Source organism: Musa acuminata, chromosome BXJ1-5, assembly GCF_036884655.1.
Source record: "Musa acuminata AAA Group cultivar baxijiao chromosome BXJ1-5, Cavendish_Baxijiao_AAA, whole genome shotgun sequence".
In the NCBI taxonomy this organism is placed as follows: domain Eukaryota; kingdom Viridiplantae; phylum Streptophyta; class Magnoliopsida; order Zingiberales; family Musaceae; genus Musa; species Musa acuminata.
Genome location: NC_088331.1, coordinates 2405127 through 2458782, shown reverse-complemented (window position 1 = coordinate 2458782; position 53656 = coordinate 2405127). Strand labels below are relative to the sequence as shown.

The 53656-nt window shown below is 36.5% G+C and overlaps 5 protein-coding genes, 5 non-coding genes and 1 pseudogene across 14 annotated transcripts; 8 read left to right on the top strand and 3 right to left on the bottom strand.

Annotated features, from left to right (window-relative positions):
• Nucleotides 1-442: 442 nt before the first annotated feature.
• Nucleotides 443-2432, top strand: LOC135672966 (probable xyloglucan endotransglucosylase/hydrolase protein 30). The gene is made up of 4 exons (XM_065181549.1): nucleotides 443-806; nucleotides 893-993; nucleotides 1331-1539; nucleotides 1776-2432. Exons 1-4 carry the CDS (start codon nucleotides 623-625, stop codon nucleotides 2293-2295), a joined length of 1014 nt encoding a protein of 337 aa, XP_065037621.1. The 5' UTR covers nucleotides 443-622; the 3' UTR covers nucleotides 2296-2432.
• A 3388-nt stretch (nucleotides 2433-5820) lies between these two features.
• Nucleotides 5821-11447, bottom strand: LOC135672965 (uncharacterized). Its single transcript, XM_065181548.1, has 8 exons — nucleotides 11164-11447; nucleotides 9734-9850; nucleotides 9008-9201; nucleotides 8822-8927; nucleotides 8548-8695; nucleotides 8274-8404; nucleotides 6920-7086; nucleotides 5821-6403 (listed from the first exon to the last, which is right to left on the bottom strand). Exons 1-8 carry the CDS (start codon nucleotides 11231-11233, stop codon nucleotides 6110-6112), a joined length of 1227 nt encoding a protein of 408 aa, XP_065037620.1. The 5' UTR covers nucleotides 11234-11447; the 3' UTR covers nucleotides 5821-6109.
• Nucleotides 11448-11717: 270 nt separating this feature from the next.
• Nucleotides 11718-13193, bottom strand: LOC135674900 (myb-related protein Zm1-like). The gene is made up of 3 exons (XM_065185161.1): nucleotides 12795-13193; nucleotides 12561-12690; nucleotides 11718-12476 (listed from the first exon to the last, which is right to left on the bottom strand). Exons 1-3 carry the CDS (start codon nucleotides 12931-12933, stop codon nucleotides 11834-11836), a joined length of 912 nt encoding a protein of 303 aa, XP_065041233.1. The 5' UTR covers nucleotides 12934-13193; the 3' UTR covers nucleotides 11718-11833.
• A 4383-nt stretch (nucleotides 13194-17576) lies between these two features.
• LOC135675256 (U5 spliceosomal RNA) lies at nucleotides 17577-17632 on the top strand (annotated as a pseudogene).
• A 5715-nt stretch (nucleotides 17633-23347) lies between these two features.
• LOC135675253 (U5 spliceosomal RNA) lies at nucleotides 23348-23469 on the top strand. The gene has a single exon (XR_010513834.1). It is a non-coding gene; the product is annotated as a U5 spliceosomal RNA (small nuclear RNA).
• Nucleotides 23470-25358: 1889 nt separating this feature from the next.
• On the top strand, nucleotides 25359-25474 carry LOC135675250 (U5 spliceosomal RNA). Its single transcript, XR_010513831.1, has one exon. It is a non-coding gene; the product is annotated as a U5 spliceosomal RNA (small nuclear RNA).
• Nucleotides 25475-28613: 3139 nt separating this feature from the next.
• Nucleotides 28614-28732, top strand: LOC135675255 (U5 spliceosomal RNA). The gene has a single exon (XR_010513835.1). It is a non-coding gene; the product is annotated as a U5 spliceosomal RNA (small nuclear RNA).
• Nucleotides 28733-32816: 4084 nt separating this feature from the next.
• LOC135675251 (U5 spliceosomal RNA) lies at nucleotides 32817-32932 on the top strand. Its single transcript, XR_010513832.1, has one exon. It is a non-coding gene; the product is annotated as a U5 spliceosomal RNA (small nuclear RNA).
• Nucleotides 32933-34959: 2027 nt separating this feature from the next.
• On the top strand, nucleotides 34960-35077 carry LOC135675252 (U5 spliceosomal RNA). The gene has a single exon (XR_010513833.1). It is a non-coding gene; the product is annotated as a U5 spliceosomal RNA (small nuclear RNA).
• A 361-nt stretch (nucleotides 35078-35438) lies between these two features.
• On the top strand, nucleotides 35439-51029 carry LOC135672964 (uncharacterized). Of its 5 annotated transcripts, XR_010513195.1 has the most exons (13): nucleotides 35439-35712; nucleotides 37059-37113; nucleotides 38114-38233; nucleotides 38344-38438; nucleotides 39855-40060; nucleotides 41345-41533; nucleotides 41610-41819; nucleotides 49783-49936; nucleotides 50046-50109; nucleotides 50192-50272; nucleotides 50521-50609; nucleotides 50733-50770; nucleotides 50843-51029. XR_010513195.1 is itself a non-coding variant. In XM_065181546.1 (12 exons), the coding sequence occupies exons 1-11, from the start codon at nucleotides 35620-35622 to the stop codon at nucleotides 50595-50597; spliced, it is 1344 nt and encodes a 447-aa protein (XP_065037618.1). In that variant the 5' UTR covers nucleotides 35439-35619; the 3' UTR covers nucleotides 50598-50609; nucleotides 50733-51029. The 5 variants fall into 5 exon arrangements, 3 of the variants coding, with proteins under 3 accessions (XP_065037618.1, XP_065037619.1, XP_065037617.1); XR_010513194.1 differs by having other exon boundaries at nucleotides 50521-50770; XM_065181546.1 differs by having other exon boundaries at nucleotides 50733-51029.
• A 361-nt stretch (nucleotides 51030-51390) lies between these two features.
• On the bottom strand, nucleotides 51391-52678 carry LOC103983832 (uncharacterized). Its single transcript, XM_009401137.3, has 3 exons — nucleotides 52129-52678; nucleotides 51856-52028; nucleotides 51391-51764 (listed from the first exon to the last, which is right to left on the bottom strand). The coding sequence occupies exons 1-3, from the start codon at nucleotides 52603-52605 to the stop codon at nucleotides 51665-51667; spliced, it is 750 nt and encodes a 249-aa protein (XP_009399412.2). The 5' UTR covers nucleotides 52606-52678; the 3' UTR covers nucleotides 51391-51664.
• Nucleotides 52679-53656: the final 978 nt, after the last annotated feature.

Genomic DNA, 53656 nt, shown 5'->3' with positions numbered 1-53656 from the left:
CAATCGGTAGCGGTCTGTCTTAGATAATCCATGTCACTTTTTTTTTATGAGGGTAAGATAATACATGTATTTCGTGAAAGAAATCTACAACTCTTAGCTTACTCCGATGTATATTATCTTGTATCTAAGAATTATGGTTGAAGGTTAAACTTTTGGTTTGGTCCTAAGAAGTAATATAATCAAAAGAGAGATTTGGGATAGGGGAGATTTTAATGGATGATGATGAATAAAAGGTTTTAGCGATGGATGACTCCTTATCTTCTCCTCTATTAAAGTCTTCTTTTATGATTTGTTAAAGTCCACCATTATTTTAAAGGAAATTTTGTTTAATGGAAGCAGTGGGCATTATTGGCCATTTGAGTGAAGAGGCAACATGGAGAAGGATGAGAACAAACATTTGGTGGCCATGGAACTGGTCCCATCCTTCTCCTTCACCTGCCTTTCCATGATATAATTCCCCAATTAAATCCAGTCATTATATAAAAGACTGAAAAAGAAGCCTCTCTCTCTCTTCTCTCTCTCTCTCTCGCCCTCTCTGTGTTATATACAGCTGAAGAAGGAGAAGATAAAAAGTGGAAGGAAGAGAGCAACGAGCACAAGAAAGAAAGAAAGAAAGAACGCCATGGCTACGTCGACCACCTTCTTCATCTTCTTCCTCCTCCTGCTCACCCGGATGGCGGCCGTGGCGGCCTTCGACGTGCCGACGACACCCTTTAGCGAGGGCTTCTCCCACCTCTTCGGCAACGACAACCTCATCCGCTCCAAGGACGACCAGTCCGTCCGTCTCTCCCTCAACCGCTACTCCGGTAACCCCTCCACCCGATCGACCGTCTTCATCCTTAGTCTTACGTCTCGAGCACGCAACTAAGAAGATGATGGGTGCGGTCATCAGGTTCGGGCTTCATCTCTTCCGAACTCTACGAACATGGATTCTTCAGCGCGTCCATAAAGCTGCCCAGGGATTACACCGCCGGCGTCGTCGTCGCCTTCTACGTGCGTCACGGTCTCCTCTTTCTTTGCCCTTCCTTTTGCGTACTGCTTCATCTTTTCTTTATGCGTGTCGTTATTCCCCGAACCCAGTCGATGCATGCAGTCCATATTTTTTTGTTGAAGTCAATCGCTTCGAGAAGCGTGTAAGTTCATCACATCACATGTAATACATATATATGATCGATCACATGACGTAAGGATCGAATGCGAGAATACAAGGAAGCATTTGTTTACATCAACAGGAGGTGAGAGTAGCAGAGAGATCACATGGCGTAGCTTAGATGGCAGTAAAGAGTCGATGAATGCGAAGCTGATTGGTTTCGACGTTGAATGAGTGCAGACATCCAACGGCGACATATTCCCCAACACGCATGACGAGCTGGACTTCGAGTTCCTCGGCAACGTGAGAGGGAAGGACTGGAGGATTCAGACCAACGTCTACGGCAACGGCAGCACCGCCCGCGGCCGGGAGGAGCGCTATCTCGTCCCCTTCGACCCCACCGAGGCCGCCCACCGCTACTCCATCTTGTGGACGCCTGACTTCATCATGTACTGCCCTTCTTCCCTTCCTTGCATTGGCATGACCAAGACGTGGTAGTCTTTTTTGGGCGTCGAGCTCCACGTTGGAGCTATCGATCGGTTTCGCTTGGCACGGTGCGAGGCCCATTGTTGCATGCTCTTATCGTCGAGCTCAAGATGGGTTCACGGTCGTGATGATTCATGGCCATGCAACGCTTACGTTCTTCTTCTTCTTCTTCTTCTTATCGCTTGATTTCTCCCTGCAGATTCTACATCGACGACGTGGCCATCAGAGAAGTCGTGCGGAGCGACTCCATGGGGGGCGACTTCCCGTCGAAGCCCATGTCGGTCTACGCCACCATCTGGGACGGCTCCTCCTGGGCCACCTCCTACGGCAAGATCAAGATCAACTACAAGTACGCGCCGTACGTGTCGGAGTTCTCCGACCTCGTCCTCCGCGGCTGCCGCGTCGACCCGATCCAGCAGGTGGACACCGCCGAGCGGTGCGCGGAGACCGTGGAGGAGCTCATGTCCGCCGACTTTGCCCTGCTGACCCCGATGAAGCGCGCCGCCATGCGCCGGTTCCGCGAGAGGTACATGATCTACTCCTTCTGCTACGACCAGCACCGGTACGGCAACTTCACATTCCCGGACTGCGACTACGTCTCGCCGGAGCACACCAGGTTCGGGGAGTGGGGTGACAACAGGTTTCCTCCCAAGGAGGTCCGGCGATCAAGGCGACGGGTCCGGAAGCCAAGCCCCATCGACGTTCAATCATCGGAGTAGAATCGATCTTGGTTGTCCATAGCGATGGGATTTATTGATTCTTTGGTGTTTGCGATGCTAAGTTATATCAATGTAGAGAGCATCGGTGATTGGTGTTCGAAGTTGGTGCCGCAAATAAAGATGAGTTCGTTCAAACAGATCCATCGGGCATTTAAGAGAGCATCAGTTGGTGATGTTGTGCTTTGGCTTCTGTTTTCCTGCCCTTTTTTTTTTTTTCTTTTACACCTAAATTAACATATAAAAGATTTTAATTGAATAAAAACAACAATCTCAATTTTTATTTTACAAAAATAAGTGAGGAAGACATAATTTGAGTATATATGAAATGTAAATATGAGTTTGCTCCAATATCATCATAAATATGTTGATTAGATAATCAATAATTTTGAAATCTTAAGTTAATAGAGATGAGTCCATAAATTTACAAATCTTAACAATCAATTTAGTGATAGCATGATAGTTTATTTTTCTAGTTTTATTCTTTTCGGAGCATGTGAGTTCTTATACTCTTTAATTAATCAACGTAAGACTAAACGAAACGCTTTATGATGACCTAAGTGTACAGCGTTCTTCTTCCGGATGGCGTGACGCATCACTATCTCTCAACTAATACCATCCTCTTCTTCTTCTTCCATGACGTGTGACGTTCGGCCTTAAGACGTTTATGACATATCTTCAAACACGGGGTGGGTCATCCGGTCACGGCTTCCGCTGCATGTGTGGTTCGACGCTGGTGTTACTACGGTTTGCCGTAGGCTAGACTGCAGGAGTTATGAGGTCAAAGTATGCCGCGAACGCTAGCTTGTAGTTTGGAATCCATGGCATTTCTTCAAACACGCGGTGGGTCATCGCGGCGTGGCTTCCGCAGCATGTGTAGTTCGAGGCTAGGGTTCATAGAGTTTGCGGGAGTTATGGCGACGAAGTATGCCATGTACGCTAGCTTGTTGCTTGGAATTCATGGCATTTCTTCGAACAGGGGGGTGGGTCATCGGGTCGTGGATTTCCCCTGCTTGTGGGCTGGTTGCAGCGTTGGACGGTTTGCAGTGGGGCGTTGAGCTGGAGCCAGCGGCGACTTTGGGAGGAAGACGCCTCGCGGATGCCGATTGCCCTTTTTGTTGCGTGGTCAGAGACGGCGGGAGATGGATGATGAAGCCATTACCACTATGACTTGATTGCAAGTAGGGAATTAAGGTGTGAAAAGAAGACAAAAAGGGTAGAAGACGCACGCGTTTAGAGTGATCTGGAAACGTTCAGTGTGTTTTGGTCAGGTGTGGCTCGGCACGCGTTTAGAGTGATCTGGAAACGTTCAGTGTGTTTTGGTCAGGTGTGGCTCGGCACGCGTTTAGAGTGATCTGGAAACGTTTAGTGGTTTTGGTCAGGTGTGGCTCGGCACGCGTTTAGAGTGATCTGGAAACGTTTAGTGGGTTTTGGTCAGGTGTGGCTCGGCACGAGTTTAGAGTGATCTGGTAACGTTTAGTGGGTTTTGGTGAGGTGTGGCTCGGCACGCGCGTTCGGAGGAGAGGAGGGAGAACTGAGCATGGTTTCGGAATCGGCGACGGTTCTCGTATTTTAGATTTCAGTTTGAATCGATATATTTTTTTATTTTTTTAATTACAAAATAATTTAAAATATAAAAAATAATTTATTTTTTAATTTTTTTTAAAAAAATATACGTGCAATTACAATAAGTGTAATGGTATGAAAAATTATTGATATAAAAATTAAATTAAATTGTAAATTTTTTAATTACTTTCGATGTCATACGTTGTGTATGAATGAATGATCTCTTGGTTTTGATTTAAAAAAATAGTTTGCCTATTTTGATTTCATAGCTATTATCATCATATTTAAAATATTATCATATTAATATTCTTCTAAAACAACAACAATATTAATACAAACAACTAAAAAATATGGGCAATAATATCATGATAAACACCAAACAAATTATAGATTGCCTTATTAAAAACTTTTAAAATTTATAAAATTGTTTCACAAATATTATAATGTTATGGATATAAACTAACTTATCTAACATTATTTGTAATAAAAGTATAAAATAATTCTTTATATTTAAAATATTCTTTAACTAACTCATATGTAAAAATCCATCGGATACGAACTGTTGAATCTCGAATTTTGATGATAAAATCAATTGGTAAATTATTGATCTAATCCATATGTTGATATAAGTGTTGCAGGATTAACTACAATAACAATGAAGGTATAAAGCAGATGTTGGGTCTGAGTCAAAGATCGGACAATACGTCGAAAATTCAGATGATGTGCCGGAAGTTTATCGGAAGTTCACCGAGAGTTCATCGAAAGTTCACTGGGAGTTCATCGAAAGTTCGCCGAGAGTTCGTTAGCAGTTCACTGAGAGTTCGTCGAGAGTTTGCTGAAAGTACACTGAGAGTAAACTAACTTATCCAACATTATTTGTAATAAAAGTACATAATAATTCTTTATATTTAAAATATTCTTTAACTAACTCATATGTAAAAATCCATCGGATACGAACTGTTGAATCTCGAATTTTGATGATAAAATCAATTGGTAAATTATTGATCTGATCCATATATTGAGATAAGTCTTATAGGATTAACTACAATAACAATGAAGGCATAAAGTAGATGTTGGGTTGGAATCAAAGATCAGACAATACGTCGAAGATTCAGACGATGTGCCGGAAGTTTGTCGGAAGCTCGCCGAGAGTTTGTCGAAAGTTCGTCGAGAGTTCATTAGCAATTCGTTGAGAGTTCGAGTTTGGCGAGAAGTTCATCAAGAAGTTCGCCAGAGAGAATAATTGTAGAGAGAGAATAATTGTAGTTAGATACAATGAAGCACAATAAGAAGGTATAGCAATAAAGAAGATCATAATAAGAACGAGAGTGATCTAGGAAAGATGAGTAGACTAGAGAGAGACCGACTCGGAGACAAAGGAAGGATCGATGATATAAAAGTTAATTTAAGATCCAAATAAACCTCTTATTGAACAAATAATGAAAAAAAAAGGTCTAAACGAAATACATCTGAGTAAGCCTTACAAATCCGAACCAATTTTATTTAACGCAATTGATTCATGCAGGTTATCAACGAAAAGGTCCTCCCATCTTTGAACAAAACCGATCCAGTAAACAAATCGATCAATTGATCCACTTCTCATTCTAACAACGACGAAGAGTCTCTTAGCCGTCAAATTTTTAGACACAATTATTCAAGCTACCAAACCAGAAGCTATATTTCTACCAAGTCTCGACCCTTCAACAATCATACAAAAAGTGTAATTATTTTCTTTCAAGTAATATCTTCAGCTTATGCAGTAAGACACTACGAATGTAGCCTAATTCTCGTATCATTTATTTGCAACAAAGCTCTATATCAAATAGAAGCCCACATGAGATAATTTGCTATAAGAGAAGCCACTATGAAGGAAGCATTAAAAAACAAGGCTAAGATAACCGCAGCAAATGAAAGGGGGCGGCGCCTACCGAAACAACAACTTGCCAAGGTGATGCTTCAACAGTCATGTAACCCATCCCTGTACCGTGGGCTATATATTCTTCTGAAAATTAAGCAAAAGAAGATAATACATGAATTGATTCAGATCTGAGACTCTTGATAGATAAGTATATTTGGTTAAACTGGCATAATTCTAGCCTGAAGATCTAAAAATAATAAACCGAAAGTGGATATTATATGCTCGAGATAACTCCATAAAGCAAAAACATAAAGGCTGCATAATGACCGCACAAGGTAAGCCCTAAACTTATCAATGAATACGAACAAGTCACCGTCACTTCCGGTTGTAATTTTACTCGATCCTGTGGTGGTAGACATCAAGAACCGAGTGGTTCAACTGTTCCCCAAATGCCTTGGTAGAGAACTGCTGGGTAACATGATCTCTTGCCTCTTTGCCCATCCTTACAGCCATCTCAGGGTCAGTCAGAAGCTTCGACATGGCCTGTGCAAATTCAAAAGGGGTGGGTTCGCAAAGAAACCCTGTGACATCATGTTTGATGGTCTCCAATGGCCCCCCGCTGTTGCATGCAATTACAGGTTTGCTTGCTGCCATTGCTTCCAGAGGCACAATACCAAAATGTTCGTCCTATGTGGAAAAAATATAGCATCTTATAAGGATATGATGTATCTAAAGCACAAAGGGAAAGAGTTTACAACTTATAGGATACACCTGCAGGATACAGTGATTTCATTGTCAATAAAAATATGCTGACCATGATTAATGTTGGGTCACAACATACTAAGAGGCAGTCTCATGATTAATTAGTGCAAGCACAGGAAAATAGAGTTGCAGTATGATTGTAGGAGTTACCTTTTGGATGGCCTGTACTAGCCATCATTTAACAAGTGAAAAAACAAGTGAACTCCAGTAGCAAAGAGAGCATACAGAGGTTATGTGATGACTATCGCAAGTTTCTAATCATCGTAGGAAGGTGGTCAGTGGAAAACACAAGTGGTGCGCACACTGTAGAACTATGAGGAAAAACAAATCTCACTCGTAACTTGGATTTTGGCTAGACCATAGGAAAAACATGGAATATCCAACAGCTAAAGAACAAGGTAATTAAATACAATCCAAGCAAAACCATCTGCACAAAATTACCTTTGGCGTGTACAAAACAGCGATGCATTCTGAGAGTAATTTATTTCTTTCTGCTGTTGTGCAAGATGTAACAAATTCAACATGTTCTGATACTCCCTCGACTTCTGCCAACCTCTTTAGTTCGTCTAGGTACTCAACATTTTCCTTGAGGCGTTTATCGTAGCCACCTGTAACAAAGTGCATAAAGATGCTTGCCTGTCATGCAGTTCATAGCTTGTAACTTCTTCATTCTTATAGATGAGAACAGTAACCTTATGTAATCATCAAGAGAAATAAAAAAAACACCTAGAGTCTATCATAACCTTCGCTTTGCACTGTAGAGGCTAAGTCAAATTCACGGGTTGGCAGGCTATTCTTATATCAGAGCTGACCTGACACTGATGAGCTTGAATAGCTCAAATGTATAAATTTGAAGTTAAACCCTCTTTCTTTCCTCATCGGAAATTCTTTTGTGGTAAAGTTGGTAAGTTTCATGCAAGATCACGCTGACGTGTTTATTTAATAATCACATACAAGTCTTATAAACATTGGATTAGTCCACAAAGCTAACCAATATATGTTAGTGGCTAATTTGGCACATGCTGACATGATATGACATGGGAGTGTCACATTGCAATATTCTAAATCTCACATAAAGGTCAAGGTCTTATGGTGATTATGAGGTCAAATGGTATCAAATTTCTCTAGCATAACATAAACTAGGAATACCTACCCAATCCTCAAATTTTGTGAGCAAAAATGATCAGGTATATCACAATATAAGCTGTGGTTATTTGGGACTCATGGAAACACAATACATGGAGTTTCAACAGCAAGGAATTCCTTATCATTTTATGAGGTATGTCAGTGAGTGGATTTATGCCATAGCAGTAGTCATGCCCTGTGCGGACACAATTCTGATAAAACGCGTCAATCAATATGGACTTGCATGCCCAGCAAGGCAATGCATGATTTGCCTTGCTTTGAAATCCATTTAATTATTTCTCCATGTTACATACCCAACATACTTCCCTGCCCAGACTCCACCTATTATTTTATTAGTAACTTGAACAAACATGCACCACTCTATATGATTATATCATATTTTAAGTCTCTAAAGAACTAGGACTTACTGAGAAAATTAAGAAAAAGGTCCAAACCACACTGACCAAACCAAGGACTGCCGTACCGTATCGTACCGGCGTTTCGACCCGGGCTCGGTACCGGTATGGTATGGTGTACCGAGCGATACACCCAGGTGCTGCTACAGTATGGACCGGTACGTACTGCCAATACCGGGCGGTACGATCCGGTATGCCAAACCTTGGACCAAACCATATGAAGAAGAAAGAAAGTAATCGAAATATATAATCACCTGCAATTGTCAATGTAGCCTCGGCATAACTAGGAGGTGCACTTCCAAACGAACGAAGAAATGCAAATGCTGATATCGCCAATTGAAGGTTCTTTTTCCTTTCAAAGCGGTTTACTGAAAGGAAATTCAACCTGAGCAATATAGAAAAATTCAAAACTTTAACGGACTCAACACATGCACAAAGTTGATATATGATCTAAAGCTCCTACAGTGGTATCCTAGAATCATATTCAACCAGTGAAGATGGCAAGATATATACGAGTATGTCAGTTACTTGTAGGTGCAAGGCCCGTCAAACTGTTCAACATTAACTGCTGGATAGAGTACAGCAGGACGAGTTCCTCTTGAATGGATTCGACAGAAGGTTGTGGCAAATACAGATGCAGTGTATTTGCTGTTGACTAAGATTAGATCTGACATACCTGTACATATCATAAATCAACCGACAGCAAATACTGATGAGCACATGGAAAATTGTAGAGAATACTGAAGCAAATACATGTGCCAAGAAGAGCAAAACCCAAAATAAAGAGATTTCAGCAGACGACCTGTAGTTGCTTCTTCGATCATGTCAATTGGACAGCGGTATATCCTCCTAAGCATAGTTGTGTGTTGTGCCAGCAACAAATCAGGAAAATGGCAGTAGAATAATATCTAAAAGAGACTCAATGATCCATCACCATAAATTCCAAAGTCTTAAAAGTTTGAATGAATCACAAAACCAAGGATAATACCTTTGTTGACCGTTTTAGTTTCAGCAGTGGAATGACAACAGAGACCTGGTCCGCCAGTATAACATCGAATGCAGGCCATAAAAGAAGAACACAGAGTGCAACAAAAATACATCGAAGATATGCACATAATGCATGAAAGCGGTAGAATATGTGGCGAGGCAGGAACCCACCATATACTTTAACTGAAAAAGGACCTGAAAAATGTTGACAAAATTGTTAGCATCATTAGTTCGTTGCTCGATTCCGCTTAACTGCTTAAGTATCTGCATAAAACCAAAACAAAATTTGCTCAATTCACCCGCCCTTCTGGGACAGCTTGTGAAATGCAATGGTTTGGAAAAATTTCACGGTATCCACAGCAATGAACAAGCAACACCAAGCTCAACGATTCATGCCTTTTAGCTAATTAAATGGTCTGGAAATTCAAATAAATTCTTAACTATATTGTTTTTCATGGATATTACATGAGAGATATTTTAGCTAACAACCAGTCCTAGAATTGTGCAATACGACAAACAACCAATCGTTTCATTCTGATGTTAATAAAGTCATCACTAAACCCTAGAACAATTGAAAGTTGTGTAATACAACTACTTGTCAAGAATATTCAATACACATTTCACATTTTTAATTTCAAAATCTTAGTTTCCAATGGTTTGGTAGTGCTTGGTTGTCAATGTTCTGATAGTATTGCAGCTTAAATGACAAAACCCACAACATACTCACCAGCAACAGTCTCCTCAAAACATCGATTCTTGTCATGATGTGATGTAAAAAGGTGAACACTATGCCCATGCGATGCTAGTTGAACGGCTGCATCGACAATCAACCTTTCAGCACCACCTACAGATAAAGATTAGGTCATCATTTATCATGTATGAAATGCAAATAACGATTAAACATGATGAATGCTTTAATGGATACAAATGAGGAAAAAACACAAACAACTGAAGTTATGCCAAGTTGGTGCCTTGATTTTAAGAAAATAAAGTAGTGACATTTTTATTACATTTATCAAACGAGACTCAACCTTACAGTAAAATTTATTCATTGTACTTCCACTTGCAGCTTGAAGCTGATACCTTGGGAAGTTTCAATATATTCTGTTAATTCATTGATCATAGGAACTCAGACTAATCGTTCATCAATATATTCGCCACAACCTCTTCCATTTCCAGCTTTGATTGGCACCTTCAAAAAATGGATACTTTTTGCACAATATGAAAGGATATATTGGGCACTCAAAGCATGATATGCATTTTGATCACCCAAAGTACAGTATGTTTCACTCTACATTCAGTGCTTACTTGTTTTTATTATTTGAAGGCATACCATGAAGCCGTCAATACAAATACACTCCACTGCATGAATAAATCCTAAGCTTTTAAGGAGAACGTTGTTGCGACGACCATTGTCAGTAAAACAAAGTCACATGAAGGAAGCATAAATTTTTTTCCTCTTTTTCTATCCAATTTGAGGGGTAAAAGGTATGTAAAGTAGGAAATTCAAGACAACCATCTACGTATTCCAGTCTACTTGTTGTCTAAATTCTTGTGAAATCTGTGGATAGGAGTAAAATTAAAAGAAAAAGAAGTTGAAGAAGCCTACAGAAGAACTTATTTAGAAAAAAAAAAAAAAAAAAACTTTACGACAGTCAAATCCTTTTGTTTCCTTCTTTCTTAGACAGATTTCATGAGAATTATCCACAGAAGGTATGTGCCTACACATGATATCACTTGAACTTGCAAATCATATTTGTCAATATTTATAAACTGGACTTGGCATGATGTGGCAGAATATTTTAGGGTTTTGTTGGGCCGATAAGAACGAGAAATTTCTTTAATAGAAAACGAGATGTACAAATATTTATGACCAAAGGAATCTCAGATCGGCAACGAAGCCAGACAATCACGAGCATACGCAAACCATGAGAAGTGATCACGAACCCGACCCATCAAGAGCAAAGAAAGAAGTTAATATTACTCCCACGACACATGAATAGAATTCTAACATCTCAACTAATCTTTCCACAATAATCCGCCTCATTTATCTAAGAATTGCGTAGGGTAAAGATCAAATTAAAAGAGCGAATCAATTTGAGAAGGAAAAATCCCTGGATCGTGTGACGAGGAAGGAAACGAAGGAGAGAGACTGACCGATCCCGAGATCGGGGTGGATGATGGCGATCTTCAACTTCTTGTTTGCGTTCCCATCATTCTTCGTCATCCCTTCCTCCCTCGCACCCGACCAAGTCCCTTTATCGGCAAGATGGATCTGTAGCCCACTCCAATCTCGGGGTGATGCTATCGTCCGAGCCGGGCGGTGCGACGGATGGAACAATACATACACATACGATGGCTCGGTGAACGGCGGCCGTCGAAACGGGATCGGGGATCGACAAGGCGGGGGAGGAAGCCGCCGTCCGGAGTAGAACAAAGCCGGCGAAGGCGAGGATACGTGTTGACATAAGAGGATCGGGGAGAGTGACGTCATGATTTCCCAAACCGGATCCTGACCGTTTAAAACAAACAGAGAGATCCCGGCCATTGGGTGCATAAATCGGATTCGGGTCTTGATCCGCTAGTGATTGCGGGACGGGTTTTCGGATCAAGAACCTCCACCCGTTTCAAGTGTTGGTTATTATAGTGCATGGTTATTAGATTTTTTTTCCATTTTTGGATAAAAACTCTTCAACGTATATTTAACCATTACATGTATCTTTATCCTCGAAATGACGAGCTGCTAATGTCTTTTAGTAGAGTATAGCAGTGGCAAACAGATCTCCACTCTGTGACAATGCATGGAGACGCTTTCGGCGTTAAGGTACTAAGATAATCTCAAGTCAAGAGGGTATGTGGAAGTCAGCTCCTTCTGGAAATAACTCGACACTGGATCTTCCTCCATCTCCGTTTGCTCGGCTGCATCCCTCACGAAGCTCCCTTGATTCATCTCCTCGCTTGCTCCACATAAGCCGAGCTCCTTCTCCAAGTATTCCAGCCATTCCAAGCTCTTGTCTTCTCCTTCCGCCGCCTCTACTGAATTCCTCTGAGTCAGCTCCGCCATGGCCGCCGCCTCCTCCTGCCATGGACTCAGAGATTCCAGCTGGATCACCGCGTCAGGTGTCACTAAGAAATCTTTCATGGCATCTGATGAAGAAGAGCAAGGAGAAACTTTGGAGCTCTCGTCTCCTGTGCCATCCTCCTGCTGTGGCGACCCCCATATATCCATTGGGAGCTCAAACATTTCGATTGACAGATCAGCTAAGTCTAAACTTGGATCATCTTTCTCCACATGAGCATAGCACGAGAGGTACGTGCTCGAGGAAGATGAGCTCTGAGAGTCGTCTGGTTTGTCGACCGACATCGATCTCCGCTCTTCGGATGCCAACCTCTTCTTCAAGTGCGTGTTCCACACGTTCTTGATCTCGTTGTCTGTTCTTCCCGGCAGGCAGGACGCAATCTTCGACCACCTGAGCAAAATGGCATCATCGAATTAGGCTTACAGAGAAATCCAGAGCCACCTATACGGTGACATCTTAGATTCGGGGTCTTACTTGTTTCCCAGCAACTTGTGTAGATTAATTATGGTATCTTCTTCTTCCTTTGTGAAGTTACCGCGCTTGATGTCGGGGCGAAGGTAGTTGATCCACCTCAAGCGGCAGCTCTTCCCGCATCGCAGCAGGCCTTTTAAGATCAGAACACTTCAGCAAAGTCAATTTAGCTATCACTCGTCTGAACTCTACTACAAAGCATTTGATAGAGCATGATGAAACAGGAAGGAGGGAGACCTGCAAGTTTAGGAAGAGCACGCCAATTCCCGTGCCCGTGCCTCTGGATGTAGGCAATCAGTCTCAGGTCCTCTTCCTGCGTCCATGAACCCCTGTTCAGGCCGACCTTCGCGCAGCAGGGCGCTCGTCCTCGACCCATCTCTCTTTCTCTCTAGTCACACCTTAACTTCCACTTCTATAGTTGCAGACAACTGGAGGAGTGAGCTCTTATATAAATGGCGGGAGGAGGGAGGCTCACAGCCGCACTTCGATCACCAAATCTGGACTCGCAGTGTTAGATTCTCTCTCTACTAACAATTGGTGCAGGGGCCACTTGGATTTGAGACACCTGCCGTGTTCTGCTTCCTGCTCTCTGCCACGAGAGCTTCTACTCCATGTATTCAACTGAGTTGGTGGCAGTGTCGCAGCCTTTACCAATCTACCAAGAAAACAGGTGACATGATTAAATGGCGACCACATCGATTCTTCGGCAATCCACTTAATTAGGCGCTCTTAGTGGTGCAAACAATCCGATCACATCATCACCTTCGTCATTAACTTGAAACTTCACGTCAGTCATGCTAATCTACGTCGAAGAATAAACTTGACTGGTAGTACGATGCACTACTATGACAAATCTACAAAAGCTAGCTCGACTTGAAGATGAACTCAACAAGTCAAGCGATAAGAACTGACATCAGCTGGGGAGTTTTGGAAGGCGTTGGGTGACTTGAAAATGGCGCAGGTTGGTATGTTTAGGAGGTGAGGTCACAAGGATGGAGGAGGTATAAATCATTAGATATGATCAAAGAAATATGTAAGCAAATGTTGTTAATGGCGTCAGATCAGAGAGTCACATGGTTTAGGTGACTAGTTTCATCTTAGAAGAGAAGGTAGCTCAACTTTTAGCCAACCCCAGTCCTTCGACATCCAATGGCTCCTTCACCTCATCCTCAATTACTGTTCACCACATTCCTCGAGCGTTGAAGCAGGAGTAACTGGCATTTATATCCTTTTACCTTACAGTCGCCTAACTTTGAAATGGTTCATCATTCAAGGGTTGCAATAATATTATATCCTTCTTGTAGACTTGTGGGAGTGCTGAAGCTGTCAAAGTTCTTGGTGTTTCTGGTCTATGATTTTTAGCTTCTTTCTTTGAGTCTCTAAGGGCTGATCAATGACAATTTAGCTAACCTACCTTTTGACCTTCTGTGTCAGATAACTGGGAGAAAACAAGAAAATGAAGGAAAGGACAGTGACTGGGACAGAACAAGAACCGATACAGAGTAAGAAGTATGATGAAGTCAATGTATGCCCAATGTACACAAAGACATCAATTGATGCGTGATATGAATGGGACACGTGGTTGTTGAATCAATGTAAATGTGTGAGGCTTGATATCACGTGTGAATGGAAGCAATGGCTTTGCTTCCTTCTGCAAGGCAAAGACTATGCCGATCTCAGGTTGCATGATGGGATGATCGAAGACAGAGACACCGTTGATGGAACTTGAAACTTCAGAAAATTTAGCTTTCAATCATCAAACAAAAATGTTTGAAAGTTCTTCAGTTTTTTGTCTCTCTTGACACCAATCTTTGATCTTTTTCCACGGTTAACTTCAGTTTCACCATGCACCAGGAAATTTGCTTTATATGATTTCCAAGCCTACGCAACACATCGATTTCAAGAAGTGCTAAATGGAACTTGCTGAAAGATTTGCAGAAGCTGAATCGCATCCACAGTGTAGAAGCCAGATTCAACTAGTTTGTACATGGAAGAGCTCATCATCTTCTCGCAGTGCAGAAGCCAAGTGAAAGTTTAATTCATGTGGCAGGGTCTTAGTTTTCTTTTCCCAGTCCCAGAGAAAGCACACACCACATAAGTTACAGCAGTAGACCAACATGAGCTCTCGTCCACCTACTTCAAAAGCTTTGGTTTCACTGCCGTACTTTGTGTAAGGAAATTAGTGGATGGACTTTTCTTGTTTAGAGAAAGTCGGATTGTATGGAGGTAGAAAGATGTTGATCATTATGATTCAACTAGAGGTTCCCACAAAAGCTGGATGATTCGTCAATGAATGATGAACACCCTGTCTTTACTTGCCCCATTCATCATAGCCAGATCATAGATTTTCCTTCTTGAGCCAATCAAAAGGCACCAGAGCTTAAACTGCTCTTCTTATTCTTTCTCTACTATGCTTTTAATTGAGGAACAAGTTTGTGAAGCACATACAAACTCCCAGTGACATCCAAACATTCTTCGATTTGACTTCTCTTGTTCATACAAATGCAACCAACAAGGAAACAGATGCAGGATTTCTGTAGTCCACATCCATCTTGTCTTGTGCGATACCGTGAAGAGAAGGATAATGAAAGATGGCAGAGCGTGTCACAACTAAAGCTTGAGTGAAGGAGTGATCGAAAATGATCAAAGTTGTAGGGCTTTTTTCGCCTTCGAATCTTTTTGACTACTTGTTCATGCTTCCTCACTCCTTTTCATTAACATGTGTTGCTGCTCTCTTTTAGCTCTTCATTAACATCTTGTACACACACATTTCTTCACAGACACTGATAATTTTGATTGTTCAGGTCTGCATCTATCTCTTGTGCCGAAAGATAGGAGCATATTATCATGCTTGTTTGTAACTACGATTAGAAAAGGTGTCAAAACAGAAGAGTCGTAGATCATGTCTCAAAGTATATTAATTGGAAATTAGAGAACACCAAATCTGTGGCATTATCCATCACAAACCAACCACAGAAAGAGAGCATCACAAGTCACTCACCACCTTTTTGAGTCAGGTGAAACAGAGACCGGTCCCTACTGCCCAAAGCTTTCGGATACGAAGCATTCTCCTCATTTTAAATGATTAAAGGACAGGAAACCATAGCAATCGGTGGTTGGTTGCCATATCAGAGTCAGGATTAAATTACGTTTTCAAGCGAGTGCTACTTCTCCTCAACTGCTCTTGTTTTTGTCTCTCTCTCTCTCTCTCTCGCGTCAGGTCTATCTGTCGGGTTTGGTGGATCTGCAGTGGTGAATCAGTCCCATCATTGACTCGCGTCTCACGTAAGGGTGGTGTGAGCAGAGCGTCAGGTCGAGAGCTCCCGCACAAAACAAGTGCTGCTTCTGCTGATGTCTTTGAACAGAGTTAACTCCGAGGTCAGAACACTGGTCTTTACTGTTTGTTTACGAGGTAATCTCTTTGATGTATTATCATTCCTATTTTAGATTATATAATATGTAATCACAATTTGAGACAAACTAAATTGAGCTGTACCAGAGAGGATGGTGGAAATTTATACAAACACTTCATCTGCTCTGTTTTTGGATTTCCTCTTCCTCGAGTAGAACTCTCAGGTTGACGTGAACTCCTCCTCTGTTATGGAACTGTTTAGTGCCACATCGAGAAGACTTTTAGTCCCACATCAGAAAGAGTCCAGAGAGAACAACAGCGAGGATCTCATATAAACCATGATACCCAACCGATTAAGGCGTGGTGGGCACATACTGGACAATTGTTTCGCCTTTTACTAAAGAATACTGTGGCGCCAAATTTTGAGGGCCCATATCTGCATTCGAGTGGGGCCCATCAAATCATTAATAAGGTATTTGCTTCATCCTAATTAGATTGTTTTGTCCTCGTACAATTTATCCAAATAATTGGGGTTCATTAAGTATTTAGAATTTGATTTAACGAAATACGTTTTTTTTTTCGTTTTATAGATTTTAGCGAATTCATTGACGAATCATTTATTTATATAATATAATTAAGAAAAGCCTAATTATTTAAGAAAGTTTTTTTTATTTTTCTCTATTAGTACATCTTTTCATCTCTCGTTTCTTGAAAAATGAAATTGCCTTTGGTTTTCGATCGATCACCCTTCGCCTTCGGCCATTGCCTCTGCTCCACCTGCGCTCCCTTCGCATCCTCCTTTTGTTGGGAGAGGAGAGGGTGGGTGGGGGGCGCAATGGCGAGCATGACGACGGAGAGAAAGAGCGAAGGGAAAACGAGGGCAACAAAGGAAGAGAGGAGGGAAGGGGCAACGAAGGAAGAGGGGAGGAAGGCGAGGGTGGAAGAGCCTTGTGGAAAGGTGGGCGTGACGACGACCATGACGGGGCAAAGGTTACGACCAATTTTGTCTTTTAGAAAAAAACGTTCTATGAGAATAAATGGAAAAGATGACTCTAATAAAAAAATAAAAATAATTTTTTTAAGAATTTTACCTAATAAAGAATTAGAAGAATAAGTGACTCTAAGTGAAAAAAACAAAAAAAAATAGTAATCATCGTAATAAAATAGTAATCGGTTCGTTGGATTGTCCTGCATTACTTGGACATTAGAAATCACCTAAATAGTAAGATAATCTTTTTTATTTATCATTATTATTGGACAATGTGCAGCCATGATTTTACTAAAATAAACTTGAGCTATGCAGAGGATGTTGGAAATATGTACAAATACTCATCTTACTCTGTTTTTTGAGGCCCCCTCCCTATTACTCTGTTCTTAGATTTCTTCTCCATCTTACTCTGTTCTTTTGAGGCACCGCACCTATAATCAATCAAGAGAGAAGAAAACCCGTCGCTTCTTGGACTTCCTCTTCCTCCGACATCGTGGCTTCTCTCGATTTGCTGTGTTGACTTTGGTTAATCAATATTGAGTAGCGTCGCGTCCAAGTAGAAATCTCAAATCGATGTGAAGCCTAACTTTTAGTCCCACGTAACATTAGAAAGAGTGCACTGATAAGGATGCCATATAAACCATGACACACCGATGAGCAAAATCACGCAGCTGCGTGGTGGGGCACAGAGTGAACTATTCTTTCGCCTTTTACTAAAGAATACAGTGTGCCCCAATTTTTTGAGGGCCCGTCCTATGTTGGGTGGTGCCCGTTAGATCATTCGATAAATATTTATTGTTTTTTTGAGGGCCTATCGATCTTTTTGACTACTTGTTCATGCTTCCTCGGTCATATAAAAGCTACATAAACATACACTCCTTTTCATTAACTCGTGTTGCTGCTCTCTTTTAGCTTCTTATACACACATTTCTTCACAAACACTGATAATTTTGATTGTTTATCATACTGTAGAATTATCGCAGGTTTATAACTGCGATTAAAAAAAGTGTGAAAACAGAAGAGCTGTAGATCGTCTCAAAGTATAGTTATTTGGAAATTAGAGCACGCCAAATCTGTGGCATTATCCATCACAAACCAACCACAGAAAGAGAGCATCACAAGTCACTCAATACCTTTTTGTGTCAGGTGAAACAGAGACCGGTACCTACTGCCCAAAGTTTTCGGATACGAAGCATTCTCCTCGTTCATTCAATGATTAAAGGCCTGGAAACCATAGCGATCGTTTGTTGGTTGCCATATCAGAGTCAGGATTAAATTATGTTTTCAAGCGAGTGCTCATTCTCCTCAACTGCTCTTGTTTCTCTCTCTCTCTCGCTCGTACGCTCTCCTTCTCGGGTTTGGTGAATCTGCAGTGGCGAATCAGTCCCATCATTGACTCTCATCTCACGTAAGGGTGGTGTGAGCAGAACGTCAGGGCGAGAGCTGTTATAAATTATTCAAATAAAAAAAATGATAGGTATTAGACATTTCAAGGGGTTTTTTTTATAGTTATTTATCAAAGATTATGTATTTTATAGAAATACCTATAATAAATAGGTATTTGAGAGTAAATTATAATCCATTTTTTTTATTCTTCTTCTTTTAACTTTAAAAATAACTCCAAGTGATTGAATTAAATATTCTTACATTTTTATTTAAATATTTTTTATTATTTACTCAATACAGATTTTCTAAAGTTTGTCATATTAAAATTATTTATATTAAACCCATAGTAATCTTATTGAGAAGATGGTATAAATATTGTTTTAAGAAAGTGTTTATACAAGTTTCCATAATGTTATTCATCCTCTTCATTGGTATATTTTTTATGACAATCTAAGAACAATAATTTATAAGTTTATACAAAATTATCATGGAAGTCATAAATACTATCAAATTATTGAATTAAGATTTTATTCATTTGGATCATTTTAATGGGATGAATTTTCACCCGTTGGCAAGACAAGATAAGCTTTTACATTGATTGCTTTGAAGATTTTTTATATGCTTGATCTAAATCTTATATCAATTCTTGATACAACCGATAATGACATTGATGTAGTTGAATGGAAGAATAAAAATAAAAATAAAATTATGTAAAGGATACATTCTAATACTATTTCGGATCGGCTTTATGATGTTTATACAGTGGAATCATTTGCAAAAATAATTTTGAATGTTTTAGAATTGAAATATCAAGCAAAGAAAAAAGTATAAAGATATTTTTAATTTTTAAATATTTTGATTATAAGCTTATGAATGACAAGCCAATCATGGCACAAGTGTATGAGTTATAAGTCATTGTTAATCAATTAAGGGCTAAAAAAGTAAATTTCTTGAATATTTTCAAATATGGGTTATGATAGTCAAATTGCATTCATCTTGTAAAGGATATAGGAAAAACATTTTGTATAACTCCAAGAACATCATTTTGGAGTAAATTCAAAAACATCTTATGTGAGATAAGAGTGAGAAATCTTTTGGTAATATAAAAACAAATATTGTGAATCAGTTTAAGAATTCCAATAAACGTAAGCAAAATAAGGAGAATCATCTTAGCCTCAAAAGGGATTACGAAAAATTTAAGAAGCTAAAGAGTGGATACTATTTTGTTAATGGAAAACCTGATTATTTTGTTAGGGATTGCATATTTAAGAAAGGTCAAAAACCGAAAGTTAACTCCATTAAGGGAGATGATAATATAGTCACTACGATGAGCATGGTTGGTGGTACGATACTTATGCTACCGTCTATGTTTACTATGATACACACTCTTCAAGACTAACAAAAAGTTAATGGATGGACAAGAGATTTAAATAGGAAATGAAGTTCGTACTAAGGTGTTTGGCAAGAAAAATATGGAACTCACTTTTACTTCGGGAAAAAAAAGTTACTCTTATGAATATTCTTCATATACTAGATATGAGTAAAAATTTAGTGAGTAGGAATCTCTTTGACAAATCTAGAATTAAATTTGTATTTGAATTCGAGAAGTTAATTCTATCCTTTAATAAAACTTTTGTTAGAAAAGATTATTCCATTAAAGGAATGATCAAATTATCTATTGTTGATAATAATTCTAAAATTAATAAAAAATATTACTTATATTTATATTGTTGATTCTTATTTATTATGGCATAATAGATTAGCATATATTAAAACTAGCATTATTAAAAGAATGGTTAAGTGTGATTTAATAAATTATAATGTTGATGATCTTAATAAATATGAAATTTATGTTAAATGACTAAAAAATCCTTCAAAAGTGTTTAAAGGCATACTAATTTATAGATTTAATATATGCTGATATATGTGAATTAAATGACATGTTAACAAGAGGAGACAATAGATATTTCATTATTTTCATATATGATATGTTTAGGTTCATATATATTTATTTATTGAAACATAAAAATGATGCTTTTAATGCTTTTAAGGCATATAAAGTAAAAGTTAAAAATCAATTAGGGAAGAAAATTAAAGTTATAAGAAGTGATAGAGGAGGAGAATACTTTCCTAATAAATTTAACTTGTTTTGTAAATAACATGGCATAATTCATGAATATTCAACACTTAGAACACATCAACAAAATAAATTAGTAAAAAGAAAAATAGAACTTATCTAGAGAAGATAAATGCTATGTCATTGCATGTTAAATTATCTTATAATCATGTCATATTTTAAATAGAATTCTTTCTAAAAGGAGTAAGATCTTATAGAAGGAAAGATAACCTAATATTAGTTATTTTAAAATATGGTAGTGTCTTGCATATTGTAAGAATAGTGATTTTTTAGGGATAAAGTTGAGATCTAGAGGAATCAATTATGTATTTGTAGTGTATGCCTCTAATAGTAAAGCTTATAGATTTTTTTATTTGGAGTCTAATGTCATAATAGAATCACAAGATATAAAGTTATTTAAACATTTATTAACTCCAAGTGATAATATTCATATGCTAACTAGTGAAGTGTCACTAGTGGAGACATCTCTAGAGGTTAGTAGGCAATCTAATATTCCTTTGATTGGATATCAATCAAATTCACAAGAGGTTGATGAGCAATCTTATGAATTAAGAAGAAGTACTTATGTGCACATAGAGTAAAAACATTAGGATTATATAAGATTAATTCTCAAAGTATTTCTTTTTACCTTGTAGAAGGAATTACTAAGAGTGTCTTCGGATTAATTCCTCTTGTTTTACAAGTAGAAGATAATCCTAAAACATTTAAAGAAGCTATGACCTCTTATGATACTACTTGTTAGAAAGATGTTATTAATGATGAGATAGATTCTATTATGTTAAACCACACTTGGAAACTTATCAAATTACCTTCTGCCTCTAAACCTATTAGTTGTAAATGAATATTTTATCAAAATCCTTTAGCAACCTATTAGTTGTAGATTATTTTAACATATATGCTCTGGTAGCTAGGATCACATCCATTAGAATCGTTTTTGCTTTAGCATCAATTTTTGAACTTTATGTTCATTAAATGGATATCAAAATGATATTTTTAAATAGAAACCTCGATGAAGAAGTATATATAGAATAACCCAAAGGGTTTGTTCTATTGAAAAATGAACTTAAAGTGTATAAACTTGTTAAGTTATTATATAACTTAAAGTAGGCTCCAAAACAATGGTATGACAAATTTGATACAGTGATTTTTTTCTAATAGATTTGTTCACAATGTTGTGGATAAATGTATTTATCTCAAAACTTATGATAACTATATGTTGATAGTTTGTCTAATAGTGAGTAATGACATGAAATGTGTCGTATAAACAAAGATGTTTCTATCTTTAATATTTAAAATAAAAAATCTTGAACAAGTTGATATCATACTAGGTATCAAAGTAAAAAGAAATAGTGGGAGATATATTTTAAGTTAATGTCATTATATAGAGAAAGTATTGAAGAAATTCAGTCACTTAAAAATGTTGGAAGAACATTGACTTAATTAAAGTATTAAGTGCTATAGTAAGTCTTATGTATACAATGTATTGCACAAGAGCTAATATAGCATTTGTAGTTAGTAAATTGAGTAGATTTACTAGCAATCCAAGTGTAAAGCATTGAAAGGCTATTGAAAGAATTCTTGGGTAATTTAAACAGACCAAAGGTTATGACCTACAATACTTAAAATTTCTTACTATTTTATAAGGATATAATATCCTGATACAAGTTGGAAATCGAGTTTAGGAGATAACAAATCCACTACTATTTGAGTGTTCACCTTGAGAGGTGATATTATTTCGAGCAAAAACTAAATATGTATAACTCGCTCAACTATAAAATTAGAATTTGTTGTTTTAGTGGAACTAGGAAAAAAGGTTGAATGGTTAAGGGGCTTTCTATTTAAAATTTCATTAACTTTTAAGAGTATGAATTCGATTTCCATATTTTATAATAGTTAAGCTACTTTAGCTCGTACGTATAATGATATATAATGATACGTATAATGAAAAGTCAAGACACATAAATCTTAGACATGATTATGATATGTTTAACAATTCACTTTGTGATGCTTACGCTAAGATAATATTCAAATCGAAAGATATATTATTTTATTCATAAATAATATTTAATTATTTGAAGAAAATTTTTATATTTAAACAAGTGAGGGATTGTTATAAATTATTCATAAATTAAAAAAATAAATTATTTATAATGATATTTGAAAAAGTAGTTTTTTTGTAGTTATTTTAGTAGTTAATTATCAAAGATTATGTCATTTATGGAAATACCTATAAATAGGTATTTAAGAGTAACTTATAATATATATTTTTTATTCTTGTTCTTTCTTAACGTGAAAAATAACTACAGATTTTTGAATATTGAATTAAATATTCTCGAATTTTTATTTGAAGATTTTTAAATTGTTTGCTCAATATAGATTTTTTAAAAGCATATCATATCTATTAAATCTAGACTTGTTATATCCACTAAAATTATTTACATGAAGATATAAATATCATTTTTAGGAAAATATTTATACATGTTTATTATTTATACTTGGGTTTCATTCTTTTTATATATTTTATAACTAGAGCTTCCGCACAAAACAAGTGCTGCTTCTGCTGATGTCTTTGAACAGAGTTAACTCCGTGGGCAGAGCACTGGTCTTTAATGTTTGTTCACAAGGTAATCTCTTTTATCTATTATCATTCCTATTTTAGATGATATAATATGTAGTTGCTGTTTGAGTAAAACTAAATTGAGCTCTACCAGAGAGGATGGTGGAAATTTATACAAACACCTCGTCTGCTCTGTTTTTGGATTTCCTCTTCCTCAAGTAGAACTCTTAGGTTGACGTGAACTCCTCCTCTGTTACGGAACTGTTTGGTTGCACATCGAGAAGACTTTTAGTCCCACATCACAAAGAGTACAGAGAGAACAACGGCGAGGATCCCATATAAACCATGAGAACCCATCGTCCATTTCACGCAGCTGCGTGGTGGGCACAGAGCGAACTATTCTTTCGCCTTTTACTAAAGAATACCGTGCGCCCGCCACACAAAACAGCATACGTCAATTTTTTGAGGGCCCATCCTTATATTTGGTGGGGCCCAATAAATCATTAATAAGGTTTTTTGCTTCGTATTAGTTAGTTTGTTTTGTACTTATACAGGTTATCCAATTAATTTGGGCTCAATAAGTAGTCAGAATTTGATTTCATGTAGTACGTATTTTCTTTTCCCTTTTAAGATTTTAGCAATTTCACTTGACAAATCATTTATTTTTAGAATATAAATTAAAATTTTAAATTATTCAAGAAAGTTTTTTATTTCTCTATTAGTGTCTTTTTTAGTTTCTTTTTCATTCATTCACTAAGAGCATCTCAAGTCTCTTAAAAAACGAAATTGTCTTTGGTGTTCGCTAGATCACCCTCTGCCTCCTTCGTCCATTGCCTTCGCCCCACTCACCCCATCAATTGAATCGCAACTATGTCTCACTAAATTGTTCTCGTGCTTAACCAAAAGGCTTGATGAAATTGCGCTGCATCTTGTCAAGTTGAAGTATTCATGTGTGCTTCGATAAGCTATCGCTCGTCATGGAAAGAATCATGTGTTGTTGTCCGGCACGATTAGTTTGTGATCGGAACATTTTATGTTCAGATGGTTTGTGATATTCTTTTATTGGATCCTTGTTTTAATGTTAATTTATGAAAGAGAATACGGTCATCCAATACGTTGAGAATTCAAAGTCAATCTTCATTCGAGTTTGAGTCCATCATGAGTTTTATGCTGGAGATAAGTAGGATGCTTAGTAAGATGTGGACTAATACATAGATCATCTTGTTTCAAGCAATATGATCTAATTCGATATAAAAACAAAAGAAATTAAAATTTGATTAATATTCAATTGGTCCATAATTGAAATCAAAATCGATTTGATTTGAACTGATTAATCAATAATTTAGTTTTGAAGGCTACAAATGATGATGTGGGTTCAAGATTCTGATTCGATTTAATTGAACCGAGTCGAGCCGAGCCGGATTATTGAATATATTTTTAAATTACTTAAAATTATAAGTCGGATAACTGAATAAGATTAATCATTTTTGAACTGATTCTACCTTATTTTAAGACATCGATTCGATTAAACCCAATTCGATTCGAACCCATAGCTATACTGTTTGTCCTCTGTTCTCAGATGTACCTGTTATCAAGGAAGAGAGAAGAAAACCCGGTCAGCAGTCTTTGGATTTCCTCTTCCTCAAACATCATGGCTTCTTTCAATTTTTCTTTTTCGAAAGGTTTTCACTTGGGTTAATTACTTCCAAATAGCGTTGCATTATATAAATCATGATATAACGATCTTGCAGCTAATTATTCTTTGGCCCTTTACTAAAGAATACCGTTCGTTCCTCCGCCATCCAACTCCAATTTTTTGAGACCTCATCCTGTATTGGTTGCGGTCTAACAAATCATTAATAATGTATTTGCTTAATCTTAGTTAGGTTGTTTTATTCGTATGCAATTTATCCAAATAATTAGAATCACTTTTTTATTTTTATAAATTTAGGATGACCACAGTGACAAATAGGAAAAAGTCGAAAGAAGAAGAGGTGAAGCGGTAGGGGAGGCACATATTATACAAATGCTATCTTACTTTGTTCTTCGAGGCACCTATTACCGATCAAGAGAGAAGAAAACCCGTTACTTTGGATTTCCTCGTCATCTTACTATGTTCTTGTGGCACCTATCATCAACCAAGAGAAAAGAAAACCCGTAACTACTTGGATCTCCTCTTCCTCCAACACCGTGGCTTCTCTCGATTTGATATGTTGACTTGGGTTAATCAATTCCTAGTCGTGCCCACCTCTAAGCAGAATACTCGAAGTATTGTGAAGCCCTCCAAGAGCTAGCTTTTAGTCCCACATTGGTAACATTAACAAGAGGGCACTCGGAAGCATGCAATATAAACCATGATACATGATTGAACCAAATCACGCAGCTGCGTGGTGGGCACAAAGCGAACTATTCTTTCGCCTTTTACTAAAGAATACCGTGTGCCCGTCACTCCAAGCAGCATACGCCAATTTTTTGAGGGCCCATCCTATATTGGCTGGGGCCCAACAAATCATAAGTTAAATATTATTTGTTCTTATCTTCTTATTTTAATATTTTCATTGTCTTCCTAAATATACCTTTTCCTTTCCTCAAATGTTATTTTATGTATATATCAAATCTCTTTATTAGTTTACAAGATCGTACTCATTATCATTGTTGTCGTTGTTCATAGAACAATGTGTCATCCAGATTTGGTTAAAACCAACCTAAGCTGTGCATAGGAGTGTTGAAATTGAACAGAAAAATTAAATCAAAATTGAATTGGTTTAAAACTGGTTTGATTTGAATCGATTAATCAATGATATAGTTTTGAAGGCTATGGTCAGTTTTAATTTGGGATTTTTCTTCCTGGATTTGGTTAATCAGTTCGAACTAAATCGAACTGATTAACCAATCGGATCAACGTTCTACTTCGATTTAATTAAACTAAGTTGGATTATCGAACCAAATTGATTTATTTTAAAAATATATATATTTAAATTATTTAAAATATAAACTAATTAATTGAACTTAATTTTGATTAATCCATTTTGAATCATTTTGATTTCGTAGGTTTAAACTGATTCTACTTTATTTTAATTAGCTTATATTCTGTTGAGGAAAATACTCTATTCTATTGAGGAAAATCCTTTCTCCTAATCCCTATAAATAGGAGAGGGACATGCTAATGCATTCAAGCTAAAGTTACTTCAAAAAAGCTTCTTATCTTATATTCTTTCTATCATGGTATCAGAGTTGTTTGCCTAGAGCAAGCTCTCTTCTCTCTTCTCGCTGCCGACGACTTATCACTGTTGCTTCTCCATCTCTGACGGCAAAAGAAAAAGCTTTCTACCATTGCTTTTCCATCGTCAGCCCATCGGTGCGACAAATCTTTCCTCTTCGGCGAACGACAATTGTCTTCTCCACTGCCACAATAAAGCTTCTTATCTTCTATTCTTTCTATCATGGTATTAGAGCTGTTTGCCTAGAGCAAGCTCTCTTCTCTCTTCTCGCTGCCGACGACTTATCACTGTTGCTTCTCCATCTCTGACGGCAAAAGAAAAAGCTTTCTACCATTGCTTTTCCATCGTCAGCCCATCGGTGCGACAAATCTTTCCTCTTCGACGAACGACAATTGTCTTCTCCACTGCCACAATAAAGCTTCTTATCTTCTATTCTTTCTATCATGGTATCAGAGCTGTTTGCCTAGAGCAAGCTCTCTTCTCTCTTCTCGCTGCCGACGACTTATCACTGTTGCTTCTCCATCTCTGACGGCAAAAGAAAAAGCTTTCTACCATTGCTTTTCCATCGTCAGCCCATCGGTGCGACAAATCTTTCCTCTTCGGCGAACGACAATTGTCTTCTCCACTGCCACAATAAAGCTTCTTATCTTCTATTCTTTCTATCATGGTATCAGAGCTGTTTGCCTAGAGCAAGCTCTCTTCTCTCTTCTCGCTGCCGACGACTTATCACTGTTGCTTCTCCATCTCTGACGGCAAAAGAAAAAGCTTTCTACCATTGCTTTTCCATCGTCAGCCCATCGGTGCGACAAATCTTTCCTCTTTGACGAACGACAATTGTCTTCTCCACTGCCACAATAAAGCTTCTTATCTTCTATTCTTTCTATCATGGTATTAGAGCTATTTGCCTAGAGCAAGCTCTCTTCTCTCTTCTCGCTGCCGACGACTTATCACTGTTGCTTCTCCATCTCTGACGGCAAAAGAAAAAGCTTTCTACCATTGCTTTTCCATCGTCAGCCCATCGGTGCGACAAATCTTTCCTCTTCGGCGAACGACAATTGTCTTCTCCACTGCCACAATAAAGCTTCTTATCTTCTATTCTTTCTATCATGGTATCAGAGCTGTTTGCCTAGAGCAAGCTCTCTTCTCTCTTCTCGCTGCCGACGACTTATCACTGTTGCTTCTCCATCTCTGACGGCAAAAGAAAAAGCTTTCTACCATTGCTTTTCCATCGTCAGCCCATCGGTGCGACAAATCTTTCCTCTTCGGCGAACGACAATTGTCTTCTCCACTGCCACAATAAAGCTTCTTATCTTCTATTCTTTCTATCATGGTATTAGAGCTGTTTGCCTAGAGCAAGCTCTCTTCTCTCTTCTCGCTGCCGACGACTTATCACTGTTGCTTCTCCATCTCTGACGGCAAAAGAAAAAGCTTTCTACCATTGCTTTTCCATCGTCAGCCCATCGGTGCGACAAATCTTTCCTCTTCGGCGAACGACAATTGTCTTCTCCACTGCCACAATAAAGCTTCTTATCTTCTATTCTTTCTATCATGGTATCAGAGCTGTTTGCCTAGAGCAAGCTCTCTTCTCTCTTCTCGCTGCCGACGACTTATCACTGTTGCTTCTCCATCTCTGACGGCAAAAGAAAAAGCTTTCTACCATTGCTTTTCCATCGTCAGCCCATCGGTGCGACAAATCTTTCCTCTTCGGCGAACGACAATTGTCTTCTCCACTGCCACAATAAAGCTTCTTATCTTCTATTCTTTCTATCATGGTATCAGAGCTGTTTGCCTAGAGCAAGCTCTCTTCTCTCTTCTCGCTGCCGACGACTTATCACTGTTGCTTCTCCATCTCTGACGGCAAAAGAAAAAGCTTTCTACCATTGCTTTTCCATCGTCAGCCCATCGGTGCGACAAATCTTTCCTCTTCGACGAACGACAATTGTCTTCTCCACTGCCACTCTGCGCCAACTTCCTCCTTTGTTGCACCTCTACTGTAGCTTCTTCCTTTGCTGCACTTCTGCTGCAGCTTCCTCCTCTGCTGCACCTTCCTCCTATGTTGTAGCTTCCTCCTTTGTTGTAGTAGTATCACTGCAACATTACTGTAGATTTCTCCTCTGCCTTCATCGCAACCACAACCATCGCCGTCGTAACCACAACCATTGCCGTCGCAACCGCAACCGTCGTCGTCGCAATCGCAACCGCCGCCGTCGTAATCGCAACCGTCACCGTCGCAATCGTAGCCGTTGCCATCGTAGCCGCAGCCATCATCGTCAAAACTATAGCAATAACAATAGCAGCAACAATATGCTTTTGCCCTACTAATGAAGCCTCTCGCTTGTAAACCATATTTTGCATCGATCCAAGATTAGTATCCTTGCCAGGAGCACCATGATACAATAATGAATTATGTCACGCAGCTGCATGGCGAGCACAGAGTGAATTATTCTTTCACCTTTTATCGAAGAATACAGTGCTTCCGCCATCCAAAGCAGCATACGATAATTTTTTTTAGAGCCCATCCTATCTTGGGTGGGGTCTAACAAATCATTAATAAAGTATCTGCTTAATCTTAATTAGTTGTTTTATTTCCATGTGATTTATCCAAATAATTAGGGTTTCATAAGTATTTAGAATTTGATTTAATGTAGTATGTTTTTATTATTTTTTTGACTAATTTGTTAGAAAAAATTCCTAATATTTGACCTTTAATTCCCACATAATTGATTTTTACCTAAGGATATATTTTTTAAATCATAATAATACTTTTATGTCATACTATTTTAAGTCGTAGATTTATAAGCTAATTTGATTCGTTCTGAATATTACGGTTCGAGTTGGGTCGATTTGGATTGGGTCAATCCTTATTAAATCTACAAAAATAAAAAAAACTCGAGTGTAACGAAAATATTTTCATCGAATCAGTCCAAACTTCTCTAGAATTATTAACACATGATTCTAAGATATTTAATATTATTTTTCTAATTTCTTATGATTTTAGGGTGAATAAATGTTTAAATAGGGTTTTTTTGGATTGAATCAACGATCAAGTGCAACTCATTGAATTTTACCAAATCTATCTTAACTTCTCTAAAACTACTAGGGTGAGATAATAATATATTTAGTATATTTTATTTTTTATATGAACTTAGGATGATTAATTATTAAAATAAGATATTTTTGGTTGAATTTTTAATCAAATGTAACTCGAGCGTAATACAAGTATAACTTTTTAATTTTTTGCCAAACCTATCGAACCAAGATAATATGCTATGAATTTAAGGTGATTAATTTTTCAAATATAGTATTTTTATGTTGTATGATCTAGTGGAATTCGAGTTAATTTTTTTATCAAACAAATACAAACTTTTCTAAAACTACTAGCAAGCAATTCTAATATATAATTATTATTTCTTTTTTTTATGAGTTTAGGGTGATTAAGTTTCCGAATATGATTTTTTTTCGGTTGAATATGTAATTGAGTGTGAGTAGAGTTAGTTTCTAACAAATCATTCCAAATTTCTCAAAAACTACTAACATATTATTATACAACATTTAGAATCACTATTTTTTTTTAAAAAAAATTTAGAATGATTAAAGTTTTTAAATATGAATTAGCCTCTAAGTAATCTCATTACAAGTCTAGGTACCTTGGTAATAGTGCACCACTAGATGCATGAGTGATAACATCGCTTGGTGGGTGGTATCACCATCAATTTGAGGAATTATTTTTATTAAATCTATGATTGATTATAGTTTGAGTTAATTTTTACTAAATTAAACTAAACTTATTTTAGAACTATTGTATCTAATTTATGATGGATTAAGGATAATTTATATAGAAATTAATATTTTTTAATATATTCTATGAATAAGTGTAACTCGAATGTAACCTAAGCATGATGACTTTTGTAGGTAATCTAGGATAATTTTTATATATATTAAAATTTTAATGATAAGTCGAGCTTTTTATTTTTTTTATTTTATTATAAATTTAGAATATTTTTATATAAAAATTAATATATTTTTTAATATGTTCTTTCCATGAGTGCAACTCGAGCGTAACTTAAATATAATGACTAATCTAAGTAATATATGAGGAGCAGGAGAAGAAGAGAGCAATGAAGGAATAAAAGGAAAAAAGAGTGAGACAAGGACTAAACCAATAGAGAAGGGAGGAGGTGGGGATAATTTGGAAAAATTAAGGGAAATCTAATGTTCAATTAAATCAAATTGAATAGTTAGGATTCGAATGAATCGATTTGGTCCAATTCATCTAAAAACTTAGTTAAGTTCTAAAAAATTAAGTCAAATCCATTCAAAAGATAATCATCATTTTTTTATAATTTTAGTGAGGGTATTTTGATCAAAGCTATAAATTGGGTGACACTTGATAAATTCTAAATATTGGGGCATCATCATCGAGTAAAAATCAATGGTTACGTGGTTTTTCGATAAAGGCCCTTTTTTTCATTTTCAAGATTTTAGTAATTTCACTTGACATATCATTTATTTATAGAATATAAATAAAAAGAATATTTTTAAAAAAAATCTTTTATTTTCACTTTTTTTTCAATTAACATACATTTTTCATTTATTCCTACGAAACATCCCTCGTTTTCTAATATAATAAAATTATCCCTCTCCGTACCATCACTCTCCACCTTCACCCCCTTATTCATCATCTTTGTCTTACTACTCTCACCTATGCTCCTCTTCCATACGTCTTCCCCTTCTAAATTTTGGCACCACCAACTCCCAATCAAACCGATAGCCCTGGACGAAGTGGGAGGGGAGGCAAGGCGAGGGTGGTGGTGATCGTAGCGATGGAGAAGAAGAGGATGAGGCGACGATGACAATGAGGTAGAGGCATCGTGGTGACAAATAAGAATAAATCAAAAGAAGAGAGAGGAGATGAGGGTTATAAAGAAAGAGTGGAGGAGCGACATGGGGGGAGAAAGAATGGAGGGAGACGAGGGCAACAGGGTCTCATGACAAGGTGAAAGCAATGGATGACAAGTGATGATGAGGAATACAGATGTACAGCGAAGGTTAAAAGTAATTTTATCTTTTAGAAAATAATATGTGCTCTAATAAAAAATGGATTGCTAATAGGGAAAAAGTAAAAATAGGATTTTTTTTGAGAAATTTGTCCAATAAACAAAAGGAAGAACTAGTGTTTGTAAGCAAAAAAAAAAAAATAATCAAAGATTAATATAAAAAACTAGGAATAAAAAAGGGTCAAGGTTCATTTTAGCTCTTGTGGTTTTCGTCATAGACCACTTAAGTCTTTATGATTTACTCATGTTTAAAATAACTTATATATTTTAAAAAACATAGTATATAAGTCCCTCCCGTAAGTCTAAGTTAATATACATTATAGTATGCTTATTAATATACATTATAGTATGCTTATGTGGTATGTTTACTCATAATAAACTATTAATATAATGATGTATAATTTAAGTTTAAAAAAATTGATCAATTTTAGCCCTTGTATTTTTGGTTATTGACCATTTAAGCCTTTATGGTTTTGTTCGTGACTAAAAAAATCACATGGGTTAAAATAAATTTTTTAAAAACTTAAATTATATTAATAGTTTATTATGAATCAACATGACATACGTAAATAAGTAGAGTCTAACGTTAATTAACTTAGATTTGACAAGAGAAGCTATGTTATATTTAAAAAAATATGAGGATTATTTTAGACATATATAAACTATAATGATTTAAGTGATAAATGATTAAAATAACATGAGCTAAAATAGATCATAATTCAATAAAAAATAATCGATTTACAATCATCAACGATGGAACAGAACTTGTCATTGGTTGAAGAGTCTCTTTCGGTCGCACTCCTCCCCCTACCTACATATCATCTCGCGGTTCTATTGCCTTCCCAGGTGGAATCGTCACTTGGCCATGACAAGTTCTTTGTGTTTCTTATTAGCCACACCGAGCATGCCAAGGTTATGCTTCGCTCTCTGTGAAAGCACGACACACTGCGTCAACATGTGCTTCACCGCTCACCCCATCAATTGAATCGCAATTGTGCTTAACCAAAGGGCTTGATGAACTGCGCTGCATCTTGTCAAGTTGGAGGATATATGTGTGAAATTGGTACTTGGGCCATTTCCCAAGTTATTGAACTACAACTTCTTTCCTTTTTGTCCTTCTCAATCGTTTTCATTTCATCTTCCTCAAGTACCTTTCATTCCTTCTTCCTCTTCATCTTCTCTTTTGCCTTCACCGTTCCTTTTTTATTGTCTTTCTTCATCTTCTAAATATTAATACGTATCAATATATCGTGTGTTGACTACTAATAGATATAAATCCGATATATGATATTGCATTCCTTCGTTCAGAGAGCTCTGATTGAGTTAGTGATAACTTTAGTAATCATCGTGATAAAAGTGGAGATCGGTTCGTAGGATTGTTGAGCATTACTTGAACGTTAGCACTTGAACCGTCAAAGTGTTGCGCTTGGTGTCATCGCACTGACTACGTGGATCGCTCATCCTATACGCCAAGCTTTTAGTCCCACATTGGTGACATTGGCAAAAGGGCACCGGTAAGGATGCCATATAAACCATGATACACTAGTGAACCAAATCACGCAGCTGCGTGGTGGGCACAGAGCGAACTATTCTTTCGCCTTTTACTAAAGAATACCGTGTGCCCGTCACTCCAAGCAGCATACGCCAATTTTTTGAGGGCCCGTCCTATTCTGGCTGGGGCCCAACAAATCATTATTTAAATATTTATGTATTTTTTGGTGCGACTCATACGTATACTCGGTGGGGCCCGAAACCATTAATTAGTAATAAATTATTAATAAAATGTTTGTTTCATCTCAATCGATTTTCTCTTCTCATACAATTCATCCTGATAATTTTATAGTAAGTGTTTAAAAAATAATTTAATTTTTATGTCCAGGATTTTAGCAAATTCAGGTGATAAAAAATATTATTTTGGATGAGAATTTTGATACTTTCTGACAGTAAAAAAATATGTATTTTATTAAACTCTTTTTACAACCATGGTGAAAGGGAAACTCATCACTTCTCGGCAGTTCGGAGATGATCGATAACCCTAGTTACTCTCGTTGTAGTACTCCATCACTCCTCTCCGTCCCCTTCCCCATGTCGAATAGGGCTAAAGTCGGGGGAGCGGCTCGACTCAATTAATCCAAATGTATTATACAACTATTAAAATATTTTTTTAATTTATGATGAATTAAGGATATTTTTATATAGAAATTAATATTTTTAATATATTCTGTGAATAAGTGTAACTCGAATGTAACCCGAGTGTGATGAATTTTATGGGTAATTTAGGATAATATATACTAATATTTTTATGATAACTCAAGATTTTTAGTTTTTATTATAAATTTATGATACTTCTATATAGAAATTAATATATATTTTAATATATTCTCTAAATGAGTGTAACTCAAGCTTAACTTGGGTGCAATGACTAATCTAGGTAATTTGTGAGGAGAACAAGAGGGAGGAGAAGGTGGTGGAGGGTAGGAAGCGAGCAATGAAAGAGTAGCAAGAAAGAGGAGAGGCTGAGGGAGGTGGATGAAAGAGAGGGGAGGAGGTGGTAGAGTAGCGGGAGGAGGAAGTCAACCGAGAAGGGGGGAGGCAGTAGAGGTGGAGTGGGAGGAGTAAAGGTGGGGGTAATTTAGAAAAATTAAGTATAATGTAGGGTTCAAATAGACCAAATTGAATATTTATGATTTAGTTGAATTGGTACGGTGTAGTACATAAAATAAAAATTGGTTCGATTGTAAAAATCAATCAAATCTAATTAAAAAATAATCATCATTTTTTAAAATTTTTATTGAGGATATTTTGATCAAAGCAAAAAATAGGGTGCCCCTTGATAAATATCAAATATTGGGGCATCATCTAGTAAAAACCCATTATTAGGAGTTCTTCAATAAATTATCTTTTTTTTTTTTTTTTAAGATTTTAGTAATTAAATTGATAGATCATTTATTGATAGAATATATATAAAAGGATAATTTTTAATAAAAATATCTTTTTTTTATTTTTTTATTAACCTGCCTTTTTCATTTATTCCTACAAAACATCCCCAATTTAAAAAATAAATAAAATCATTTTTGGTTTCCATAACATTCCCTTCATCTTTGCCCCTCTTGCCTCTCTCCATGTCTCCTCGCCCTTCACACATTCTTCCCTTCACTATATTTTGATATCATTAGTTCTCTTATAGAGTTGGTAGCTATGGTAAAGGAGGTAAGATAAGAATGATGATGACCGTAACAATGAAGAAGAAGAGGTCGACAATGACAATAGGATGGAGACAATGGGTGACAGTGAGAGTAGATGACCCAAAATAGATAAAGGAGTTAAAAGAAAGAGAAAAAAACGGAGGCACGTATTATACAAAATACCTCATCTTACTTTGTTCTTGGAGTCACCTATTACTAACCAAAAAAGAAGAAAACCCGTCACTTCTTTCGATTTTCTCGTCATCTTACTTTGTCAACTAAGAGAAAAGAAAACCTGTTACTACTTGGATCTTCTCTTCCTCCAACACCGTGGCTTCTCTCGATTTGGTATGTTGACTTTTGATTAATCAATTCATAGTAGTGTCACCTCAGTAGAATACTCAAAGTATTGTGAAGCCCTCCAAGGGATAGCTTTTAGTCCCACATTGGTGACATTGGCAAGAGGGCACCGGTAAGGATGCCATATAAACCATGATACACCGGTGAATCAATTCACGCAGCTGCGTGTTGGGCACAGAGCGAACTATTCTTTCGCCTTTTACTAAAGAATACCGTGTGCCCGTCACTCTAAGCAGCATACGCCAATTTTTTGAGGGCCCATCCTATTCTGGTTGGGGCCCAACAAATCATTACTTAAATATTTGTGTTTTTATTATAGCCCATACGTATACTCGGTGGGCCCAAAACCATTAATTAGTAATAGATTATTGATAAAATATTTTTTATGTCCCGGATTTTAGCAAATTCAGGTGGAAAAAATTAATATTATTTTGGATGAGAATTTTTATCCTTTCCGGGAGTCAAAATATCGCATAGTATGATGTTGTTCTTAATAATCATCATTAAATAGTTGAGAGGTTTTAATATAAATAAAATATCGAAGAACCAGTGACTCTCATCCAAAGAGATATCTTTAAGGGACTAATATAAAAAATACTAGCAAGAACAACAAAATCGTCTTCCTTTATGGATTTCATTAAACCCTTTTTACAACCATCAGAGGGTGGAAGGGAAACTCGTCACTTCTTCGCGGTTCGGATCAGACGATCGAGAACCCATCGGTAGCTACTCTCGTCGCAGCACTCCATCACTCCTCTCCGTCCCCTCCCCCACGTCGAATAGGGCTTAGTCGGGGGAGCGGCTCGACTCAATTCGGAGATGAGAAGCGCTCTCCTGAGGCGTCTCTCCCGCGCCGTCCTCGCCTCCTCGAGTCCTTTCATCTCCTTCACTTCCTCATGCTACTGCAGATCCGTCAGTATCTTCTTCTTCTGCTCCTCTAATTAAATTTTCAAGCCGTATTGCAATACTTGGGTTTCACAGATTCCTTATCAAATCTTTCGTCGACTTGTTGATTCTTCGATCGATCTAGGGCATATTTCATCCCTTCTAATGATATTTCTTTTTTTTTTTGGACACGTGGTTCTGTTGAGGATCTTAGACATAAACCTACGTTCTTGAAATGTGGATCATCCATTGATCTTTCTCTTTGATTTTTCTTTTCATCAATTGTTCTTCGTGATGTTCGTCATCCTCGGAAAGATTTCCACATGGTCGGTGTGCTAATTCAGTTTCTGATAAATATGGGTTGTCAGTTCTGCGAGTTAAGTACTTTTAATATCTCCGCCAAAATACGAGGAAGCGCATAATATGCCATTCGTATTTGACTATCAGAGATTTACCTCTTGAGCTCTCCATCCGTGTTACGACACTAGTCTTAACTACTTCAGTTGCACATCTAAATGTGATGAAGTGCATAATATGCCATTTGTATTACCTATAAGAGATCTAGCTCATGGGTTTGCCACCTTCGTTACTGCAGTAGTTAGGAACTGAAAACGTCTATAGTTGTCAGATGGTCGAGTAGTAGACAAATAATCAATTGTTGCGCTGATCCCGTTCAGACTTATGTATTTCCAGTTTGTAGGGCATGATTTATTTGTATTTTATGGCACTGATTATTTCTTCTCAAAAAATGCATTTTACTATCTTGGGATTCTCAATTTACTGCTATTCGAGCTATCTTTTGAATTCTTACAAAGAAAATATACAGATCAAACAAACTTGGTTCATTAACTAGGATTTGTTAGGTATTTCTACTATTCACTTCATTGCATATGCTTCTAATTCCCAAGGATATAGTAGTTGGTTTTTCCAAAAAAGTATAATCATTTTTTTAGTTGGTCTATCTTGCGGCACACATATCTGTTTTTTTTCTTCTCCTACATTTTATAAAAAAAATGTCTGATGGCAACCTTTAGCTATGTCCATCTTGTCATTTATACAATCTAACTACTCAAATTGTCTCATAGCTCGTTTGACATGCCACAGTTGTCAATTATTGTGCTGGAAGCTGTTGTTAATTGTATCTTGGATATTGATAATTATGTTACAAAATGCAGGTGCTTGACTGAATGATAAAGGATCCAAACAACTATTCTGACACACTTGATCCATTTTACCACACTCTTTTTTTTTTAAACCCTTTGGATTATATGCCCATATGTTCAGTGCTCTGGTTGTGTGTTTTCTTGCTCTGCAATTTCCATACAATTGATGTTTTGATAATTGGATATATTCTCATCAGATAAGTTATTCAGTATGCAGTTTCAACACCTTTAGTTGAGGATGAAGCACAAAATCAATCTTTGCGAGGTAAAGTTTAATGGGTTATTTTTTCAATAAATACAAAACATTATCTTGGTTTTTTAAAATAGAAGTACTTGATAATGTTATTCTATTAGTTAACTGATGAATGAAGTCCATGTGATTAATGTCATGCTTTTGGTATTATAGTTTTGATGTAAATATGTTTTCCAAAATTAAACCCGACTTTATTGAATCTACAAAAACATAAGTTTTATTTGAGGATAAAGGAGAGATTGCTATATGCAGTTTAACTATGAAATCTTAGATTGCCAACCTTTGGCAAGGTCTTAAGAGTTACCATACAAGATTTCTAGAGGGTTATCATACCTTTCAATATTTGCAGCCTAACCATTTTGGCTGCTTGTGCAGGAACCAACAAAAGATCAAACCTAAACACTCTTGTCCTCATTTGTTATGCATGCATTATAATCTCGAAGTAGAATGTCCTAGGAAGACGATCTCTGTGCTGCTTGTAAGATAAGATGAACTTTTAACTATTTGCATATATCATAAGCCTCGCAGAGATGTCTGCTGGTATGCACATTACGAGCTTTACAAGCTGATGCTCCACAGTACCTCCTACACAAGGGTAGAACATACATTAAAAAGTGGTAAATCGGATGGCTGTCATGGAAATTAAACATTTAAATTAGTGTATTATCCCGAGAGAGTGGCTTCTTTAGAGAAGATGGTTCTAAGCACAATCAAAACCCAGCTGTTTCAGTCGTATATTCCAACTAGATTTTTGGAAGTTGTAGACACAATTTGTCCATGATTCATGAAACAAAGATTAGATATCCTGTGACAAGGATATAAAAACTGAATGAAGCCAAGCCTAAGGTACTTTGGAAGCTGCTTTCGGTTTTATATAAGGTTTTTAATTAGAATTAGCTTATATGTTGTCATTGACAGCATAGTTGTTTTAAGTCATTTTATCCTTTTTGTAGTTATCATTTTTTATGTAATGATTAAACGTCATTAACCAGTTATACATGTTGTAGAGAAGGCCTAGGAGTTTCTTATGGATTAAACTGGGCTCTTGCTGCAAGAGGTGTAATTATAAAGGATAAGTCTTTTCATAACTTGCAGAAGTCTGAACTTCAAAAGAAAGGTGCAATCACAGTCGGTAATACAAAACTCATGTTGTCTTTTAGTTCTAGTGTCTTTTCTCTCCTTTGAGCTTCTATGATATTTTTCTTATCCAAAATCACACAGCTTGCCATCTGCATTTTGCAGAACATTTGGCTACTGTTCCACTTTATGTGAGAGGATGTACTTCTGGTGGAGGTCCAGAATTTTCGAACGCTCAATTTGGCAAAATTTTGAAACAGGTGAAGTAAGGTTTAGATGTCTGTTTGCCTTAATGGCTGTTTTCTACATTCACATAGAACCATTCTGTGATTTTGCTTTCGCCATACTCAATAACGTTGTTGCAATAAATTGCATAAGGATATGATTGATTTGTATTCGTATTACAAGGATTGTGATATGTTATCGTGGTTGAAACAAGTAGTCTTAGTCAGTTTATGTTGTGTCCTCTGTTAGACTCATAAGTTGGTTCTGGTGGCAGTTTGATGTAGTTTAACTGGTTATTCATGTAATATCTAGATTCTTGTAGGTTTCTGTTAGGCCTTTTGAATTGGTATTTGTTTTATATATTTTCAATATGGGATGTAGGTGTACGAGGATATCACATGTCAAAAAGCATAATTTTGTAGTCCTTTTCTCATCAGTACCTGTTGTTGACCTTTGTAAAGTTTTGTAACAAGAAATGAGCTTCCATGTTTAGTTGTCTGAAAAGCAAATTCGTTTTTAAAAATGTAATTATGATTTAAAGCATTTTGTAAAAATATATTGCTTTAAGAATCCTGTTGTAATTCAGTGACATGAGAGTGCAGAACGCCAAAGTTTTTCAAAATTTTCTAATGTAAAGTTTTCTTTGTTAGGGAAAACTGGAAAAGTTATCTAATAGCAAGGCGTTTCTAGTTCTTTCCTACTTATACGACCATATAATTATCCAAATCTGTACTTTTCTCATTAAACTTCTAACAGCAAACAATTGCTGTTGTATGGTCACCAAATCCATTGCTAAGAACTTGACTGAAGAGTATATTTTGAAAACATAACTTGGCCAGAGATTCAGTCTTGAGAATCTAAAAGCTAATCAGAATGCTACTGTGATGACTTTGTTTTGTAAGATTCAGAGAATATGCTCAAACTAGGTTTCAAAGTAAATCATAGAAGGGGAAACAGAGTTTATCTTGGATTTACTATGTGATTGTCTTATATAGACATTTATTGTATTGTTTTCTGTTTGTTTAATCCAATATTTAGAATCTACTATGATAAGTATTATGTATGTTATTGAGTCACACTTGATAGCATATCTTGTTTTCTATTTCCATTAATGATTTCTCAAATCCTAAAAAAGTAATGTTATATTTTCTAAGAAAACTGTCAAAAATGTTTCATATATACGTAGCATTTCAGTTCAAATATTTGCACTCAATTACACTAATAGTGAAGTGGGCCTTTCTTATTTTTGGATTCTGATACAGGTTATTAGCAATGACTCACTCGAGTACTGAAAGATTTTATGCAGCTTTAGTTGCAAATATATGAAACTGTGACTCGTTGGCATTTGTAATGCGCTTATGTGAACTAAATTAATTATGGATCTGTATCCATTTGTAATGTGTTTATGTGAACTATTTGTTGCTTATGCATGCGTCTTTTTCTTTTTCTAGGTTACATCTCACATTTCATCAGTCTCGGATGTCTTTGTCCAAGATGGAGTAATTGGTTCATCTTCAAAATGTGATGTAAAGGTCCGTGTCATCAGTGATAATCCCTCTGCCATGCTGTCACTCTCTAATATTTTATGGGAAACAACCAGTCGTGCAATTTCACATGACTCTTGCCCGTTGACAGTCTATATTGCTAGCTCAATCAGGTAGCAGCAGTTCTGTGTTTTACCTTATGATTGATTCTGCTTTCCAGTTTGTCTATGGATAGTTGACAATATGCCATTAAATCGTTGTATCAACTATCAAGATCATGGTTCTTAATTGAGCCAGCTATGTCATTGTACGAGTGGACACGTGTAAAAAAAACCAGAAAAATATCTTGCAAGTAAGACTTTGGATGATGTGATGTGTTGAAGTATAGCCTTCCTGACCAATAAATATAACTTAGGAAGTCTGAGTATATTTCTATGTTGAAAGATCTCACCGTAAGTATTTATGGTCAAGTATCTAAATAGTATGTGCCACACTTGAAAGTAAGATTCTCAATTTCGGTCCGTATCGGTGTACCGAGCCCTGCTCGATATGGTACATACCGAGGTGTAATGGTGGTACGCCCAAAAATAAGTTGAAAAAACCTCCAAAAATACCTAGAGGTAATGGTCCAAAAATACCGAGATGTACTGATTGGTATGCCTCGGTAACGGTTGAAATTCGAGGCGTACCGATCGGTACACCTTGATAATAGTCGAAACTGGGGTGTATCAATCGGTACACCTCAGTAACAATTGGATTTCGACTGTTACTATTCGGTACAAACCCTGTATCGCCCGATATGGGTCAAAACATTGGTACCACCCGGTAAAGGGCGCTCCGCATACCGGTATCCTCTCGGACTGGTATGTACTGTCCGGACTGGGTGTTACACATCGAAATTGAGAATCTTGCTTAAAAGCATTATACCTGAAAATCATTTCTAAGGGGAGGTGTGGATTTTATCAAATACTTGTAATTTTATTAATTCCTTCACTCTTCACTCTACACAAACCAACAATAACTACAAGAAAATGCTTGTCAATAATTTCTTCTCACCTTGCCTTCTTATGCGTGGAGGATAGCAAATGCACTGGTGGTCTTAACTTGTTTGTGAGAATGGTTTCTTGTCGTCTTAACGATATGAATGATGCACACATATAACTATTGCTTGTCTAAATCATGAAGAATAAAAAAAAGAAGAAAAGCATAACATGTTAGGTGGAATTGCTAAAAGTTTGACATCGTGGGTGTTGGATTTTGATGTGGACCAGAGACAGCATTCATTTTAGCTGTATTTTCTTGCTGCAGAAAATGACTTCTGAGATTATTCGTTTGTTTCATTAGCACAGTCTGCATCTACAAGAGGGATGTAACTATATTATCTGATTTGGGCTATCTGTGATCAACATCTTGTGCATGCAACTTACGTTCCGTTTGCTTTTTTACTGTTCTTACAGTTCAAGTGCTATGGATTTTCTAAGGATTGGTTCACAAGCATCTAATGGATTTGCAGCTGCTGATGTAGAGCGTTCATCACTTATCATATGTGGTAAAGCTTTTGCTGATGCTACTGCTGTGAAAAATGCTTTAGCTGCTTTGGCTGCTCCTGTAATATTTGCAAGGGAGGGCTTGCCTCTTTCTGCCAGGTAGCAACTATTTAATCATTCCTGATGTCATTGTTCATGTTCTCCTGGTAACTCATATAAGATTTGTCTTTGTTAGGCTTCTTGTATCTGGTGATTCTGTGATTTTGCTGTTTGCTCCAGAAGATACTATCAAGAAATGTGCAGAGCTCTGCAAATCTCTAGTGTCTGTAGATACTGGTGTGATACTTTCTTCTCATGGCACTGCACCATTTTTCCAAACCAAGGATTCCGCAGCATCAAATTTGCTAAAGAAACCATCTTCTGTAATCTTTGCCACAGTTGATAGGTGATGTGAAAATTTTATTTTCGTTATCTTTGATAGATATGATTTCCTTTTACAAAAATTACCATCTGATTTCATTAAGAAAGAACATTAAGCTTCTTATGGCTATACTAGTCCTATCATTAGTGTAATACCCTGGCAATCTTGTAATTTGACATAATAAGTCAAACCTAGGGCTAGGGTTAAGCCACCATCCCTTTCTCTCATGGTAGAGAATGCACCGAGAAATGAGGAGAGAAGATGCTAGGGCATCACCTACCAGAAACAAAGGTAGGGAGCTAAATTCTTGACTTTCCTACATCCTCCTTTTTTTCTTGCTAATATCCTTTTTATGTTTCATTGATGTTTGTTCTCATATCATGATTTATGTTTTATTTTATGGTGACCTTTAAGATTGATATGAATATATTATGTTAGGTTGATATAAATTCATAAAGCAAATTTGTGATTTATTAGCTCTCTCTTGATTAATAAACTATATTTTTATCATTGAGATTAGATCCTGAGAAGTTTATTATAAAAAAAAAGAATGAGAAGAGAGTGATAAGCCATTGCTCATTAAATAGTGGTTGACTATAACAAATTATTATTTAATATAAGATAAATAATGTGGAGAAAATAAATAGGTAAGTCACGGGGATACTAAGGAAGAAGGAAATAAGGGAGAAAAGAAAAACAAAATAAAAGATCTAAAAAAATAAACAATTATATAATGTGATATTAAAGGCGAACCAACCATTATATGAGTAATTAAACGATTTCGAGGATCATATACAAAAACATTATATAAAAGACTTTGAATAAATTAAAGGTCAATTTAATAAGAAAGAATGATTAAATGTTAGAAATGGATCCAAATTATGTTAAGGATGATTTATATTGTCATGAGAACTAATTTTTAGTATGCAACTGATTCACAAAGACTAGGGATTTGATTGTAATATCTAGGTACTGATCTGTAAGGTTCCAGGGATCTGTGTGAAATTTTTAGGGACTGATGTAAATCAAATTATATCTTTTCTATTTTGAATTCAAATTTAATGACCAATGGATTCTTTGCTTTTTTTAAAAGCTATTTTAAGAATACAATTTGTAATAAAGCTTCTCATCTTTCTTTCAAGTGATTTCAATAATACAAATTAAAATTAGTTAGAATGAAGTGTATGGAGCTTCCTTTAGTAAAGGATCAAGAACTTGTTGTTATATCACAATTATTTTTATGATGTCATATATAATTTAACATGTGTCACTTTGATATGTTGTTCTTTTGTTATAATAAAATCATGATGGATGAGGTTATTTGGAGGAAAAGGTATTAAGGTTTTATATTTAATATTTTTCATACATTTATTGTTCCAAAAGAAAAGAAAAAAATTAAGCAACAATAAGGTTCACGAAAGAAAATTATAATTAATAATAAATAGTGAAAAAAGAGAAAGAACAAAAAGATGAAGGTTAAAGATAATAAAGGAAAAAGAAAGAAGTAGAACATAAATAATAACTAAATATAAATAAATAAAGAAAAGGAAAAAAAAGAGAAAAAGGGAAAAAGAAAAAAGTAAAGAAAAAAGAAGAAGATAAAGATCTTATAAGAGCAATATTTATAAATAAGGAAACAAAATCCTACATACAAGAAGGAAATATTAATAATGATAAGTGATATGTTAAAAATAATAACAATAAGGAATACAAATTGAATAATTATATAAAAAAATGAAAATGACGAATAAGAGGATATTTTCTTCCTTGGAATTAAATCATTGCAAATTTGCAATGATTAACACATAACAGTTCTCTTGGAGTATCTTATATATGGATAACTTAAATATATAGGTTTGATCCTCAAATCTCATTTTATCTTTCTAGCCCTCCTGTTAAATTTATATTAGAATACATGTTGATTAAATTATGACATGCAAAACTAATGGAAATAAAAACATATTCTAAGATGCTGGTTTAGTCCCACATCTAAGGCAAGCAAAAAACTTAGAATAACTAAGGATTTGATGGGTGTATTACTTTTAATTTAAGCTTAAGCTAAAGTTAACAACTCAAAATGATTAAGCTGAAGTTAATAAATCAATTATTCCATCAAGTCAAGTCGAGACACAGATTATATAAATTGACCAAAAAAATGCACCATGAATTACAATATAGGTGTAAAGCTTAACTCTTGCATGAGTATAAGTAAAATATTGATGATATAATAAATAATTCATGAGGAATGTAGTTAGGTAAATATGATTCTTAAATCTTTTCAACATATGATATGAATAAATCTCACCCCTTATGTAGAGTTAAATTGTCCCTTTAATCTTACATTTAGTAATGATAAGCCTCAAGGATGTTTAACCTGAATTTGCTAAATTAAATCGAGTGCTTAATAGATGTGTAATAAATAATATTTCATTTAGGTACATATAATTAAACGAAATAAAAAATAGAGTACTTAGTTAAAATAATATGAATAAATTCTTGGTTAATAATTAACTTGACTAATTTGAGTGACATCTAACCCTTTAATCATTTTAAACATAAGGTTTAAGCATATATTTTATTATATGAAGAATCGTTATGCTTGAAATATTAGTTTTATTATGTAAAAATAATCAATATTCATGATGTATTACGTCATCCATTGTGGTTAAATATTAATTTCATGTCATATATGAATATACAAAGTTGAGTTAATGTTTGGAGACTTAATGTTATCCTTGTATTAAAATTTTACTATGCATGCATTCAATGAATCTTGTGACTATGCATACATTTGATGAATCTTGTGTTTAAAATAATAATTTTATTTTATTCGATATATGATATGATGAATGTTTATATTACTTGTGTTTTAAAATACTTAAATGATTAATTATTTAATTCATATTCATGCAAGGTTTTGTATCGTATCGATGTTTCGAGCTTTGCTCGGTATGATATGGTACGGGTGTATAGAGCGGTACGCGAGGGTGTAATGTTCGGTATGTGTATATATATATATTATAATATAATATAATATAAAAAAGAAAAGGAGGAGTACACTACCTCGGCAACGTCGCCTCCTTTCTTCCCCTCATCACGTCAAACGAGGAGTAGAATGCGGTCTTCTTATATGCGGCATTCAACGAAGACATTGAAGGCCGCAAACATCTTTGGCCTTCGACGCGACGCGACGAGGAGAAGAACGTGGTCTTCTCCTCATCTACAGTGTTTCGTGAAGACGTCGAAGGCCGCAGACGTCTTTGGCTTTCGGCGAAGAATGCAGCGAAGGCCGTAGGCGTTTCCGGTCTTCGATGAAGAACGTGGCGAAGAAGAAGCCGAGTCGTTGTCTCTTCGTTACTTGCTGGATCGGGATCGTCGAGGGAGGGCGTCGTCAAATCGGAAAGTGTTGAGGTTCTCTCACTTCTTCGAGTGCCTTCTCCCTCTTCTCCCTCGACGCTTCTTCTTCCCTCGTCGTAGCTAGGCTGATACCACCCGGTAGCGGGCGGTCCACGTATCGGTCTATTGGCGGACCGGTATGTACCACCCGTACCTCGAAATTAAAATCCTTGTATTCATATGTCAAAAATCTTGAATCGTAAATTGGTGTGTTCCATTAAGATACCTATATAATTGAGCATAACCATAGTACATTATATATTTATTATAAATAAATATATAATTTCAAGTTAGGTTCTTAGTAGTTCTAGTTCTTACTATGGACATATACCTCGTTGCAGATTCCAAGGGTGGCAGACCTTCAAATGGACAAAAGAATGATATTTAAATCCATCGAGGAGGAGACAATGAGATAGTATAAGTAAGAGAATTAAAAAGATTAATTTTGCTAAAATAAATTGATTTTCATAAATATTATGTGAATGATGTGTTATCATCATGTGATAAATATCCCCTTAGGTAACAAACTCGTGACCCATCACGTTAGATAATATTAAAGTTCAACGGTGTTGTCCACTAGATGGGGCTAGTTATCTCGTGTTTAGTGTGTACCCAAGTTTCATAATTGTTCTTATTTTTGTATGAACAATAGAATGAACAAGAGAGTGTATATATATATATATATATATATATATATATATTATAACATGTGATATGAGAAAAGATGAAAGGAGACAAAAAAGAGAAATTTATGATATGTAATATGAAGTTGACCCTCATATGTATTAAACGTGATGTGGTATTTGTTAAAGCAATATTAACTCATGACATGTGACATGATATGCTATGTAATATGCAATTGAAATAATGCATGGATAAGTGGACATCATGCACGATTGATATGATAATTTTTTATCACATCAATATATGATCGATACGTGATAGTTATAAATCATATATTATAATTAATTTTATTCGTTGATGCTCTACTCACGTATGACATAGACCCTTACATTTGTTGATAATGATTCAACATATTATTAATGCTTCATTTGATCTTTATCTTATTCTCTATTGGGCATTTGGGCTAAAAAGTTTTTTAGCCCAAATATATTTGTTTGAAGATAGCATGATATTAGAGCAAGAGCTGAAGGAGGAGGACTATTTGAGGTGAAGGTGGATTTGGTAATTAATTATTGTTATAACTGATGTATTAATTTTAAGAAAAATGTTATACAACTATGTGAAAAAGGAATTTAGTTCATGCATGATCTGTCATGCCCCGATCTGACCTAATTCAAATCTCAAGAAGATCAAACAAATTTGTATTTTTGTGTGAGTATGAATGCCAGTAGAGAATAGGATAAGAAATTAAATAAAGCATGCCATAATATGTTGAATCATTATCAACACAAGGATCTATGTTATGCATAAAAGTGTCAATGAATAAAATTAACACATTAACCAGAGTATGTTTTATATATCACAACAAATGGTTTATAACTGTCACATATTGATTATATGTTGATGTGATAGAAATTATCATATCAATCATACACAATTGATACTTATTCATATATTATTTTAATTACATATTACATGTCGTACAATGTTGCATGTCATGGATTAATACCATTTTAGTAAGGAACACATTATGTTTATTATGCATCATGTAATAAGGATCAACTCCATGTTACACGTCACACATCTATCTTTTTTTTTCCTTCTTCTTCTTCTCATATCATGTTACACTATATACATATACTCTCTTATTCATATAAGAAATAAAAGCAATTATGGAACTGTATTAAACCCGAGGTTACTAGCCCAGTAGCCCTGTCATGTGGACAACATTTTTGATAGGCTTAAACGTTATCTCAAGTGTTGGGTTACAGTTTTAGCACCCTTTAGTACATTTCTTAGAGTATGATAGCATATCACCCTTGTTGACATAATATTTATAAAAGTTAATCTATTTTAGTAAAACTATTCATTTTAATTCTTTTACTAAAATTACTACCTGATTCAACTTATAATATCTCATTACCTCCGAGCCTTCGCCTTGGTAGACTTAAATGTCATCCCTTAATCTGAAGGTTTACAACCCTTGGAATCCATAATGAGATATTAGTCTATAGTTAGAGAACCTAACTTAAAATTATTTATATAATAAATATATAATGTTCTATCTATTGTCAATAATGTATAATTATATATGCATCTTTATGGAGCACACCGACACTTATAATTCATGATTTTTTGCATATGAAAATAGACTAAATAATTAATCATTTAACTATTTAATAACACAAGCAATATAAACATTCATCATATCACATATCGAATAAAATAAAGTTAATATTCAAACACAAGATTCATCGAATGAATGTATGGTTAAAATTTAATATGGGAATAACATTAAGTCTCTAAATCAAGGTTTGCCGTATCGTACTGTACCGACGTTTCGACTCAAGCTCGGTACGGTACGGTACCAGTGTACTGGGTGGTACATCAGGGCGTACTGAGCGGTACACCCTGGTGTACACCCTGACGTATATCGGATCGGTACGTACCGCCTGGTACGGGCGGTACGCTTCGGTATTGCAGACCTTGCTCTAAACATTAAATCATAACTTAATACATGACATGAAATTAATATTTAACCATTATGAATGACATAATATATAAAATATGAATTTTTCAACGTAATAAATAAAATATTTATTTAATTTTTAACAAAACTAATATTTCAAGCATAATAATTTTTTCATTTAACAAAATATATGTCCAAATCTTGTGCTAAAAATGATTATTGGATTAGATGACACTCAAATTTATGTTTCTATTTCAATTAGTCAGGTTGACCATCAACCGACAATATATCCATATTATTTTAACTTTAGTAATCTATTTTTTATTTTATTTAATTATATGTACTATAAACACTTGTAAATAAATAAGAGATCATTTATTAGACATAATCAAACTCTCGATTTAATTTAGTAAATTATGAATTAAATATTCTTGAGGATTATCATTACTAATGTGAGATTATAGTGTCAATTTAACTCTATATAAGGGTGTGAGATTTCTTCATTTCATATATTGAGAAGATTTAATAAATCATATTTACTGTTCCTCAAGAAATATTTATTATATCAACAACATGATTACTTATATTCATGTATAGAAGTTAAGTCTAAACCTATACTTTAATTCATGGTTTACATTTTCCTGGTCAGTGATGTTCTTTGTTTCCATACTTAATCAAGAAGCATTATAATATAAATTTAACAAATCAAAATGTGCATGTCAAAATATATAATTGGTTATTATTTTTCTTTAGATCTTGTATTTTGTTTTCCTTTTGTTGCTTATTTCCTTCTTAGTGACTTCCCTCTTTGTATCCTTCGTATTATTCTCTTATGCTACACAATACTTTGTTGTGGTCAACCACTAGTTGATGGGCTCTAAGTCCTCTCTTTCTCTTCACATTCTCATTCTCTGTTTATAATAAATTTCTTATGATCTAATCTCAATAATAAAAGTATAGTTAAATAATCTAATCTTAATAATAAAAGTTTTGTTAGAAAATCAAGAGAGATTTAAGATGATTTAAATCACAAATTTTATTTTATAAATTTATATCAGCCAAATATATCATATTCTATATTAATCTTAAGATCATAATAAAATAAAATATAGATCGTGATATGGGAAGAGAATATCAATGAAACATGAATGGGATAATATCAATGAAACATGAATGGGATATTAAAAATAAAAAGAGGAGGATGATGCATGAAAGTTAAGGATTTGGATCCCTACCTTTATTTATTGTAGATGATGCATTGGCATCTCCTCCCCTCCCTCGATAGTCGCCTGCTCTATCACGAGAGAAGGACGGTGGCTACAAATAAAGGGGGATTAACCGTAACCTTAGGTTTTTCTCATTATGTCAAATTAAGGCATTACAGTTACCCAGCATGGGCATCCTTTTTTCATAGGCGTCGTTAAATTGTAATTCCCTAAGGTTTTACAGCTTAAAGATATTAGAAAAAGTTGTGTTTTTATTATTACACAACAATTTTATTATGGAACTCCTGTTCGTTTGTATGTTAGTCCTGTGGTCATTTTTTAGTCTTTCTGTAATTACAGTTTAGTACTTGGAACATGTCTTGATTATTACCTTTTTTTTATTATTAGTTTTAATGATTACAAAGTAATTTTTTTTAATTACTTTCAATTGTTCGGAGTGCTATACCTTTGGAATTGCAGTGTAAATTCACTTCTTAGTTAATACAGTCTTCTATTCTGTCATATTTCTATGTCAACACGTTTACCTCCAGTCCTGCATTTTCAACCATGTGTATCATGTTGGACAAGTATGATCGTTCGACAAAAGATCTGTAAACAAAGCCTTTTACAAATTTTATATGCAAGTACTAAACTGTGTTGTATATAGAAGTTGGCTGTATTTTTCTTATCTACTTGAATGATGGCATAGCAAGAATGACCATTCGTCTGATTGCATAATGACGCTAATTACTATTACTTTCTACCAACAACTGATTCATTGTTTGAATTGCAGTACTGGTGTTTTTCCTTCGATATCAAAGCTCTCTCCAGGTCAAGCTGCATATCACTTCTTGGCTGGATATCAGGAAGGTAAGTTTGTGCCTGCATACATCAAGGGCCCCTCACCTATTGATTTACTGGAGCTTGCAAAGGCACTTTTCCTACAGGTGTGGCTACTAGACTTTGAACTTTTGTAGATGCAGCAACATTTTAATATCTTGTTCCTGTTCATAACTAAGATCTGTAAGACATCTTAACTATCTCATTCTTTTGCAGTTGATAGAAAATGAGATCCCCTCGTTCCTGATTAATGTCAGTGACAGTGGAGAGCATATTACTGGTGCGTTGGAGGATGAGATTCTATGAAAAGAAACCTTCCGTTTACATAATGCTGATTAATTCAATGTTCTTATGGAACTTAGGCAAGGAGTATATGGAGCTGGTGGAGTCAACTTTCTCTGGTAAATTGTCTGATAGCAAACCAAATGCTTCAGGTGCCAAGGGTAATCATATTTCTACACCATTTCTTCCCATAAATGCTGCAAACCTTGACTCAATGGTCAATGCTGACATATAGCATGAGTTACTGACGTGGTGTGCATCCAGAAGTTCATCAGACCCAACCCCACCACCTGTTGTCCGCTGGATGCATGCCACGGCCACAGCTCATGGCTTCAGTCGGGCACCAAGTTATAATTTTAGCCTCTCATTTTCCTCGAATTTGACCTTTTTAAAAGTTGTTCTATTGCAGTTGCAAATCTCAAAGGGAAGTACAAAAGCTTTCTATCAAGGAAATTCCACAATTTACCTGAGGAATTCTTCTTCTGACAATTCCTGGATGTTAGTTGCTTTTATCAAGTTTATGTTGTGCACTGACTCAAGGGAAAGTAATTTGCTCATACTACTACTATTTTCAACTATTGTCACACTGATGAGGCTTTGTTCATTTCTGTATACTGTCAGCGGCCAATTGACTTGCAAGAGGAAGTTTCCTTTACGAGGTAAAGCCTTTGTTCATTTTATTAAACCCAATTCTTACTAATGAGGCTTTGTTCATTTCTGTATACTGTCAGTGGCCAATTGACTTGCAATAGGAAGTTTCCTTCGCGAGGTAAAGCCTACATCCCCCTTTTACAGGTGTCTGTTGCATTAAATATCGTGTGTATTAGCTAATTGTGATAGGATAAACATGTAAAAGCCTTTTAGTGTTGAAGGTTAATTATAGATTATTTTTTTTATAATTAATCATTTTTAGCATCACGAATTTTTATTTTTATAATGTAAGTTATATTTATATTGAGAATTTTATATTTACGAAAATAAAATATTAAATCGTACAAATATTTAATCTTGTACGATGTGATAAAAAAATTAGATTGAATATTTTATTATCATAAGTATAAGAATCACAATATAATTTTTAAAAATATAAAGATTAAGATATTAAATATAATTAATTATAGTGAATAATTTATAATTAATGTTCAAGTTCTCTTTGAAGACATACTCTTCTTACCAAGTTTTTTTAGTACTTACTCTAGCAAACCATGTAAGAAGAAACTTAGCACTTAGTTTCCGTTGATCATTCAATCCTTAGAAGTTGAATGATGACACCTCTGTATTGCATTAAAACAAAGGATTAGCTTTAAGAGTATCTCTCATATGCATGTTGCTTAGACATCTTGGTCACATAACGCAGAAGATGCCCGTGTACTGCACGCTCCCTCACAACTAGATATATATTCACCGCAAAGGATACAACAGAAGCGAAAAAGGAAAGAAGACAAAAAGCAACTGCAAATACATCATCAGCAACTGTCCTCTCCTACACCTTCTGACTCTTCCCGAGTACTCACTGCCTATGTACGTCCTATTGTCAGATCAAGTCAGACGCATCAAAGAGCCTCAGCTAGCGGTGACGATACCTGCATCGTCCCCTTCTCTTCCTCCTCCTCGGCGTCCCACAAGAAATGCGCGTAAGAGCCCAGCACGAAGCTACAAGCACACAGCCACATATGCCATAAGATCAAATGGTTCAGGTGGAGAGATGGGTTTATTTGGGGGTGAAGGGAAGAAAGAAGCGTACCAGTCGTCGGGGGAGGCTTCGACGGCGCGCTCGAAGTAGGCTTCGGCCCTCTCCCCGTCTCTGTGAGTCTCCCACACCAGCTTGCCGTAGAGCGACAGCACCTCGCCGTCGCCTGGGCTCGCCAGAATCGCCCGCCCGTAGTACTCTTCCGCACCCTTTGCATCTCCTTCCACCTTTGCAGACCAAGTGAACGGAGCAAAAAGCTCAGCTTTTGTTCCCCGAGCAAAAAGTGCGACCTCGAAGTGGCGTAAAATTGGAATCTCAGCCACTCACCTCATGCAGGAATCTTCCGTAGTTCCTCAAGAGGAGCGCGCTCGAAGGGTCGGACCGTAGCATCCGCTGGTAATGCTCTGCAATCCTCCTGTTGTGGTTCTGATCGCCGCCTCCGCCGCCGCCCCTACCCCCGCCGACCTTCCTCCCCTTGCCAATCCCCCCGCCGGAACACGCCACTTGCTCCACCTGCGGAATCGCCGGAACCGCGACTCCGATATCGAACCGGTTCGCCTGTAAATCCACCTGCCCCGGGCGGTTCGATGGAATGAGGTCGCCCTCCGACCTGGCTCGCCGAAGGAGGCGCCCCTCCCTCCCCACCTCTGCTTCATAGTGGAGCGCGGCAGCGCACCGGGATCGCGGCTGCAGCAGCAAGCCGCTCCGGTTCCGCCGAAGGAACGATATCCCGGCGGCGGAATCCCCATATCTCCCCGGCTCGCCAAGGAATGAGCAGGAACGGGTTAGGATCCCTGCTGTCATTGCCGTCAATGAGAGCTCACTCGGCCTGTAGGATGCCTGGTCTTCTCGTCGACTGAACCTACTGGAGGCCCAAGCCTCTGCTTTATACCATCACTAGACGGCGTCACGGGTACCGGCGAGTGCGTCGCGGACGCGCGTGACGGTCTCCCACGTGACACAAGAAAGCCTTTTGCTGGGGGAGGTTACATGGACGGGGACACGTGGAGGCAGACGACACGAAGGCGGTGAGTGAGGGGCACGGGTGGTACCCACGAGGGGACGGCGCAGGAATAGCCACGTGGGGACTTTTTTCTTGTTATTGTCCCAATTTTGGGTTGGGTAAAGCAAAGTGGAGTCGAGATTAATCACCTACAGATATCGCGTGTTGTGGATTTCCAGGTTCGAAAGGCACAGAGATTTGGAATGCAGGCTTTATGTGTCTCTTCTGATGAGATGTTCATGTAAAACACCATCGGATCTTCCCAATGACGCCCATAGAATTTAGCAATCAAACATTTAGTACTTGATCGAAATAGGAAACAGGGCCAAATCCTTGGAAATATGCTTCAAACTGGGTGCTACTGCTTGCAGAAACCGGGGGAATGGTGGTGGTATTTTACCCTTTCCTTTTTATGGGAGAGAGAGAGAGAAGAAAAGCCCGGTGACCGTCGAATCCAGCAGCAGCCATTCATGGATGGATGCAGATCTCACGTGTTCTGCGCGTGATGAGAACCCGGAATCCTCCGAAACAACAGGCTCCGCCGAAGGAAAACCATCATCGCTCCTTCCCGGTTTCATAGTCCCTGCATCGATTCGAGACTTGTAAGTAAGCCTATTAGGGGTTGGATTGTGAGAGAACGAATGTGTCGACATTCCGGTGTGCATGTAAACAAACGACCGGCCCACTCAGTCAGGTCCAGTTGGAGAACGCATGTCAATCTTTTGCTGCGTCTGGACGAGATGCTCTTTTGTCTTTCTTTCTTCCTTCCTTCTTCTCTGTTACTGTGGCTGTGGCTGTGCATGTAGTCCTGCGAAAGCTATGGCAGGAGTAGATGCACTTGGAACTCAAGAC

Bases quoted from the DNA above. Each gene is read 5' to 3' on its own strand.
- LOC135672966 (XM_065181549.1), top strand. From the start codon at position 623: ATGGCTACGTCGACCACCTTCTTCATCTTCTTCCTCCTCCTGCTCACC. The intron at 994-1,330 runs GTGCGTCACGGT...GAATGAGTGCAG, and splicing joins GCGTCGTCGTCGCCTTCTAC to ACATCCAACGGCGACATATT. The intron at 1,540-1,775 runs GTACTGCCCTTC...TTCTCCCTGCAG, and splicing joins TGGACGCCTGACTTCATCAT to ATTCTACATCGACGACGTGG.
- LOC135672965 (XM_065181548.1), bottom strand. From the start codon at position 11,233: ATGACGAAGAATGATGGGAACGCAAACAAGAAGTTGAAGATCGCCATC. The intron at 9,202-9,733 runs GTGAGTATGTTG...AACATTTTTCAG, and splicing joins TTTTGAGGAGACTGTTGCTG to GTCCTTTTTCAGTTAAAGTA. The intron at 8,696-8,821 runs GTCGTCTGCTGA...TGATATGTACAG, and splicing joins GATCGAAGAAGCAACTACAG to GTATGTCAGATCTAATCTTA.
- LOC135674900 (XM_065185161.1), bottom strand. From the start codon at position 12,933: ATGGGTCGAGGACGAGCGCCCTGCTGCGCGAAGGTCGGCCTGAACAGG. The intron at 12,691-12,794 runs GTCTCCCTCCTT...TGATCTTAAAAG, and splicing joins TGCTCTTCCTAAACTTGCAG to GCCTGCTGCGATGCGGGAAG. The intron at 12,477-12,560 runs GTAAGACCCCGA...CATTTTGCTCAG, and splicing joins CACAAGTTGCTGGGAAACAA to GTGGTCGAAGATTGCGTCCT.
- LOC135672964 (XM_065181546.1), top strand. From the start codon at position 35,620: ATGAGAAGCGCTCTCCTGAGGCGTCTCTCCCGCGCCGTCCTCGCCTCC. The intron at 37,114-38,113 runs GTAAAGTTTAAT...GTTGTAGAGAAG, and splicing joins ACAAAATCAATCTTTGCGAG to GCCTAGGAGTTTCTTATGGA. The intron at 38,439-39,854 runs GTGAAGTAAGGT...TTCTTTTTCTAG, and splicing joins TTGGCAAAATTTTGAAACAG to GTTACATCTCACATTTCATC.
- LOC103983832 (XM_009401137.3), bottom strand. From the start codon at position 52,605: ATGACAGCAGGGATCCTAACCCGTTCCTGCTCATTCCTTGGCGAGCCG. The intron at 52,029-52,128 runs GTGAGTGGCTGA...TGGTCTGCAAAG, and splicing joins ACGGAAGATTCCTGCATGAG to GTGGAAGGAGATGCAAAGGG. The intron at 51,765-51,855 runs GTACGCTTCTTT...GTGTGCTTGTAG, and splicing joins GAAGCCTCCCCCGACGACTG to CTTCGTGCTGGGCTCTTACG.